The sequence below is a fragment of the Delphinus delphis genome, chromosome X (assembly GCF_949987515.2).
Source record: "Delphinus delphis chromosome X, mDelDel1.2, whole genome shotgun sequence".
Lineage (NCBI taxonomy): Eukaryota > Metazoa > Chordata > Mammalia > Artiodactyla > Delphinidae > Delphinus > Delphinus delphis.
Window position 1 is genome coordinate 31898405 of NC_082704.1, and position 72089 is coordinate 31970493.

Consider the following 72089-nt stretch of genomic DNA (forward strand, 5'->3'; position numbering starts at 1 on the left):
GAGGTTGCTCCATTGCAGGTGGTGCAGTAACTCAAAGCATTTGCGTGAATGCACTTCCCTGTCTGTACATGTGAACATGTAGCAATGTACATGCAGACTCCGCATGGCCCATTGCCTGGTTATCTGGCCACAGGTGAAGCTGGGCCGGGGCTTATTTTGTGAACAGAAAATATTGAGCAACTGGATTCCTGACCTCTCTTGTCTACATGAAGTCAAGCCTATGATTCAGAAAGGTTTACCTTCAAAATATAAAGATTTCATCTCTCCATTATTTAATTCCATGGTCACTTTTAGCTTTATATTGTTTAGGTCCTGGAGAGATAACATGAGAAAATTATCTGTGGCAGTGATTCTCAACATGCTGTCCATGGACAGTGCTGGCTCTCCACACTTCTAGTCCTAAAGAGAATGACTAACCCATCCAAGTTTGGGACTTTCCTAGTTTCATCCTTGACAGTCCCACATCCTTCAGTCCCAAGTGAACTAGCATGGTTGGACACCCTCATTCTAAATGAAATAAGGACAATGAGTTTTTCCTGAAGTTGAAAGTATTTAAATTCTGAAGGCCAATGAGTTTTTCTAAAGCTAAACCTATTTTATTTAAAAGGAATTTTGTAATCCTGACTTCCTACCTCTTGGCTTCGAAATGCCATTTTTTTTTAATGAAATTATAGTAACAGTGGTTGGCAGTCTTGTAGTTTTTTAAACATCCTGCTTTGTCGCAGATGGTGATAACCTTATGTCAGAAGCCCCCCTCCTATTTTAGTATAGTTGTAGGTACCACTCACTGATATGGTCCCTTTCTCTGCCTTAAGCTCTCTGCCCTTCTACTGGCTGTCATACTGGTACTTCTGATCTCAAGGTGATGACATTTGTGGGGGACATATGGGGTTAGTTCTGACTACAAACTTGAAACAGTGAATACCCGGGTCCTAACGGTTACATGCTGCTTAGAGAAAGTGGCCTTCCTCCTACCTTCCCTGTCCTTCCCCTCTAATTCTTTTGCCATCCTTAAACAGTTTTGGCATCATGGGTGGGAAACCACGGAGGCTTTTCACTGAAACAGTTTTGGGGTGATGAGGAAGAATATGGGGGAAAATTGCAGATGAAGGAGAAGTGGGAAATTATGACTCTGCCATTGAATCACTGTGTAACCTTGGGCAAGTCACTTAGCTTTCTGACCCTCAATTTGCTCATTTGTAAACTGGGGGTACTATTCATACCTTTCTTACCAACCTAAGAAGATTGTTGGGCAGAGCACATGAAATAATGGACTTGGAAGGGAATATGATGCTACAGCCAGCAGCTGTTCATCAGCTTGTTTCCTCTCATCCTCTGGCCTGGGCTTCTTCACGAAGAAGTAAGTTCATAAAAGAGGGCTGCTTGCATTTTCCATAATCTTACATGCTCTAATATAGCAAGCGGAGGCATTGCCTCATTGCGTCCAAGCGTACCTGCTTTCTAACAGCAATTACTCAAAACTAGTTCCACTTCTCCTCCTGTTGGCTTTCAATCCCTCATCACATCTTTCTCTCATTCCCTCCACTCCCAGGCATAAAGCCTCATTCCCTGAGGCCCAGCTCAGGGCACTCTCTTCCCAAAGCCCTAACATTCCAAAGTAAGCACCTGCAATTTATGATCTCTGCTCCCTTCCTGCACGAAACACGTAGCACACAATACGTATGTATCAGGAGAGGAATTGTGGTGGAGTGAAAAAAGAGCATTATACTAAGAATCAAATAACTGGGCTCTAGTCCGGCCAGTGTACTTCACTAGTTCTTTACCCTTGGGTAAATCATTTCCTCTCCGTATTTCCATCTGTAAAGTGATAGGGCAGGGGGGTGATTAGCTCTGTGTAGTACAAAAGTACTGACCTAGGAATCTGCACATTGGGTTTCTTATTCCAGTGTGGCTGCTTGCTAACTTACTCCGCGACTTGGGGAAAATTATTTCCCCCTTTGCAAGGGTGTATTCCCCCATACGTAAAACAAGAAGGTTGAATTAGGTGATTCATTAAGATCCCTGCCAGCCTGGAAATTGGATGCTTCTATAAAATGGGTTTCATTAAACAAATATGGATTGCAGTGCCCGCTCTGTGCCAGGTACTGTTTGATGATGGTTATGACAGAGCTCATGGCTGGACAAGGTCCTTGAGACCCTGAGTACAACTGCTGCTTCCTCCTGACAATGTCCCAAACTGGCAATATAGCCAGTTCCTGTAATTCCCATGCATTCAGTCCCCCACAGCTGAACCCCTCTCCCACCACCTGTAACTTTACGCAGTGGTGATGAATCATGGAGAAGTGTCTGAAACAAACTCCACCGTCTGCTTGCTGGAGATGTTCACAGTGCTGTCAGCAAGCTTCAGTGTGGTCTCTGGCTGCCCTCATTGAGAAACAGGCCAGAAAGCAATGGCAGATTAATGGAGTTGGGAGGGAAATGGTGGATTTTTGACAGAGGGGTCTGTGAAAACCATCTGTGAGCTGGGCTGAGGAGATTAGATCTAAAAAGACTCTCACTGTCTTGAATCTGAGATGACTTGTTCCAAAAGGCACCTTGAAAGGCCCTTACAGCTATAGATCTATGTTCCTGATGCCAGGCAGGGGGTACCTGATCCATTTCAGAGAGATGAGATGCTTTCTTAACTTCATTCAGCAAAGGACCAGGCAGGTTTTCTTAGTAGATAGCCTAGTGTTAGACAGCCCTCACTGGTTGGAAAGGTGCCTCCCATTTTGATTTTGGGAAAAAGTGACTGAACAGTGCTCGCTCAGTGATAAGCAAAGTGTATGAGACTAGGCACCCCTTATTTTATTTACCCATTTTAACCTAGCTGATGTAGTACTGTGAAAGCCCACATTAATGCTCTCCTGGACATCCTACCAAGGTCAAATGGGCACATCCTCTAACTCCATGGTGAGCTCTCCTTCCCTCTTCTCCCTTGGAGTAGAGGCAGGCCCTGTGAGTTATCTTCCTTCTTTCTTAACTCTCTGAAAACAACTTGGTTCCTGGCCTTCTTGAGATATTGCCTCCTTCCAGGCCTTCAGGTCAACAAGGCCATTACACCAGAAGTTGGGGGCTCTCCAGAGAGCCTTGGTTTGATTCAGACTTCCCTCCTGTCACTTGTTCCATGCTGGATGTCAAGAGCTAAAAGCTGTCTGCTCAGGCTGCATTGGAGTGGGCAGAACAGTCACTAATTCAGTTCTACGCTTCTTCCATGGCAGCCTAGAGACCATAGAACTCTGAATCAGGCGGAAGGAAGGGAAGATGGGAAAAGTGCTGGAGAGCAGAATCCCATAGGGACCCAAATGGTCCTTGAGACAATAATCTTATCCAGAAGTAAGGGCCAAGAAGCACATGACTGAGCCCCAGGACTGGCCAGGCAGATGAAAACTAGGCCAATGGAGCCTACATGATAACTTTCTACATTTGGTGCTGTGACCCAACTCATCTCCCCATCCCCGCAGAGAAACCTGGGACCATGCGGAGCAGCCTGACCCTGGCGGGGACCCTCTGGGCCTTCCTGTCCCTTGTTACCGCTGTGGCCAGTTCTACCAGTTACTTCCTGCCTTACTGGCTCTTTGGATCCCAGCTGGGGAAGCCAGTGTCATTCAGCACATTCCGGAAGTGCAACTACCCTGTGAGGGGAGAGGGGCAGAGTCTGATCATGGTGGAAGAGTGTGGGCGCTATGCCAGCTTCAATGCCATCCCAAGCCTGGCCTGGCAGATGTGCACAGTAGTGACAGGTGCCGGCTGTGCTCTGCTGCTCCTGGTGGCACTGGCTGCTGTCCTAGGCTGCTGCATGGAGGAACTCATCTCCAGAATGATGGGACGTTGCATGGGAGCCGCACAGTTCGTGGGAGGTAAGACGGTGTTGCTGGGATTGGGTAGGTTGGGGAGCTTTGCAGGGGTGTGGGTAGTGGGGATGTTGTCTCATGGGGAAATCCACTCTCAGCTTCTCCCCTTTGTCCATCTCTAGGGCTATGAATGGGGACTCGTTTGAAACACCTAGCCTGGGACTCCCCAAAGTGCAATCTACATCAGGGTTTTATTCTCAGCAAGATTGGCTAGTAGGCAGAGTTGATATCTGGTCTTTTTAGCCCTGATTTTCATCACCTTCTTCTCCCTGCAGAGTGCCCATTGAAGAATATTATCCAGGTCTGCTTTCCAGGGGCAGCGACTTATACTCTAGTATTACTGCTCCAAAATAAACTTGACCTCTAAGAGCCCTGATCTCTGGTAGTTATCTCAGAGGACAGTGATCTGATAGACACATACACCCAGGTGTTAATTACTAATAAGAATTTAATGTACAGTCCTCACCAAAAAATACATCTCTAATAGTGAAATGCTAGGTACCAGGCAGACTTCAGGTGACTGCTTATTTGACAGCATCTAAGGCTAGCCCTGTCTAGTAGCCATTAACAGACTATCCAGGTTTCCTATGGCCCTGACGCACCCTACTTAGCTTTTCCCTCATTCAGCCTCCCTCTAAATTTAATGCAGGAGACCTGGATGCTGGCAGTGTGTGGATGGGCTAGGAAGGAGCAAAATGCAACAATGGCAGACTGTAGGAAAGCAAGGGGAGCAGTTTAATCTGAACGGAGAAGAAAAAGCAAGTTTAAGACAGACAGGCAAATGTGTGTGTGAACATGTGAGCTATGTTTTACACCTAGTTGGGGCAGTGGAAAAAAGCGCTGGTAGAACCTATTGCTGAAGTTTGTTGCTGTTGTTCCTAAAGTCGTAGAATCACTATTCATTATCACTGTCATCTCCATTAGCAGCACAGTGTGGGTGCCTGGAGCCAGGAAACTTGGATCCCACTTCTGGCTCTTTCACTAAGTTGCCCTGTGGCTGTAAGCAAATGACAGTGACCTCTCTCTTGTTCACTTCCTTTCTTTCCTTAAATTTGTTCATTGGCAAGATAACCCAGATCCTAATTTTCTTTCTTCTCTCCAATGACTGCATTTATGTGGCCTTGGGATGAGACGTTAGTGATGAGCTAAGACAGTGCTTCTCAACAGGGGCTGATTTCTTACATACCTCATCCCCCACCAGGGGACATTTGGTAAGGTCTTTGACATGTTTTTGGTTATCAAAAATTGGGGAGGGTGCTACTGACAATCAGTGGATAAAGGTGAGGGTTGCTGTTAAATATCCCACAATGCACAAGAACAAGACAGCTGACCACTCCCCAAAACAAAGAAGTATCTGGTCCCAAATGTCAGTGGTGCCAAGGTTGAGAAACACTGAGCTAAGGTATCATGATTTCCTGGCCTTCTTAGGAAAAGCACCAGATTCTCTTTGCTGTGCCAGTTAAGGTGATGTTTTCTGCTTCCCTCTTTCCTTAGACTCATTATGCAAAGTTTGTTTTCTTTTGTTTTTTGTTTTTTACCTCTTTATTGGAGTAAAATTGCTTTACAATGGTGTGTTAGTTTCTGCTTTATAACAAAGTGACTCAATTATACATATACAGATGTCCCCATATCTCTTCCCTCTTGCATCTCCCTCCCTCCCACCCTCCCTATCCCAGCCCTCTAGGTGGTCACAAAGCACTGAGCTGATCTCCCTGTACTATGCGGCTGCTTCCCACTAGCTATCTATTTTACGTTTGGTAGTGTATATATGTCCATGCCACTCTCTCACTTCGTCCCAGCTTACCCTTCCCCCTCCCCATATCCTCAAGTCCAGTCTCTAGTAGGTCTGTGTCTTTATTCCCATCTTACCCCTAGGTTATTCATGACAATTTTTTTTCTTAGATTCCATATATGTGTGTTAGCATACGGTATTTGTCTTTCTCTTTCTGACTTACTTCACTCTGTATGACAGACTCTAGGTCCATCCACCTCACTACAAATAACTCAATTTTGTTTCTTTTTATGGCTGAGTAATACTCCATTGTATATATGTGCCACATCTTCTTTATCCATTCATCCAATGATGGACACTTAGGTTGCTTCCAGCTCCTGGCTATTGTAAATAGAGCTGCAATGAACATTTTGGTACATGACTTTTTTTTGAATTATGGTTTTCTCAGGGTATATGCCCAGTAGTGGGATTGCTGGCTCATATGGAAGTTCTATTTGTAGTTTTTTAAGGAACCTCCATACTGTTCTCCATAGTGGCTGTACCAATTCACATTCCCACCAGCAGTACAAGAGTGTTCCCTTTTCTCCACATCCTCTCCAGCATTTATTTTGTCTAGTTTTTTTGATGATGGCCATTCTACCGGTGTGAGATGATATCTCACTGTAGTTTTGATTTGCATTTCTCTAATGATTAATGATGTTGACCATTTTTTCATGTGTTTGTTGGCAATCTGCATATCTTCTTTGGAGAAGTGTCTATTTAGGTCTTCTGCCCATTTTTGGATTGGGTTGTTTGTTTTTTTGTTATTGAGCTGCATGAGCTGCTTGTAAATTTTGGAGATCAATCCTTTGTCAGTTGCTTCATTTGCAAATATTTTCTCCCATTCTGAGGGTTGTCTTTTCGTCTTGTTTATGGTTTCCTTTGCTGTGCAAAAGCTTCTAAGTTGCATTAGGTCCCATTTGTTTATTTTTGGTTTTATTTCCATTTCTCTAGGAGGTGGGTCAAAAAGGATCTTGCTGTGATTTATGTCATAGAGTGTTCTGCCTCTGTTTTCCTCTAAGAGTTTGATAGTTTCTGGCCTTACATTTAGGTCTTTAATCCATTTTGAGCTTATTTTTGTGTATGGTGTTAGGGAGTGTTCTAACCTCATACTTTTAAATGTACCTGTCCAGTTTTCCCAGCACCACTTACTGAAGAGGCTGTCCTTTCTCTACTGTACATTCCTGCCTCCTTTATCAAAGATAAGGTGACCATATGTGCATGGGTTTATCTCTGGGCTTTCGATCCTGTTCCATTGATCTATCTTTCTGTTTTTGTGCCAGTGCCATACTGTCTTGATTACTGTAGCTTTGTAGTATAGTCCAAAGTCAGGGAACCTGATTCCTCCAGCTCCATTTTTTGTTCTCAAGATTGCTTTGGCTATTCAGGGTCTTTTGTGTTTCTATACAAACTGTGAAATTTTTTGTTCTAGTTCTGTGAAAAATGCCAGTGGTAGTTTGATAGGGATTGCATTGAATCTGTAGATTGCTTTGGGTAGTAGAGTCATTTTCACAATGTTGATTCTTCCAATCCAAGAACATGGTATATCTCTCCATCTATTTGTATCATCTTTAATTTCTTTCATCAGTGTCTTATAGTTTTCTGCATACAGGTCTTTTGTCTCCCTAGGTAGGTTTATTCCTAGATATTTTATTCTTTTTGTTGCAGTGGTAAATGGGAGTGTTTCCTTAATTTCACTTTCAGATTTTTCATCATTAGTGTATAGGAATGCCAGAAATTTCTATGCATTAATTTTGTATCCTGCTATTTTACCAAATTCATTGATTAGCTCTAGTAGTTTTCTGGTAGCATCCTTAGGATTCTCTATGTATAGTATAGTATCATGTCATCTGCAAACAGTGACAGCTTTACTTCTTCTTTTCCGATTTGGATTCCTTTTATTTCCTTTTCTTCTCTGATTGCTGTGGCTAAAACTTCCAAAACTATGTTGAATAGGAGTGTTGAGAGTGGGCAACCTTGTCTTGTTCCTGATCTTAGTGGAAATGGTTTCAGTTTTTCACCATTGAGGATGATGCTGGCTGTGGGTTTGTCATATATGGCCTTTATTATGTTGAGGAAAGCTCCCTCTATGCCTACTTTCTGCAGGGTTTTTATCATAAATGGGTGTTGAATTTTGTTGAAAGCTTTCTCTACATCTATTGAGATGATCATATGGTTTTTCTCCTATTTGAATTCACATTCTAACCTCCCTTATCTCTGAATAATCCCACTCTTTAGCTACTAATGATTTTCTGGCCACATTGGAAAGTCATTGGATTAATTTCTCTCTTCCACTTCAAAACCATGGTACAGAACCAGTTATTAAGGCTGGTTTAAGCCTATGACTTTATCTCCCTTTGGAGGCTCCACAGATATTACAAATGAACCTTAAGTCGGCTCACCTTTCACCTGCATTCTTGGGCTTACTATGGCTAGCTTGGTATTTCTACGGGCACATTATTTCAGGAAGTGACACTTAGCTGGCAGGTGAAAGGGGTGCTCCTTACAACTCATATTTATAGCCCCAGAGCCCAGTTCAGTGCCTGGCACAGAGCAGGTATTCAGTAATGGTAGAAAGAATGAACATATGGTTAAGGCAATGTTAGTGTATTTTGGGATAAGTTGGTCATGTGAAAGCTGGGTTCATTCACATCCTTTGCTTTTTTTCCAGGCTTCCATTCAAAGGCATTAGCACCCTGAGTTCTCTTCTCTTCTGACTTGAGAGTGATAACTTAGCTTCACTTGCTTTTCTAAGAATTTCCAGCAGAGGGTGAACAGGGACTAACTGTTAGGAATCAGAACGTCAGTAGCAATAGCCTCCATCTGACTCCAAGCATTAACACTGGCTCCTACACCCACCTTGCCTCCTATCTTAGGCTTGAGTGGTGAGACTTTCACAAAATGTTTATGGTTCTCCATATAATACATTTTGGTTGATCTCACTTTCTAGGCCCAGAAACTCAAAGGAAATTGTTGAAGGGAGATGTGGGTAGGTAATGGAGATTTAGACACTCATGGACTGAGTGGGGGAGAGCTTTAATTGAGCAGCAGATATAATACAGTGGCAATAGAAACATCAGTATCATGTTAATCTCATATGATTCTGCTATTTTATATTCCCCATCAACCATTGCTCATAGGAACATAGTCACAGTGTTTACACTTAGATGGGGGTCATTAAAGTTCAAGAATAAAATGCCATTTGACAGTACTCATGGAAAGAATCAAGATCCAAGGTGTGCTACAAGGGTTATCCCTGGGGATATTGGACAGATTGCTAAATTTATACAGCTTCCCCGCCTGTAATACCAGCCAACTAAGTGTCATTCTCATTTCCTTTTTAGAAACTGGTGCCTGTCAAAGTTGCATCAGATGTGAAGGAATGGTGAAGGCTGCTTGAATGTATCATATTTTCTAGGCACCCCTTGGCATACAATCATTATCCAAGGTTCTTCAGAGATCTTGGTGTCTCACTCCTCAGAGATGGGCTTTGCTTGTGGCAGAAAGCCAAGCCTGAACAGCATTTTGAGCTCCGTGGATAAAAGACATAAGAGAAAGAGCTGTGAGGGTTAAGTTTAAGCTTGTTGTTCAGCAGAGGGAAATTGATTTTGTTGCTCCAGGCCTGGCTGCTTCTCGGCAGCTAGCGCATTAACCAAAATACATCAGGGGGAAGAGCCATTTTTTTTCAGGTCTGGTTTATCTCTGCCAGACCCCAAACCACTGAAGAGATGGAGGATCCATTAAGAACTACTTCCTCCCCCTGCCTGACTTTTGTTCCCCCGTCTGGCGGCTGCCCACAGAGATGAGTGGTGGGAAGTGGGAGAGACAGGAAGAAATAAAGAGCTGCTGGCCTGAGTCATACTCAGCAAGGTGACCTGATGGGACCCTTGGGTCCCATTTGCTCCACCTGCAGCTGATCCAGCTGGACAAGTGTAGGTCCAGAGAGCCTTCCACTGGGACCTTCATGCCCTCCTCTAACCGGTGAAGGAAACATCTGGCCAGGAGATTATTTCAACCCTGGGGATGCTGAGGTTTCTAACCAGCTGGCCCCCAGTCCCTGAGAACAAGGTCATTATTTACATTCCCCTGTGTATACATATGCAAGATGCTTGTGAATTATCCTCTACCTTCAGTGAGAGCTAACCAAAGAAGAAATAAGTGAGAAGTAAATATAAGGAACTCTTGGCAAGAAAAAGTGTAAGATCTTGGATCAGGTTCCTTGAGGGAGGCCAAGAATCTTTCTAGATCAGGGAATGTATCAGAATCAAATGGAGTGCTTAAAAAATGTGGACCCAACTCTCCAGTCCTCTTTCCCATACTGATACACACAGCAACAGGTGGAAGGCTGCATGTTTTGGAAGATCTCTCCAGTGACTCTGATGTGTTCCCTTTCCCCAACCCAAGTGAGAACTACCACTCTGGACTTTTTTTTTTTTTTTTTTTTTGGTTAAGCAGATGGAATTCAACACACCCAGACAGGCACTAATGATTTTCTCCATGGAAGGTCCTAATGCTACATGCTTCAAGCTGAATGAAAGTTGCCACTGGAGATGGATCACTGAGAACTTGATTCAAGGAAAGAGTACTGTTTTCTAAAAACCATTATCTTCTCTGGAAACCAAGCATTTCCTGGAAAGTCTTCCAAAGTTTCATCAGGCATAATTTAACTTAGCCTTACCATGCTGAACAAGGATTATAAAAGTGGCTTTCTGTTTCGGAAATGGTATTTAAAGAAGTTAACCTACTAACAAAAACTCATGTAGCAAATTTGAAGCAGAACAGAGACTGTGGTCCAGGGTTTCTGACTCTCAGCCCTAGGCTTTATGCACTGATGTCATTGATTTTTCTTTTTCCGTTTGGAGAAGAAATTCTATCACAATGTTTTTCAGAGTGGTCCATGAAGCCCTTGTATAAGAAATTTCCTGGGGTGCTTGTTAAATACAGATACCTTAGTGCCTTTCTAAGCCTACCCAATCAGAACTGATGCCTGGCACTCTGCATGTTACACGGCCTCTCATGCTGATTTATTTTTGAAAGCATAGTATGAAATATTTCAGATATGCGCACTATACAGCTTAAGAAATAGAATATTACCAATGTTGTTGAAATCTCCTTCATACCCGGATAGTATTCTCTTGTTCCCACAGCAAAGTTAACTACTGTCTTGGATTTGTTATTTATCATTTCCCAACATGATTCCAGTACACACTAACATTTGAAAACCTCTGCTCAGTTTTGTTCATAGTGTTGCTTTTTTCTGAAATTCTGTTTTCTTCCATCTCTGCCTGTAAATCTGTCTCTCTCAAAGGCCAGGTCAAATGCAGCCTCTCTGTGAAGCCTCTCCTGATGTACTTCAGAAATCTCTAGCAGAGGTGAACTGTTTTATAACTCTGAGAGAGAATATGCAGTGAAATGAATAGCAGAGTTGAGTGGGAGTGTTCCCTGGGAAGGGAAAGCTGAGCTATAGCTGGACGGCAGACATAAATTTTCCACTATGTTTGAGTTGAAGTTGCTATAAGAGCAATAAATTGAACAAATTAATAACAAATTAACCCATACTAGACTTCTGCTCAGGGTAGTAAATTCAAACTACCAAACAGCCATACTTGGACAGATATTTGGGAGTGGGATGTGAAGTGTAACAAGATGGCTGCCCACCCAACAGTTGCACTTGTGAATGGGAGGTTGTGGTGGACAAAGGAGGTTGATAACACCCAGCTGAGGAGACTTTCCCTGCCCAGAGACAAAAACTAGGCATCTACCTAATTGAGAATGTGGGAGATGGTTATACAGCTGTTGCGATATGGGGAAGTAGTCATTCTGGCAGCAGGGGAAGATTGAGGGCAGCTGGAATGTAGCAGCAGAGAGGGTTCTGTGGTCTGTCCGAGATTGTGCGCCCAAAGGTTTGTACTGGCGTTGAGGTTGCCACAAGGGCTGAACCCGAGCAAAGTGTCCAACTCTAGGCCTCTGTTTGGTCAGAGCAATGAATGAAAACTATAGCAACCGTGTTTCAGGAGGACGCTTGGTACGTTTTGTGATAGGGGATTCTTGTGGAAGGAGCAGTTGAGGAAGGGAAGGAAGATGGCAGCCCACTGGTCACCTGCACATGTTCAGTGGTGGAGTAAGGGTGGTAACACACTCTAAAGGGCTTTCCCTTTCTAGAGGCAGGTGCAGTTGGGACAGACTTCTCCATGGGGCGTATGTGTCTGGAGGGGCAGTAAAACCTGTAGTTAGGAATGGCATGTAGAAAAGTAGAAGCCAGGGCTACAGCTCATACATGGCAGGGCTGGGATTTCAACCAATTTTCTCTGCCACCAGAGCTCCTGCTTTTAATATTTTTAGTGGTGTTTTTCATAAGTGTTGGTACCAGAACCTGAAGCATCAGCATCACTAGGGTGCTTTTGAAAGGCATATTCCTGGGCTACAATTACTGAATCAAATATCTGTGGGTGAAGTTCAAGAGTCTACATTTTAAATAAGCCCCCAGTCTTCCAGAAGGTGGCAGAGCCTGTCAACGGAAAATGACTTCTATGTTGCTATTTGAAGCCCATCTTCATATCCCAAATTCATTAGAACTGTTGGGGACAAATATAATTGAGGATAAATTATCCTGTGACTTCATTTTAAAATAACACATCTTCTAGGACATCTTTCTCCATCTATGATCAAATGTAATGAATCTTCTGTCAGTTACAGGTCCAATGTCTCCATGAAGTATGTTTACAACCTACTATGCTCACCTGTCTAAAAGGCAGGAGGGAGGATAGGGGATGGGAGGTGTGGTAGGGCAGGTTGGGCAGAGCACGGAGCCACATGCGCTGGGGCAAAACACATACCTGGGCAGAGATTCCTGGTCTCTGGCCTGGTGCCTGTGAAAAATTGCAAGGTAACAACTCCAAGCAGGCAACTTTTAAGTCAAGCCCTGTCTTTAGGGGGGCTGAAAAAGGTGAAAGGTTCCTCCTGCCGTGTCAGGAAAGGCACTTAGCCAGCACAAACTCCTGCTTGAGAAGTCAGAGCTCATGCCAGTCCCAGGGATCTGAATGTGGAGGTTAGAATACAGAACTGCTGTTCTTTTACGAACTTGTGTTCTTTTCTTCCTAGTCTGTGTGGGAAAGCTCACCTTTTATTAACTCTTCTCTCAAAGGGTACACACTGAAAGCAGGAAAAGGCTGAGGTTTTGTTTCCAATTTTGTCCTTAACCCATTGTACATACTCTGGGCTTATATACTCTGGCTCATACCTCCTCATATCCTATGATTTCAGTTTATCTGTGGTGAGAAAAAATAGGAGTGTTGTTTCATTGCCACTGGATAAATTCCAGAGCCTAGAAAAGTCTTTTGAGTGACCAGTTTCATTTCCTTTAAGACTATCAGACAGATAAGAGTGTCTTCTAATTTTAAGCATTCCACTGAAGGGAATTTCTAACCTTAATTAGTCATTCTTTTGGTTTCTAAACCCTCTCTCACCATCAGAAAGTTCTCTCTGTTTTCCTATTTAAACTTTTCTTGATTTTTCTTTAGGTCCTTGTCTTTTTCTCTGGCCTCACTGAGTATTGAGAACAGCTGGTTGCCATGTTGCTGACAAGCTTAGCGAGTACTTTGAGATCTTCCAAAAGGCTGCAGCTGAAGGCAAAGTGGGCTTATTAGCTTCTGAGGGTGTATATGGAGTCTTCCTTGGTGAGGAAAGAGAAACGAAGGTGAGGCTGGCAGTCCCTGGGGCAGCTTGCTTTTCACGGTCTGAAACCTTTCTGTAACCTCTAACTATGCCACCCAGTCATCATTAATCAGATACCTGCTTTGTGGAGGCTCTGTGTCGTGTTAGGTTCTGCATCCACACTCAGGGCGGGTGACCTTCCTATGAACTTTGGTGTAGTACTCAAGTATAGCGTTCTTGTAGTTAGGCTCTCTTGGCTGTAAGCAGCAGAGACTTGCTTGAGTTCTCCAATGAAAAGGGGACTTATTATAACATAAGAAAAATGGAATTGGAAAGCCATTGGGAAGGACTAGATTCCCTAGCTCTTTCAGGAGCAGTATGGAGTTTTCCCCTCATGATGTATCTGCTTCCTGCCTCTCTATTCTCTTATTTTACCAATCGGTTTCCTCAGCTTACCCAGAATTGATGTCTATTCATAAGTTTGGACTGAACTTGGCTTTAGCTTGACACACACTTGATTTTACTTCCTGGTGTTTTTTCCTAACTTCTGCTCCATCTGCTAACTAGCTCAGCTTCTCTATGTTTCTTTTCTTTTTAGAAAATATTTATTATTTATTTGGTTGCACTGGGTCTTAGTTGCGGCAGGCTGACTCCTTAGTTGTGGCGTGCTGATTCTCAGTTGCGGCATGCATGTGGGATATAGTTCCCTGATCAGGGATCGAAACTGAGCCCCCCTGCATTGGGAGTGTGGAGTCTTAACCACTGCGCCACCAGGGAAGTCCAGCATCTGTGTTTCTTGATTAAAATTTCCAGAAACAAAAATCTGGCCCAGCTCTTCTCTTCAGAGCATGATATGATGTCATCCATTACTGGCCAGCCAATGAATTTGGTTGCTTTTGTGTCAGGTGCCAATGCTTAGTTCAATCCATGGTCGCCAAAGGCAACGGAGAGGTGATCATAGGTTATAAAATGTAAACCTAGGCAGTAAACAAGAGCTGTGGATGAGGCAGTTGTCCTTAAAAGACAGTGTCAGCAAGCAGGCCCAGATTTGTATCTCTGGTCAGAAGAGTAAGGTTATCACTAAGATCACATAGATTTTCCCTGTAGTAACCAAATGACCTAAACAAAATGGAGGTGAAGGCAAGGGGCACAGTGGAAGGTTTTGGAAGCCAAAGAAAGTAGGAATGCTTAGCATGAAGCTGGGATGGTTTCTCAGAAGAAGGAAGTGTTTCTGGAAGAGGGAGTCTGGTGCCCTGCTCACCGGGAGAAGCCTAGATAACGTGGATGCTTTCTGTAGATCCCAGTCTGGCAGCTGAATTCAAGCTACAGAAGTCATGACCTACCTTTGACTAGTAAGGACTGACTTGACTCTTAGAAAAGGATGAATTGTAGGAAAGAGTAGCAGCCCCTACCTTTTTATTCTTTGTAAATCAGACCAAGATAGAAGAGGAGTCTGGTTGGAGAGGCCAATTCAGCTTTGTAAGTCATTGGCAAAAACATTTTGGCTGTGAAAAGCATACTGGCCTGTCTCAATCCCCAATACTGTCCTTTCTTTGTGAGTTGTCCCCTCTACTATCTACTGCAACTCACCACCTATGGCACAGCAAAGAAATCCTGTTGAGTTGGTAGTGTCATAGACATTTAGGGTAAAAGGGGAAAGGTAAGCTCTGAGTGGAGGAGGGAGAATTTGAGCTGAGCTAATTCAGAGGGAATGTTGGGATGATAGAAGACCTGTTATATTTTTTCTACCTGTGTGTATGCTTTTATTTTTTTTTCCAGGACTGCTGATAAGCTCAGGCTGTGCATTATACCCCTTGGGATGGAATAGCCCAGAGATAATGCAAACATGTGGGAATGTCTCCAATCAATTTCAGTTAGGTAAGGTGCCCTGTGCAGGATGGTGGTGATGGCTCAGCGGGAATCTGTTTTTCAAAGCGCTCTTGGAGGTGCCTGTGCTTGCTCATGGTGCTTGCCTGAGTCTCTCACTATGTTAGCTTGTGGGAAGTGGTGGATTGGTCAGACTCATGTGGCCTTGCTAATTTACAAGGGTTGAACATAAATTCTGCTTCTTTAACCATATCTCTCCACACTCTTTATGTAATTTTACCCAGAGTCCTGCGACCGATTTGGGACAACCCTATCTACAGAGGGATTCCTAATGCTCGGAGACTGCTAATCCGTCATCCTCTGAATAAATACTAGTCCCTGTTGTATATCCTTCTAGGCACTATTTTCCAAATACAAATCAATAGTATCTCTTCTCGCTCCCCACTGAGGTTATAACAAGAGGTAATTTGCTTTACATCATGCATTAGGAACCTAGGTTAAACACTGGGAACTGTTACTGGCATTTTTACATTGTTACTGGCATGTTAATGACAAGAGGTGTTAAATATTAAAATGGGTGACAGAAGTAGCTCTGGGCTCTTCTGTGGTTACCAACTTCACTGAGAATGGCTTAAGTTCATTATTGTGAATTGGGAATAGACTGGACTCTCCCTGGAAGATTTCAAAATATTTGTCCAACCTACCATGATGGAAGAGAATAGGAGGAGAAATGTCCAGGTCTCCTTGAGTATCCTCAGTTGAAGGAGAGGATTTTGGAACAATGAGGCCACCCATTCCCTATAGCTTATGCTCCAATACTTCCCTTTTTTCTCTGTGGCCTTAGATTGTTTTTTGAGTCTCACCTGACTCATTTTTGGAGGAAGGAGCTGTTTACTCTACAAACATAACAGAACGGAAGGGCTATATAGAAGACATGACAAATGTAGACCCCGGCATGTTCAGTGTTCCTGGCTCAGGGCAGGGCTGACTGGTAAATATAATTCTGCCATAGGTGAAGGAATGAATAAATACTTGGCAGGTGCTGGGTTGTTAGTCCTATAATTCTACTTTTCTAAAATAACAGCTTTATTGATATATAATTCACATGCCATAAAATATGCCCTTTTAAAGTGTACAATTAGTGGAGTTTAGTATATTCACAAGGTTGTGCAATCATCACCACTATCCAATTGCAGAATATTTTCATCACCCCAAAATGAAACCCCTTACCCATTAGCAGCCACTCCTCATTCCTCCCTGTACCCAGACCCCAGAAACCACCATCAATTTAGATTTGCCTGTTCTGGACATTTCAGATAAATGCAATCATATTATAACATGTGGCTTTTTGTGTCTGCCTCCTTTTACTTAGCATGATGTTTTCAAAGTTCATCCATGTTGTAGCACGTATCAGTACTTCTGCCTTTCGTGGCTGAATAATTCTCCATTGTATAGATATAACATATTTTATCCACTCAGCAGTTGATGGATACTTGGGTTTTTCTACTTTGGGGATATTATGAATAATACTGCTATAAAAATTTGTGTATACATTTTTGTATGAAAATATATTTTTATTTCTCTTGGGTATGTATCTAGGTAGGTGTGGAATTGCTGGGACAAATGGGGACACTATATTTAAGACTTCTGAGGACCCTTCAGGCTGTTTTCCAAAGTGAAAACATCACTTTGGAAACTGCATCATTTTACATTTCCATCAGCAATGTATAAGGGTTCCCATTTTCCAAAATCTTCACCAATACTTATTTTACATTTATTAAATTATAGCCATCCCTATGTGTGTGAAATGATATCTCATTGTGATTTTAATTTGTGTTTCCCTGATGATTGATTTTGTTGAGCATCTTTTCATTTACTTATTGGCCATTTCTATATATTCTTTGAAGAAATATCTATTCAAATCTTTTGCTGATTTTTAACTGGGCTATTTGCCCTTTTTTGTTGAGTTGTAAGAGTTCTTAATGTATTCTGGACACTAGACCCCTTTCAGTTATATGATTTGCAAGTACTTTTTCTCATTCTGTGGGTTGTATTTTCACTTTCTTGATGACATCTTTTGAAATACAAAATTATTTAATTTTGATGAAATCCACTTTTATCTATTTTTTCTCTTGTTGCTTGTGCTGTTGGTATCAGATCTAGGAATACAGTATTGTCAAATCTAAAGTCATGAAGACTGTTTTGGCTACTCTGGGTCCCTTGCATTTACATGTGGATTTTAGGTTCAGCTTGTCAATTTCTGCAAAAAATCAGTTGGGATTTTGATAGAGGTTGGATCAGTTTGGAGTGTATTGCCTCTTTAGCAATATTAAGTTTTCCAGCTCATTGAACACAAGATGATGTTCCAGTGAGTTAAGTTATCTTTAACCTCGTTTGATGATATTTTGTAGTTTTCATTATATAAGCCTTGCAATTTGTTGGGTGACATATATCCCTAAGTATTGTTTTGATTATACTGTAAATGGAATTGCTTTCTTAATTTTATTTTTGGATCACTCATTGTTAGTGTATAGAAATACAAATAATTTTTCTGCATTGACCTTATATCCTGCAAACTTGCTGAACTCCTTTACTAATTCTAATGAACTTTTAGTAGATTACTTAGGATTTATTATATACAAGATCACATGATCTGAGAAGAGAAATAGTTTTACGTCTTCCTTTCCAATCTTTTCCTTGTGTAATAGCCCTGGCTAGAACCTCTAGGACAATGTTGAATAGAACTCGTCAGAGTTTTCTATTCAACATCCTTGTCTTATCCCTGATCTTAGGGGTAAAGCATTCAGTTTTTCACCACTAAGTAAGAAGTTGGCTAGGCTATTTTCATAGATGGCTTTTATTAGGTTTGAGAAAGTTCCTTTCTATCTATTCCTAGTGTAAGTGTATTCATCATGAAAAGGTGCTGGATTTTGTCAAATGCTTTTTCTACACCTACTGAGATGATCATATGTATTTTATTGATTTTCATATGTTAAACCAACCTTGAATTTTTGGGATAAATCACAGCTGGTCATGGTGTATAATCCATTTTATATGTTGCTGGATTCGGTTTGCCATATTTTGTTGAAGATTTTTGCATCTATATTTATTAGGAATATTAGTCTGTAGATTTCTTTCTTGTGATGTGTTGATTGGATTTTGGTATGAGGATAATATTTTTCTAATAAAATGAGTGGCTACTTTTATTAATGTAAAATGCCAGAGTGAAAAACTGGAGATGTCATTTGCATGTAGTCGTATGGCAGTTTTCTGCACCAATCACCACCTCCAAGGACCTAGTTCCCAAATGGGCAATTTTGTGTTTGGCTGCCTCTGTCCCAGGTTGATGGGCTTCAATTGTGTTTACCACAGGATCATTACTTTTCTCTTCCTTCATTTACTCAGGTTTTTTTTTTTTTCCTTTGGTTACTGTTTCCCTCTCCACTGCATTCTTCTCCTTTATTTACCCTTCTCTCCTACACCGTATATTTGCCTAAGGGCTCTAGCTCCCCTCTCCTTAGTGCACTGGACACTGTGTTGTTCTGTGAATCTGTAGAGGTGAAGGAATTGAAGAATCCTGCTTGAGTGAAGCCCTCCTAGTTCCTTTTTTGAATCACTGTCACATCCTTCCAACTCCCCGTGTCTCTTATTCCTCTGAAGCCCACATTTGCTGCCCATATTCTCCAATTGCATGCCTGTATATTAGCACCTTTCTGGTTAGTACTGAAAAAATGAGATAACCTGTGCCATTCCTGACCCATTTCTAGTCAGCTGCCCAAACATACAGGGCAATGACAACTCTATTAACAGTTGTTCCCTTGCAGTGTAGAGGTGCTAGGAGCAGCAGTAAAACTTGTAGTAGAATTAAAAAGAAATCTTTCATGATGTGATGGGAATGCCAAGCTTGTGAATACCAAGATTTGGGAATGCCAATGCTAGAAGTATAGCCTTTCTCCTTAGACCTTTCTTTAATACCCTGGAGATTCTGGCAGTGTGGAAGCATCCTCACACACCTTAGATATTAAGAGGATATATGAATGAAATAGGAGAAAAGTACTGAGTGTCCGGTGTATAGGTCTTTGTTCCCTTTTCCTTGAGAGGCAGCATGGTATACTGAAAGATCATAGAGTTTGGAGTCAAAGATCTCGGTTGGTATCCAGGCTCTGCCATCTTTGTAGTTGTATGGGGTAAAGATATCTATGTCTCAGTTTCCTTCTCTGTAACATGGGGGATGCTAATAATACCCATATCAGTTCTGTTGTTACGGTGAAATAAGAAAAAGTATATTGAAGTATCTAACACAGGGTTTGACTTAAAATAGATGATGGGCTTCCTTAATAGACAGCAGAGTAGAACGTGCTGGGGGGTAGACTGTCAAATGATGGCATTACTTTGATTCTGCTGTAGGCTCTGTACCCTCCTATGTGCTCTGTATTTTGGGAAGGGAGAGACACAGAGCCAAGAAAGACATGGACCCTACCTGAGCTTCGTACCCTGAGTGGCTTGAGAGAGGTGAAGGGGATAGGGAGGACAATAGAAGCAGGCATTGCCAGTCAGGGAAGTTGATTCTTAGAGTAAGTAGATTTCTCACTCTGATACTTTGAATGGCATCCTGCAGCCTCCAGTATGAAAGGGTAACCCTCATGTCTTCAACTCCTCTTTCCCTAAGTTTCCCAGTCCAGTTATCCTAAACCATCCACAGTTATGATTTTTAGTCCTAGCCTGAATTATCAAAGATATGACTTGTATTAAGACAGCAATCTTGATATCTGTGTTGCATTAGAGATAGCCACAAATGCTTTGATACTCTTCTCATATAGAGGCCAAGTCAATCTCTACCCTCTATCCTCCGAATCTGGGCTGGCCTACCTACAACTGCTTTAATCAATACAGTATGGCAGAAGTATCATCAAGTTTATTCTAGGCCTAACATCTAAAGAACCTGTAGTTTCCATGTTGGTTTCTTGGAGCTCTGAGCCATCATACAAAAAAAAATCTGACTACTCTGCTGGAGACCACATGGAAAGTCCTGGAGATAATTGGAGACAGAGAGGCCCAGTTGAGTCCAAACTTCCAGCCAAGGCACCAGACATATGAGTGAAGCAGTCCTGGACCCTCCACACTAGCCATATGAATACCACTGAATGACCCTTTTTGATGCCAATTGCACTAGAAGTATTGCTTAGCTGAGCCCTGACCAAATTGTGACTGACAGATTTATGAAATATAATAAAATGATTGTTGTTTTAAGCTGCTATGTTCTGGGAGTGGTTTGTTATACAATAATAGACAACCAGAAAAATGCCAATTCATATACATACAAATTTAAGATTATTATTTTTAATCAAAAGTAATTTATGTATGTGACAAAATAAAACAGTACACAAAGGTTGAACATGCAAAGTAAGTCTTTTTCCTGACACCAATACCATTCCCCAAAGAGACTATTACATTCCTTTTGTATCTCTCCAGAATTTTTCATAAATGTAAAAATATGTGTTTCTATGCATATCTTTATTTTGTCCAACCAAAATCATATTATGTATCTATCTAACTATCTAGCTATCCATACTGTTCTGCACTTTGCATTTTCCACTAACCAATATCTCTTGAAGAGCTGTTAACATTTATAGATCTCCAGCCTATGTTTTAGACACACCCTAATTTTTCCATTGTAGGAATAGCATAAATTCCACGAGGGCAGGGATATTTGTCTGTGAGATTAAGTAACTTGCCTAAGGTCACTCAGCTGGTAGAGTGGCAGAGCTGGGATTCAAATTCTAGAAACCTGGTCTAGGTAACACCATCCAATAGAAGTTTCTGCAGTGATGGAAATATTCTGTGTCTTGCTGTCCAATGTGTTAGCCACAAGCCACGTGTTGTTGGTGAGTGGTTGAAATGTTAGGTTTGTGGGACTGAATTTTTAATTTTATTTTATTAATCTAAATTTTAATAAATATTAATGTATTTAATTTTATGAATGTAATTTATTTTATTTTATTAATTTAAATGTCATAGTCACAATGTGACCAGTGGCTACCATTTTGGACAGCAGGGCTTGAGAGTCTGTGCTCTTAGCCACTATGCTCCTCTGTAGAGAAGAAAGAACCTATTGAGGAGACTCAGAAGGAGTAGCCAGAGGGATGTAAAGAAAATGAAGAGTGTGGTGTCACAAAAGCCAAGAGAAAGAGAGTATGTCAAAAAAAGAAAGGGGCATGGTCAATTGTGTTTAATGCTGCTGCAAGTTGCTGGTTGGGGATAGAGAAGTGGCCATTGGAGTCAGCCAGACGAAGGGACCCAGAGGAGCAGTTTTGGATTTATAGATATTAGAGGTATTGTGAGATGAGGAAATGAATGCAGTACGTGCCGACAATTCTTTCAAAAAGTTTTGCTATGAAGGAGAGCAGAGAAACTGTGTAGTAACTGAAGGAGAATGTGGGATGAAGAGAGGCTTTTACTAAGATGACCAAATAGTTGAATGATGATGGTAATGATCCTGTAGTGGAGAGAGATTGATGCAGAATAGCAAGGTCCTTGACAAAGTGAAGGTGTAATGAGCAGGACCCGTGAACAGAGATTTCAGTTGATTTCAACTGATTTCCTATACACATATTTCAGCTTCACTGTGATTTTCAAAATTCTCTTAGATCTATAAAACTATTAGAGCATTCCTTCATATCCAAAGACCTATAAGCATCGGACACACAAATGAGCCCCATTGAGAATTTAGAGAAGCTAAATACTTCTAATGGCACATAGCTGTTTTCAAGCAAGCTTATAAAACCATTGTGTTTTCAGGAGCACATAATTCTAAGGTAAGGTCTCTACCTTATCAATGGATCACATTAGCAACATGTTCTCATGAATATGATCTAATCTGATCCTTGAAAGTACATGCATAGCAGATGGTAGTATGCCCATTTTATAATGAGGAAACCCTGAAATATGGAGAGGTACAGCGATTTGTGTAAGGTCACACAGCAAGTTAAAGGCAGAACTGTGAGTAGAGCCTTATCTCCTAATTCACTGTCTTATGTGTGCTACAGTGACTTTTTTCCTCTCTATTGGTGAGGGTGTATCTTGAGTCATTTGAGAATTTTTTTCCTTAAGATATGCTTTAGCTCTATTGTTTTCAGAAACAAATGTCTGAAACATCATGGAAAGTACCCAGTATTGCATCCTGTCTTCCCCCACCCTCACCACCTGCGCTCAGCCTGAGTTCCCTGTCAGTCTTTTAGTATAATCAGAGTACAAATAAATAAGGCAGTGGCTGGACGTGATGGGATTCTCAAAGAGTTCCTCAGTGGAATGAATATGTGTGGGAAATTTTAAAGTGCCTCTAGATTTGACTTGCACTAATAAAGGAACCTAAATTGCCCAGCAAAACTTGATCATAGAAGAAAGATATAAAGATGTCTAGAAAAGTTTTTGTGTTCCACGTTCTAAGATCATATGCAGTCTACCTAGGGCCTCTCTCTGGTCTTGTGGGATATCTACTCCTTATGTGTGTCTTATCTCAGTCTTTCTTCCTGAGATAAGGAGACTGTGTGTGTTTTTTGGGGGGAGTGTCAGATAAATGATCTGAAGGGGGTGGGGAAGGTACAGATCTCAAAACAAAAACTTACAGTTACAAAAGGAATCTCAGACCCCTTGCCCTCCAAAAGTTTGAACTCTTTCTTTCCAATGCCTCTCCTGTTTCTAGGATCTCGTCTCCTGTCTCTCAGTCCATCTTCCAGGTTCCCTGCCATCCCAGTCCTCCCCCAGTGCCTGCTCTACATCCTGCCCCCCCCCCAGAAATTCACTTACCTGGCTCTTACCCACAAGATTCATCAGTTAAGTTTAGGTAATTGACTCTCTTTCTTCTTTTTCTTCATTTAAAGAAGAAATTAACTTGTATGGAACCACAAAAGGCCCCAAATAACCAAAGTAATCTTGAGAATGAAGAACAAAGCCAGAGGCATCACACTTCCTGATTTCAAACCATATTACAAAGTTATAGTAGTCAAAACAGTATAGTATTGGGCTTAAAAACAGACACATAGATCAGTGGAAGAGAATACAGAGCTCAGAAATAAACCCACACAAATATGGTCAATTAATCTATGACAAAGGAAACAAGAATATACAATGGGAAAATGATAGTCTCTTCAATAAATGGTATTGGGGAAAATTGACGGCCCCATGCAAAAGAATGAAACTGGACCACTATCTTACACCATACACAAAAATTAAAATGGGTTAAAGACTTTAACATAAAACCTGAAACCATAAAACTCCTAGCAGAAAACATAGGCAGTAAGCTCCCTGACATGAATCTTGGCAATGATTTTTTTGGATTTTACACCAAAAACAAAGGCAACATAAGCAAAAATAAACAAGTGGAACTACATCAAACTAAACAGCTTTTGCATAACAAAGGAAACCATCAACAAAATGAAAAGGCAACCTACCAAATGGAAGAAAATATATGCAAATCATATATCTGATAAGGTGCTAATATCCAAAATATATACAGAAGTCATATAAATCCATAGCAAAAAATCAAACAATCTGATTTAAAAATGGTGACAGGATCCAAATAGACATTTTTTCCAAAAAAAGGCATACAGATGACAGATGTCCGACATTTTTTCCAAAAAAAGGCATACAGATGACAGATGTCCAACAGGTACATGAAAAGGTGCTCAACATCACTAAGTATCAAAGAAATGCAAATGAAAACCATAGTGACATATCACCTCACACCTGTCAGAATGGCTATCATCAAAAAGACTACAAACGATAAATGTTGGAGAGGGTGTGGAGAAAAGGGAACCTTCTTGCACTGTTGGTGGGAATGTAAATTGATACAGCCACTATGGAGAACAATATGGATGTTCCTTAAAAAACTACAAATAGAACTACCATACGACCCAGCAATCCCACTACTGGGCATATACCCTGAGAAAACCATAATTCAAAAAGAGTCATGTACCAAAATGTTCACTGCAGGTCTATTTACAATAGCCAGGACATGGAAGCAACCTAAGTGTCCATCAACAGATGAATGGATAAAGAAGATGTGGCACATATATACAATGGAATATTACTCAGCCATAAAAAGAAATGAAATTGAGTTATCTGTAGTGAGGTGGATGGACCTAGAGTCTGTCATACAGAGTGAAGTAAGTCAGAAAGAGAAAAACAAATACTGTATGCTAACACATATATATAGAATATAAAAAAAAAGGTCATGAAGAACCTAGGGGCAATACGGGAATAAAGACACAGACCTACTAGAGAATGGACTTGAGGATACAGGGAGGGGGAAGGGTAAGCTGGGACAAAGTGAGAGAGTGGCATGGACATATACACACTACCAAACGTAAAATAGATAGCTAGTGGGAAGCAGCCACATAGCACAGGGAGCTCAGCTCTGTGCTTTGTGACCACCTAGAGGGGTGGGATAGGGAGGGTGGGAGGGAGAGAGATGCAAGAGGGAAGAGATATGGGGACATATGTTTATGTATAACTGATTCGTTTTGTTATAAAGCAGAAACTAAAACACCATTGTAAAGCAATTATACTCCAATAAAGATGTTTAAATATATATATATATATATATATATATATATATTTAAGGAATAAGAAGTGTTGGCAAGGATGTGAAGAAAAGAGGACACCTGTACGTTGCTGGTGGGAATGTAAATTGGTGCAGCCACTATGGAAAACAGTATGGAGGTTCCTCAAAAAATTAAAAATAGAACTACCAGATGATCTAGCAATTCCACTTCTGTGTATTTATCCAAAGAAAACAAAAGCACTAACTCGAAAAGATATATGCACCCCTATATTCACTGCAGAATTATTTTCAGTAGCCAAGACATGGAAACAACCTATATGTCCATTGATGAATGAATGGATAAAGAAACTGTGGATATATAGACAATGGAACATTATTCATCCACAGAAAACAAGGAAATATTGCCATTTACAACAACATGGATGGACCTTGAGGGCATTATGCTAAGTGAAATAAGTCAGACAGACAAAGACAAATACTGTATGGTCTGAAAAAGACAACCAACAACAAAAGAAAAAAACAAACTCACAGATACAGAGAATAGGTTGGTGGTTGCCAGAGGCAGAGAGTGGGGATTAAGTGAAATGGGTAAAAGGAGTCAAAAGTCACGAACTTCTGGTTATAAAATATATAAGTACTGGGGATGTAATGTACAGCATGGTGACTATAGTTAATAATACTCTATTGTATATTTGAAAGTTACTAAAAGAGTAGATCTTAAAAGTTCTCATCGTAAGAAAAAAATGTATAACTATGTGTGGTGATGGATATTAACTAGACTTATTGTCATGATCATTTCACAATATATGCATATAGTGAATCATACATATTGTACACCTGAAATTAATATAATGTCATATGTCAATTATATCTCAATAAAAATAAGAAATTAACAAATATTTTAAAGAGAAAAAATAAACAATAATCATGAACTTGAACTGAAATCTACAATGGGAGGGACCTTGTAGATCAATCAGTGGTCTCATTTATAGCTACTGAGACCCAATAAGCACAGTGACTATCTCAATTCCCCACTAGGGACGTGGGGCTAGCTCACTGACTCTCACGCACACTGAGATGTTGCTCAATGGCAATCCAATATCTGTTTGTTGAATGAATCACCTATTCAGTAACAAGGGGAAAGTCAGACAAAGGCTCCCGGCAATAGCCAAGTGCCAACTTTCCCACACTTTAATTTGATTAAGTAAATGAAAGATTTAAGCTGAGAAAGTTGTTTTGTTGATGGTTGTTAATTGAACTCTAGACATCAAATGAAGATTTCATGGACTTGATCCCACACAAATGAATCTATCTCGGTTCAACATTAAATGGATGCATTTAACTCCACATTCTAGTTACTTCACCAAGCCTTTAATTGGCCTCACCAAGAATGGGAGCCAGGGAAGAACCCATGGGAGGATTGCCTAGTGGTAAGAGTGGGCTTTATCATAGCTACACCCTTAGTTCTGTGACCTTGGGCAAGTTTTTCAGCATTTGGAGCTTATTGCTACTTCCTGGGTCGTTGTGTGGATCAAATGACATCACACATGCAAAACCCCCAGTCCAGGGTTTGGTATATAGTAACCAGTCAACATGTGTTGTCTGGTATTATCATCATTATAATGATACCGATTGTTGAAATGAAAAGGTCCCCAGTACTTTAGCTTTCAGAAAAAAGCAAGGAACCACTTGTACATAGCATGATGAATAACAACACAGGCTAATAGTAGAAAAACCTGGGTTCAGATGTGAGCCCAGCCACTTACTATTTGTGCCTCTTCGGGCACACTACTCAGCCTCTCTGCATTTCCGTTAATGGGGTGGATAAAAATATTTTTCTCCCTAAGGTTATTGAGAAGATTAAGTGAAGTAAGACACACCTAAAAATATTTAGCACACTAGGTTGCACTAAATGTAACCTGTTGTTAGTAGGTACTCAGCCCAGTTCTCAAGAGCCTCTTTGGAGAGGATGCCCCAGGCTTGACTTCTGGGAGGGAGGGAGGCAGAGACCCACTCAACTTGACAAAGGCCCACAACAGAGGCTACCTAAAGGCCTTGTGTATGTGCCCTGTGTTTCCTCTCTCAGAGGCCCATTTCCTTTTTTCTCCCATCATTTCCTTTCATTCTTGCCAGTTCAAAGCCTTTTATGGTGACTCGGGGTTTGGCCTTTATGGGTTCAGTTTACAGGCGTTTCCTGTTACCTTTCCTCTCTGTCAGTTTCCTTCTTCATGGACGTTTTCTTGTGCTCACCAGAGCATAATAAAACAGCTTAATACATTCTCATGTCCACAGAGGGGCAGCAGAGTGTGGTAGAAACAGCCCTCGCCTGGGTATCAGAACAGCTGGGTTTTAATTTTCCTAAGCTTGCTTGGGCATGTCACTTTCCCACCCTGAGCCTTGGTTCCCCCGTTTTTACATAGAGAGCATTGGACTAGACTGATGAACAACTAGAGGCCACAGATACCTACCTAACTCCCTGTCGTGACCTACCTACCTTTGTGGTGAGGCCCTTGATCTAATTTCATATGTATTTTGTTCTTAAAAACCAGAAGGATAGTGAAGAAATAAACCAGTCTTCTTAAGGCAACCCTCCTAGAGGATAGGAGCCTTTTAGTATCACTCACCCATGCGGTGGGGCTAGGGATTAGCCAAAGGGCTTGCCAGAAGCAAGTCATTCGTTGGGCAACATCAGCTAGAATGCCCTGGGCAGCCAGTCCTTCTGGAAAACTTACGGCTCAGGTGTTGCTTAAGGTTTTTCAGTTGCCCTCCTAGCCTAAACAGAGAGAAGTCTCCACCCAGAGGAGAAGCTGGGCTAAGCTGGAGGAGGGAATCAGTGGGTGAGGGAGCAACTTAATTCAACTGCAGATCCCTGGTGCCTGGCACACTTTTGGCACTCTCTAAATGTTGCATTGAGTGGAATGAACAAATTGTGGGGTGGCTCTGTTGCCATCTTACTGTGTGACCATAGCCAAGTCATTTCAGTTCTTTATTTTTTGTGTGTTTTAATTGAAATACATTTGGTATATAGCATTGTATAAATATAAGCTGTACAACATGTTAGTTTGATACATTTATATATTGTAATATGATCATTAGCACCTATATTACATTATGTAATTATAATTTCTTTGTAGTGGTTGGAATAATTATGTTCTAGTCTCTTAGCAAGTTTGGTGATTATCATACAATATTGTTTTCTATATTTACTGTAATGTGCATTAGATCTCTAGGGCTTATCTAGTACTTGTTGCAATGTTTGTATCCTTAAACATCTATTCTCTCACCCCGCAGCCCCTGATAACCACCATTTTATTCTCTGTTTTTTACGAGTTTGGCTTTTTTAGATTCTACATACAGATTTCAGCTCTTTCGACCTATTTCCCCATGACTAAAGTGAGGATGATTTTATCTACCTTCAGAGATTGTTTTGGCCATGAAATGACAAAGTTTACATGAACGTGCTTGATGAAAAAAATGCCCAACAGGTGTAAGGGGTAAAAAATGAGAAAGCTGATCTACCATTAACTTCCTCCTCCCTATCATTTCAGTAGCTAAAAATTCAGTGCTAGTTTTCTCACTGACCATCTCCTGTTAAAAAGAGAGAAGGACTCAGGGCTTCCCTGGTGGCGCAGTGGTTGAAGAGTCCGTCTACCGATACAGGGTGACACGGGTTCGTGCCCCGGTCCGGGAAGGTCCCACATGCCGCGAAGCAGCTGGGCCAGTGAGCCATGGCCGCTGAGCCTGCGCGTCCGGAGCCTGTGCTCCGCAACGGGAGAGGCCACAGCAGTGAGAGGCCCGCGTACCGAAAAAAAAAAAAAAATAGAGAAGAACTTAAAGTAATGAGACTCTATACATCACATGGAATGCTAAACTATTTTTATTTTGAATAGAAAAAATAATGGTGTTTATAAACATTTCAGTCTTTCCTGAAATTCCCCATATGAGAGGAGGGTGCATACCCCTGGAGTAGTGGATCCCTAAGGTGACTTCCAGCTTGGTGACTCCAGAGGGAGGCAAGGCTCTAAAAAGGCCTCAAGGGCAGGTCCTCAGCTTTACTTGGCCTTATTTCCCCACCCAGTGTCCCGCAGAGGGTCTAGTGGGCTCACTGACTGAAACAGTGAAGGCAGAATTGTGAACCAGTTGTCTATACATCAGACTACCACGCGATGGCAGTAAAGTCAGGCAGATTCATTCTGTTCTGTTTCTTTCTCGGTCCTGCCTGGTCCTCAGGTCAAAGAACGTGATTCACGCTTAATTTCCTTGCTTCCATTTCCTCCACACAATTTCCTTCTATAAACTTCAGCATCAGCTTTCTTTGTTCCCCTCACCTTTAGTGAGTGAGTGTCTTTCCCTGTCTATTCTGGGATGATACTATCTCCTAAGCCTCTGTTTTAAAATCAGAAATCATTTTTTAATTGGAGGTGTTAATACTGCAGCAACCATTTCACAGGGCTCTTGTGAGGATAAAATGAAATGATATATACCTAAAACATTTAGTACAGGGTCTGTCCTCAATAAATGTTAACAATAACTGCTATTATAATTACTGTTATTATTTTTATAGTTTAGACTGACCCAGAAGTTTCTTTTTTTAAGTAAAACGAAATGGGTTTCAAAGTCAGGAGCCAGAAAGAAAACCAGGGACAACTCCTTCACATCCTAGGAGCAATTCTCTGGCTAAATTAATGTTACAGGGGTGAAAATATAGGTCTCTGTGTTGTTTCATATGACTTTTTCAAACCATCTTCACCAAGCCCCATCCAGGTGAATTGAGAAGAATTGCATCAGACGTACCTTTCAAGCACTGCATCGAGCTAGGTAGGTCCCAATAAATGTTGATTCCCTTCTACTTTTCATCTAAAAGCTAGACCAGTTTGGGCTCATGATACGGTCTGATTCAGGTGGCTTCCCACTGTGCTCTGCATCAAAATCGTTTGGGCCCTCTCCTCAGAGACAGTGATTCTGTAGGCATGGAGTAGGGCCTAGGAATCCGAATTGTAAAGTTCTCCCCAGACATTTTTGGGAACTGGTGGACTAGTTGAAAAGTGTTTAGCTGAGAGAAAAAGGAGCTGAGAAGTACTGATCATTCTAGGTGCCATGCTAAGTGCTTTATATGTGTCATCTCATTTGATCTTCACAGCTACCCTGAGAGGTAGGTGGTGTCACTTCTATTTTACCCATGGGGGACCTGAAACTCAGAAAGGTTAAATGACTTGCCTGGAGGTTTAGTCTATAAATGACAGGGCATGGTTTCAAATGCAGTTCCTTGTAACCCTCATCTCAGACCCTTCTCCCTGCACCACATGACTTACCGAGCACACATGTGCCTGGTCCTGTCTCTACCCTCTGACTAAGTGGGAACCTTGGTCAAATACTTCATCTGGCTGCTCATTTGCTTCCTTATAACAATATTTCTGTCTCTGGCTGGGAGTTGATAAATGAATAACATAAATGAAAAAGGACTAAATGAAATAATGGATGGAAAAATTACCTTGTAAAATAGTGAAGTGCTATACACATATTGTATTATTTGTAGCATTGGTTATTGCTCAGGGAACTTGGGTCCCAGGAAAGTCTCTATAGTGTAGATACATCTGTTGACCAATGGAGCATGGATAGAAACAGCTGATGTTCAATGCTGGTGTTGCTGATACGGGGTAAAGTCAATGGCTGGAATGAGGGTGCATTCATTCCTGAGTTCTGAGGTAGGTTAGCTTGCCAGGTCTGGCCTTTTAACACCCGTAAGTTTTTGAATAGTATGTCAAAAATAGATAACAGTCACTCAATAAGCATATTCTGGACACTTACTATATACAAGCTGCTAAATGGACAACTGTACATAATTCATAGAATTCAAGAATACAGTCTTCAAGGAGCTTGTAGTTTATTTGAGGAGGCATGATATATATATACATATACATACATACATATATGTGTATATATATATATAAAACAACGGACATCTAACAAATACAACCATAATAATGTCAATCCCAAACCATAATGATGTCAGTCATCAGAAGGAATAAATACTGCTAGCAAAGGCATACAATGAGAACTCTATAATCTGTCTTCTTTCCTTTAGTATCAGTTATCTGGATAACAGACAACAGTTCCTGACTCTCTCTCTCTGTTCCTCAAGTTACTGCGCACTGCTGCCTTGCTCTGTGGCCTAAGTGGCTTTTCAAAAGGGCAAATCTGATGTCATTCTCATTTTTTAGCAATGGCTCCCCATTGCCTTCAGGATAAAGTCCAGACTCCTTAGCATGGTCTATGGGGACCCTGGCCATCATTTCCATCACCACTCAAGCTGCTTTTGCCCAGTCACCCTGAAAATACCATGTTCCTTCAAACTTTTGCAACCTTTCATGTATTCTTCCCTTGTTAGAAATACCTTTTTCCCCTTCCTCACCTACCTAACTTTTTACTTTTTCTTGAAAACTCCCTGCTCCCTTGAAACTGGATTTGATGCCCCTCATCTGTATCCTTATATCACTCTATGCTATAACACTTGTCACACCAATACTCTGTTTAGTTGTTTCACGTCTGTCTCTGGTGCCCTTTCACTCATCTGGTTTGTTGATCTTACATATCTGAGAACAACATGTTTAAAGTACTTAACACAGTGCCTGGCACATAGATGCATTTGACCAATATTGGCTATTTCTATTCTAGTTACAGACTTAATTAGCTGAGAAAATTCAAATGGATGCAAGAAGAGGTCTATTGAGCAGATGTTAGAGAAGAGGGGCCAGTTTTTCAGAGGTCAAGTATCCTAGAGAACTCATGCTGAGTCAGAGAGGTCCAATACTTGATTAGATATTTTTTTTAAACCTGTCTCTTTGGGGAGAGTATGTGTTAGTCTGTTTGGGTTCCTATAGAGACACCAAAGACTGGGTAGCTTATAAACAACAGAATGTTTATCTCACAGTTCTGGATGCTGGGCAGTCCGAGATCAATGTGTCTGGTAAGGAAATGCTTCCTGATTTCATACAGGGCCATCTTCTCTCTGTGTCTTCACATGGCAGAAGGGGGCAAGGGAGCTGTCTGAGGTCTCTTTTATAAGGGAACTAATCCCATTCATTAAGGCTCTGCCCTCATGACCTAATCACCTCCCAAAGCCTCCACCTCCAAATACTATCACACTGGGCGTTAGCATTTAACATATGAATGGGGGGAACGCGGACTTTTAGTCTATGGCAGTTCCCAAAGATCTTCTGAGGAGCTGCTCCAAGGGTAGTTGATGGGCAGTATGAAGGACAACACAGAGTGACATGGAGGTTTTCTTCAGGGGCAAGTAGGAGTCAATCTTGGAAAAGATCCAGTAGCATAATTTAAATTGGCCTGAGACATAATTCCTCCCCCTCACCCCCAGTGGAATAAAAAGATGAGCAGAGTAGCTAAACCTCAGGCTAGTTATGCAAGAAATGATATAAGTAGGAAAGGCAGGCTGGCAAAGTATGAAGTTAAGTCAGAAACAAATGCTCAGTAGTGGTGAGGAAGATTTCAGTAAAAGGATTCAATTTGTTTAGCAGAAGTTTGTGTAAGAGAGAGAACAAAATCAATCAAATCAGGGCATCTCTGTCACCATGAGGATTTGACACTTTACTGAGTGAGTGCTACCCTGACTTTCTAGCAAGTGCCCTGGTCTGCCCTTACCCTTTAGAGCATTGGGTTTGACCAAGACAGAGTTGGCAACTCACAATGTCCTGCCTCCCTAGCAGACCTGACTGAGCCAGCCAAATAGTGGCTACTAGCAATAATATGGTTACCTGAACTACTGAAGTTTTCAGAGGAGTTTGTTTGTTTGTTTGTTTGGTCTGTGGTTTGTTTTTTTCCTTCTTCTCTGGCAAGGGAGCCTGATAGGCTCCTGGAATCTTCAGTAGGTTCTGCGCCTCCAGTCTGGGCTCTTCCTGACACTCATATCCAGCCTAGAGAGTGAGAAGAGAGCCCATTCTCATGGCTTTGGCTATCTTTTTACTGGGGTCTGTGGTGGGTGTGGAGGGAAGGGTATTCGGCAATTACCTTTGAATTCATTGGCTTTGCTTTATCATTAACGATTATTCATCTGTACTGAATCCAGCAGAGAAAGTTCTCTGCTCATTTAACTTGGCCTTGGCTTGGCTACATTGAAAATGTTTTTGTGCTGCTACCTATGTAGACCTTAAAGTCAGCAGGATTTCTCGGAACAGATGGGACCACCAGCCTCTTCCAAAACCCTGCTGTCTGCTTAGCACTAAATTCAGGTCCCTGTGGCAAAAAATATGTTGAATAAGCAAATAGCAACCTGCCCTCTTCCTCACCACGCGCCCCCCCCCTCCCCGCACCAACCATGCACACCAAACAGCAAGCGGTGGTGGGTTGGAGCTCTGGTTTCATAAGCTTAGATGGTGCCACAGTAATGGGAGCAGCACCTGGTTTTTCTGAGCTGGGTCTGCTTCGGAAAAAATAGGACTCTCATTAGGAAGAGGTCTGTTGAAGAGCTCAATCTCTTTAATCTCTTCACTCCTCAGTGTGTCTCGTGTTCTCGAGTGTTCTAATCTTCTAATATTATCCCCACAAACTCCCCCTGCCTTTATTCTCATCCTCTTCCACCTACTGCATTGACCCTCCTTCTCTCCTTTGATCTCTCTCTAGTCCTCCCCCTCTCGATCTACTCTGTAGAATTCCAAAGGAACCTTGGGTGTCTCTCTGTAGCTGAGTATCTTGCCCTCAGGGCCAGTGCAATCAGCCTGATTTGATATGATGAAGGCTGTGAAGGCCCCCCAGGTGGCTCCCAGACAGACATCTGGCATATCTCGTATCTATCCTGTCCCTCTGCTCTGGGTGCTGAGGTCGAGGGCAATATGCTGGTTCCCACTGCAGGTCCTCCTCTGTCCATGTAGTCACTCCTTCCCTTATCTTGCTTCTCTAAGGCTAGAGTAGTGTCTCTCAAATTCCCTGATTATTGGAGTATCTTAGATGAAAAGAACAGATGTTAATATGGTACTCTCTGCATTCTACCTCAACCACCTCCCGACATCCTGACTCCATGAGTTCCTAGAATTTGTATCTCATCTTTGTATAGGAATTCAGTCTTCTCTCTACACCCTTGAGCTGTTTACCTCCTTAAAACAGCTTTATTCCTTCTTGCCCTACCCTAAGGCTTGCTTCTATCAGCCTCTCCCCTACCACACTAATATCTTTGGCTTTTACCACTGATCCCAAGTCACAAGTAAGCCTTTTTCTGGAGTATTAGCTCTCAGAACTTGACTTTTGGCCACTCTTGCATCAAATCAAAACTTCATGTATCTGAAAATTCCATTACATTTCATCTAGCCATAGTCAGTTTTCAAGGTGTTAGTGGTTGTTATTATTCTTTCTATATCCCTGCTTCTCTGTCTCCTCCTCTAACCTTTCAGGAGCCTAGAATTCCATCAGATGATTCTCTAAAATGTAAGACCTGAGAAACCCCAAAGACAGACTTACCTCACTCTTGTTTTTAATTAAGACTTGAATAAAACAGTTTAAGGTTCACAGCAAAATTGAGGGGAAAGTACAGAGATTTCCCATATGCCCCCTGCTCCCACATATGCACAATCTCTCACATTATCGACATCCCCCACCAGAATGGTACAACTGATGAAGCTACACTGACACATCATAATCATTCAAAGTCAATAGTTTACATTATGGCTCATTCTTGGTGTTGTACATTCTATAGGTTTGGGCAAATGTATAATGACATGCGTCCATCATTACAGTATTTATCGTACAGAGTATTTTCACCGCTCTAACAATCCTCTGTGCTCTGCCTATTCATTCCTCCCTACATACCTCCAACCACTGATCCTTTCACTCTCTCCATAGTTTTTCCTTTTCCAGAATGTCATATAGTTGGAGTTGTACAGTATGTAGTCTTTTGGGAATGGCTTCTTTCACTTAGTAATATGCATTTAAGGTTCCCCCATGTCTTTTCATGGCTTGAGAGCTCATTTCAGCACTGAATAATATTCCATTGTCTGGATGTACCACTGTTTATGTATCCATTTACCTAATGAAGGACATCTTGGTTGCTTCCAAGTTTTGGCAATGATGGATAAAGTTGCTGTAAACATCTGTGTGCAGGTTTTTGTATGGGCATAAGTTTTCAACTCATTTGGGTAAATACCAAGTAGCATGATTGCTGGATCATATGGTATGAATATGTTTAGTTTTGTAAGAAACAGTCAAACTGTCTTCCAAAATGGGCGCACTCTCATTTTATGCCTTTCCCCTCTTCCTTCAAGGAGGACTCTTTTCTTTGGATTACTTCTCTGGCATTTATGGCTTCTGAGCTAGAACTATGACCATGCCTCCTGCAGAGAAATATTCTCTGTCAGACTCATTCTTACTCTAATTCCCAACTCTGACACCCACACCAGTGTTGGACCCCACAAAAAGCATTGGCTTGTGGCTAACCCTTCCCACTAATGAACCATTGACAGCTGGCCAGACACCAAGTCCCTGAAGAGCATAGGACTGGGGCTCTAGGGGGAGGGTCAGTTTAAGTAGCAGACAGTGATAATTTGTTCTCTAAACAGCAGAGATATAATAAGATAACTTAATGCTAAATCAAAGGAAATAGAGTCAAACTCCAAGCCAATTTGATTTGCAACTTGGAATAAAAGCAACATGTCTTGATTTAAATGTCAGGCCCACTGCTGAGTGATGATTTAATAACTTTTATGAGGGATCTTGTCACAGCAAATTCAACACTGGAATAGAATGACTCACAGATAGGGTGTTAGAAATGATACAGAAGAGCACAAAAAGGAACAGGCTTATCTCAGGGCTTATCCAAAAGCTTTGCGTAAAGCTAATCTGCAGTTAGGACCTTTTCTCTCCCCCTATCCTACCACCCAATCTTTCTCTTCACAGGCACATATGCATGTGTGTAGACACAATCCCCAGGTGTGATGTCAGCTCACTGAAGTATTTTCTGGGGACACAGGTCCTTGAACAATTCTAGCATGGAATTGCATTCAGTGCATTCTATCTAAAAGGCAAGGCAGCAGTGAGCCTGGCTATTTCTGAAGAGGATCTCAAAACCTCATCTGGTCCTATTGCTCTATCTTTACACAGGTACTTAATTATTTTCTCTCATTTTAAGGGCAAGAGAGCTGAGATCCAGTAGGGTTAAGAGATTTCTTCAAAGAAAGAAATGTCATATATCTCTTGACTCCCAGGGAATTTGTAGGTCCTTCTCAATACCTTGTGAGATCTCTCTCCTTGACCTTCTCCAGCCTCCCTGGGCTAGCACACTAGAACGCTCAAGCTTGACCAGGCCCCACTTTCAGCCAGCTTCCCAGGTCAGTAAGGAAACATGCACAGCTGTTCTTAAGGGAGAAGGATCCATTCTGCTCTGGTAATCTTTCAGTCACTAAGATTCGTTTTGGAGGTAATTCAAAGTATAAACATGTGGTGTTTGCCTAAATGATGGTTGATAAACCTTGAAAATATTAACATTTTTGGCCAGATCATTTTTTGTTGTGGGAGGCTGCTTTGTGTATTGTTGGATGTGTCAACAGCATCCCTGGCCTCTGGTTAACCGGTCCCTGCCTGTAGCATAAAACTACCTCCAATCCCTTTTACACAGAGCTTTTAGGTTAATCTTCCCAAACTGTACGTCCAACTCAGCGGTTCTTAATGGAAAGCAATCCACCCCCTACCCTGACCCCACACCTCCACCCCCAGGGACATCTGTTTGGCAATGTCTGTCAATATTTTTGGTTTCCACAGTTCAGTGGTGGAGGGGTAATTTGCAGACATCTAGTAGGTGGAGGTCAGGGTGTTACAATGCACAAAACAACACTCCCCCCCCATTACAACAAAGAATTTTTTGGCCTAAAATGTCAATAGTGCCAAGGTTGAGAAGCCTTGCTGTATCATATCATTCTCTGATCAGAAACTTTCCATTGTTCTCCACTCCTTGTGGGAAAGATGACAGATTTCATGGTCCTTCCTGGTCTAGATTCAACTTATTATTTGCCATCTACAGCTTCTTTTCTGAAACATGTGATCTGCTTTCTCGCTTATATAACTTTGCTCACACCAACCTCTCCCCCTGCACAGAATGCCCACGTCCCACTATTAAAGTCTGGTTGAAATGCTATCTCCTCTATAAAGTCCTATCTGAGCCTGAATCCTCTTAGCTACAAATAATTCTTTCCCTGGATGTTACTGGACTATTTTACTCAGATGTCTCTTAAAGCATTTATCACATTCATAGTAGAATGGAAAATTTGAATTAAAAGTTGCTTTTAGAAATCTCTCCAGTAAAATTCCCTTCACTTTAAGAAAAGGAAATTGAGACCAAGAAAGGTGGAGTGATTAGTTGAAGGTATCATACTGTCTCATAAAACTTGGACCATAGTAATTTGTATCCTTGACTCCACTCTCCTGGCATGGTTGAAACGGATGACCATGGACTTAGTCTTGGCATTCAAATCTCAACTCTGACATTCGTAAGTTGGTAAAGTAATTTACCTTTCTGAGAGTCGGTTTCCTCAGCTCTGAATGGAAATAATTATGGCTGTTGTGAGAATCAAATGAGATGGTGTATTCAGAATGTATGGCACATAGTAGGTACTTGATAAATATTTATCAGATGGATAGAAGGATCAACTATACTTCAAGGAATAGAAGTTAGGGATTGGTGATGGACCATGGGACTTCACTAAAAGGTGATTGGAGGTAAAGTGTGGTAGTTCATTGCCACTACTCCCTACATTTGCATCCTTCCATAGAAAACACGAGTTCCTCTGTAAGCCATCAGACCAGTGTCCAAGCTTTCTGTGGAGTAGGTGAGTAATGACAGCAGCTCTCAACTTGGAAATGTAGTCCTTAAAAGGTTTGCTTTTTTTTCCCCTTTTGCAATGCTAGTCATGTAACATCTCTGTTCCCTCAAGCAGATAACAGGTAGGGTTGTAGGGAGAGCACTGGATAGAAGATATATTTCCTCTGTTTCTCTTTGGTTTCCTGTGTGGCAGCAGCCTTGGCCTTAGATGCTTTTCAGTGGCCTAATAGGCATCTCTGTGAGAGGAAACTCTGCACTTGGGGTGGCAAAGGGGGCACTTTGGTGTTGGTTCCTAGCCCAGTGATACCTGGTTCTGACTTGACTTCAGTAAGGTTTATTAAGGCCTTTCTAGCTAGCTCTTCACTCTTGAGCTGCCCACTGTGTCAGCTTTCTTCCTGCTCAGGGCTTTGGAGTAATGGCATGCTATGCATTTATTCCTTTCATTTACAGAAACAAGTCTTTCCCTGGTCCCAGGGTGCATGTACTTAATAGAAAAAGCCCTGCTACTCCAGTTGGGGGATGAACTGACAGGCAACTGAAGAAACAGAATGAGACTTCTGATGCCTCTCTAGACTAGACTGGGAGCATGCGAGAGAGGAGGAAGCTTCCCAACAGTGGGCCCACCCCAAGAGCTAGCGCCTGTCTACTCTGCTATGTGAGCACAGGAGAATTTTGTTGGAGGAGGCTAGGAGAGAAGCTCAGGTGAGCCTATTGCAAATTGATTTAGGAGCTCCCTCTTTAGAGCTTACAGGTTAAGTGTCCTGTAAGAGGAAAATGGCTTTTGGGAGTATGAGGAAAACAGTAGAGGGCAGAGAACCAGATTGAAAGTAAAGATACTTGGTCTGGATCCCTGCCTCTAACCTCTGCTTCTGAGAGGGTTCCTAGGGCTTTTGATTGAGCCTCACATTCTTGTCTGTGAAGTGGGTGCAATACAGCCTGTAGCCTTCCTTCCAAGGATGGTAAAAGTTGAAGGTTTGCCCATCTCTAGAATTTTCACTCTGTGATACACAAAGCATTATATAAAACCTCCTACTTTTACTGAGTGAGTGAGTCAGTGTCTAAAAGGAGGTATGACAAGGTTGGAGGGGGGGAATCCAGATCTATTGGCTGCTTGCTTCAACATCTTATTTTTCAGTTCACTCTTCCCAGAGTTCCACTATTATTATTCACGTTGAGGTTACTTTGTAGATAGTTGGATTCCTTTCTTTAAGAAGGCTTCTCTTTCGGATTTACCCCCTCTCTCTGAAGGTTGCATTGTTTCAATAGCTACTGTTGTTGCTCTCACCATGAGTTTGGGTGGGGCTATGGGACTTCAGGAAATCATATGACTGCCTAAGTCTATTGGTAAAGTACCATCTCCTCTGAAGAACTAAGATTTGACACTTGCCATGGGAGAGTATAAGGAATTCATTAATTCATTCAGGTACAGAAGGAAAGGTACACTGTACTAATGAGGGCTTTTGATGGAATTTGACTTAGGGATGTCAAGCAAGGCTTCACTAAGGAATTAATGATTGAGTTGAGCTCTGAAGAATGGTTGAACATTCATTAGGCAAAGAGAGTGGTGGGAAGTGTATGTGTACATGTGTACATGCACTAAGCATTTTAGGCAAAGGGAACAGAATGTGCATAGGCCTTATAGCACATTTCAGAAACAAATAGAATAGCTGATTTTATAATTTTAATTCAAAATTTAAGTCATAAGTTTGGGTGTTAAGGGTTAAAAATGCAAGTGTATCCATATTTTTTTTTTTAAACATCTTTATTGGAGTATAATTGCTGTACAATGGTGTGTTAGTTTCTGCTTCACAACAAAATGAATCAGTTATATATATACATATGTTCCCATATCTCTTCCCGCTTGCATCTCCCTCCCTCCCACCCTCCCTATCCCACCCCTCCAGGCGGTCACAAAGCACCAAGCTGATCTCCCTGTGCTATGCGGCTGCTTCCCACTAGCTATCCACCTTACATTTGGTAGTGTATATATGTCCGTGCCTCTCTCTCGCTTTGTCACAGCTTACCCTTCCCCCTCCCCATATCCTCAAGTCCATTCTCTAGTAGGTCTGTGTCTTTATTCCCGTTTTACCCCTAGGTTCTATCTTTGAAGTATTGTTAGGCTAAATCGTACTGAGCACCCAGTGTTGACAGAGCATGGGAGCGTTATCAAGAAAGAAACAAATACATTCACTCTGTTGAGCCAACAATCTGGAAGGGGGTAAAGAGTAGGTGAAAACTGCATGATATAAAAATCTTCCTTCCAACATTTTGCCTAACAAGTACACCTACATAAGGGGTATATAGATGAATTCCTGGAGGGCTACTTGGTTGAGGTGACTCGAGCCCACTGGGGTTAGTCAGGGAAGACTTCCTGGAGGTGCTGAGTCCTGAAGAGTATTCTGAGGAAGATATGAATTGGTGAATAAGAGGAAAGAAGATGTTTATGTCAGGAGAGACAGCATGAGTGATGACTTGGTGGTAGAAAGATTATTTCTGAGGTAGGAAATTTGGGATAAATTAGCCTGGCCCTAAGGAAAAAGCAAAGCAGCCTGACTTCGGGGCATCTTAGACTCTTTATATAACATGGCAACCAGACAATTAAAAGAAGGAAAATTAGGTTCCCTGGGAACCATGTGAAGAGAAATAATTGGTTATTGAAAAATAAATTGTCATGAGGGGAGATCAATCAAGATGGTGGAGGTGAGAGGTGAGAGGACATGAGGCTCACCTCCCCCCATACAAACATCAAAAATGCATCCATATGGGGAAAAATTCTCGCTGAAAATCATCTGGAAACTGGCAGAAGGACTCCTGCACAACCAAGTCTGTACAAAAGATACACATGTAATTGGGTAGGAAGGGAAGAAAAGTGATCGGGTCAGGACCTACATCCCTGGGAAGGGACTCAGAGGAAAAGGGAGAATGCAAAGATGGAGATCCACCTTGAGGATTGACCAGTGAGAGACACAGATTGTGTGCCCCAGTCCCGGGGTCTTATGCATAGGAGACAAGCCACCTTGGCTGGTTGGAAAACCAAAGGGAGGAGGAGCAGGAGGGCTAGTGGGAAGCCTGGACTCTGTTCTTGAGGAGCATGTGCTTGTGTATGCATGCTTGCTTGCCCCCTAAGCGGGGCAGAGAGAGGTCTGCTCTGGTGGCTGCCGAGTTTCCCACAACTGCCCCACTGCTTCCCAGCCCAAGCTAAACAAACACTCCAGCCCCACCCACTCCACATCATAGTGCAGCACTGGATCTGGGGCAGCCACAGGCGAGGAGAAGAATTGACCACGGGATACAGAGGTGATCAGGTCTCAGAGCAGAACCTCGGTGGAACAGCAGTGGCTGGAACAGCAGTGGCTACCATTGGCGCTTACTCAAGCAGTGCATCAGAAGCAGCCTAGACATCTGATGGTGGCCATTCCACTATAGCTCACCCCCAAGTATACACTGACAGTTCACATGGGCCCTGCCTGTCTTGTGGTGTGGCTCCACAACAAGGTATGGGTGGCAGCTATGAGAGACAAAGGGGACTTGCACCTGAGGCTGTGTCTGAGGAGAGAGAGGAAACAATTGCAGGCGCCTGTACAGGCAGCACATCGGAGACAGTTTGGATCTCTATCTGTGGCTGACTTGAGCAGAGAGCCTGCACAGGGCCCCTTTGCTTCAGCACTCCCCATCTCTGGGGCAAGGATCCTAGTTTGGGGAGAGGGGAAAAGACACACATAAAGGCAACAGAGCCAGCTTGGGCTCAAACTTCAGGGCTTCTGCTCCAGCAACATGGGATCAGATCCCACCCTTGATAGGGTGGTGACAGCCACTGAGCAGAGGGGAAGTCCCACCTCACACTGGCTCCAGCTCTAGCCCCTCCATCTCCAGCCCAAACACATGGAGATGAAGCAACATGCTACTAAAAAACAATGGGTTGGGACTTCCCTGGTGGTCCAGTGGTTAAGACTCTGAACTCCCAATGGAGGGGGCACAGGTTCGATCCGTGGTCAGGGAACTAAGATCCCGCATGCCACACAGCTCAGCAAAAAAAAAAAAAAAAAAAAAAAAGTGTCAATGAAGAAATCAAAGAGTAAATCAGAAAACACCTTGAGACAAATGAAAGTGGAAACACAACACTCCAAAATCTATGAGATGCAGCAAAAGCAGTTCTAAGAGGGAAGTTTATAGCAACAAAGGCCTTCCTCAAGAAAAAAGAGAAATCTCAATTAAACAACCTAACCTACCACTAAAGGAATTAGAAAAAGAACAAACAAACAAAAAAAAGCCCAAATTCAGCAGAGGAAGGAAATAATAAAGATCAGAGAGGAAATAATTAAATAAAGATTAAAAAATAGAAAAGATCAATGAAACCCAGACCTATTTTTTGAAAAGATAAACAAAACTGATAAAATTTGTTCACCAAGAATAAAAGAGAGAAGGCCCAGGTAAACAAAATAAAAAATGAAAGAGGAGAAATAACAACTGATACCACAGAGATACAAAAAATAATGAGAATATTATGAATAGTTATATGCCAACAAATTAGACAGCCTAGAAGAAAGAAAATTTCTAGAAACATACAACCTGCCAAGATTGAATCAAGAAAAAACAGATAATTTGAACAGACTGATCACCAGTAGTCAAATTGAATTTGTAATTTAAAAACTCCCTGCAAACAAAAGTCCAGGACTTGATGGCTTCACATAGGAATTCTATTGTATCAAACATATAAAGTAAAATGATACCTATCCTTCTCAAACTATTCATAAAATTGAAGAGGAGGGAACACTCCCTGATTCGTTCTATGAAGTCACAATTACCCTGATACCAAAAGCAAACAAAGATACTAAAAAAAAAAGAAAATTATAGACCAATATCTTTATGAACATAGATGCAAAAATCCTCAACAAAATATCAGCAAACCAAATTCAACAATATATAAAAAGTATCATACACTGTGATCAAGTGGGATTTATTCCAGGGATGCAAGAATGCTACAATATTCACAAATCATTCAATGTGATACATGAATTAATAAAAGAAAGGATAAATATCACATGATCACCTCAAAAGATGCAGAAAAAAGTTTGACAAAATTCAATATCCATTCATGATAAAAATTCTCATCAAAGTGGGTATAGAGTGAACGTATCTCAGTATAATAAAGATCATTTACAGCAAACCCACAACTAACATCATACTCAACAGTGAAAAGCTGAAATCCTTTCCTTTAAATTCAGGAACAAGCCAAGGATGCCCACTCTTGTCACTTCTATTTAACATAGTATTGGAAGTCCTAGCCACAGCAATCAGACAAGAAAAAGAAATTAAAAGCATCCAAATTGGAACGAAGAAGTAAAACTGTCACTACTTACAGATGACATGATACAACGTAGAGATAACCCTAAAGTCTCCACCAGAAAACAATTAGAACTAATAAGTGAATTCTATAAAGTTGCAGGATATGAGATTAATATACAGAAATCTGTTGCTTTTCTATACGTTGTTAAAGAACTATCAGAAAAAGAAAGTAAAAAAAATCAGTTTTAAAATTGCATCAAAAAGAATAAAATACTTAGGAATAGACTTAACCAAAGAGGTTAAAGACCTATACTCTGAAAGCTATAAAACATTGATGAAGGAAATAGAAGATGAAACAAAGAAATGGAAACCTATTTCATGCTCTTGAATTAGAAGAATTAATATTGCTAAAATGGCAATACCACAGAAAGAAAGAAATCTACAGATTTAATGCAATCCCTATTAAAATACCCATGATATTTTTCACCGAGCTAGAACACATAAACCTAAAATTCATATGGAACTACAAAAGACTCCAAATTGCCAAAGCAATCTTCAGAAAAAAGAACAAACCTGGAGGTATAACCCTCCCAGATTTCAGGCTGTACTATAAAGCTACAATAATCAAAACAGCATGGTACTGGCACAAAAACAGACACATAGATTAATGGAAGAGAATAGAGTGCCCAGAAATAAACCCACACACTTATGGTCAATTAATTTATGACAAAGGAGGCAAGAGTATACAACAGTCTCTTTAATAAATGGTGCTGGCCTCTATTTACAATAGCCAGGACATGGAAGCAACCTAAGTGTCCATCAACAGATGAGTGGATAAAGAAGATGTGGCACATATATACAATGTAATATTAGCCATAAAAAGAAACGAAATTGAGTCATTTGTAGTGAGGTGGATGGACCTAGAGTCTGTCATACAGAGTGAAGTAAGTCAGAAAGAGAAAAACAAATACCGTATGCTAACACATATATATGGAATCTAAGAAAAAAAAAAAGGTCATGAAGAACCTAGGGGCAATACGGGAATAAAGACACAGACCTACTAGAGAATGGAGTTGAGGATACAGGAAGGGGGAAGGGTAAGCTGGGACAAAGTGAGAGAGTGGCATGGACATACATACACTACCAAATGTAAAATAGATAGCTAGTGGGAAGCAGCCACATAGCACAGGGAGATCAGCTCGGTGCTCTGTGACCACCTAGCAGGATGGGATAGGGAGGGTAGGAGGGAGGGAGATGAAAGAGGGAAGAGATATGGGGATATATGTACATGTATAACTGAGTTACTTTGTTATAAAGCAGAAACTAACACACCATTGTAAAGCAATTATACTCCAATAAAGATGTTAAAAAAAAAAACTAATCTAGCCAGTAACTTATAACAAATGTCTTGTGATCTTGTTTTGAGAATAAAGAGATGTAAACTGTTAAAAAAAAAAAACTGGTGCTGGGAAAACTGGACTGCTACATGTAAAACAGTAAGATTTCCTCATACCATATACAAAAATAAACTCAAAATGGGATAAAAATCTAAATGTAAGACCTGAAACCATAAAATTCCTAGGAGAGAACATAGGTAAAACACTCTTTGACATAAATTGTAGCAATGTCTTTTTTGTATCTGTCTCCCAAGGCAAGAGAAATAAAAAGCAAAACTAAGCAAATGGTAGCTAATTAAATTTAAAAGCTTTTGCCCAGCAAAGGAAACTATCAACAAAATAAAAAGACAACCTATGAAATGGAGGAAAGTATTTGCAAATGATATGACCTGCAAGTGGTTAATATCCAAAATATACAAATAGCTCATATAACTTAATATCATAAAAAGGAACAACCCAGTCAAAATTGTACAGAAGATCTGAATAGACATTTTCCCAAAGAAGACATACAGATGGCCAACAGGCACATGAAAATATGCTCAATATTGCTAATTATCAGAGAAATTCAAGTCAAACAAAAAATGAGACATCACCTCACACCTGTCAGAATGGCTATCATCAAAAAGTCTACAAATAACAAATGTGAGTGAGGATATAGAGAAAAAGGAACACTTGTACTCTGTTGGTGGGAATATAAATTGCTGTAGACACTATGGAAAACAGTTTGGAGAGTCCTCAAAAAACTACTATATGACCCAGCAATTCCACTCCTGGGTATATATCAGGAAAAAACAAAAACACTAGTTCAAAAAGATACGTGCACCCCAATGTTCATAGCAGCACTATTTATACTCCATCATAAAAAAGAATGAAATTCTGCCATTTGAAGATACATGGATGGACCTAGAGAATATTATGCTTAGTGGTTTGTCAGACAGAGAAAGACAAATACTGTATGGTGTCACTTATATGTGGAATCTAAAATAATAATACAAATGAACGTACATGCAAAACAGAAACAGACTCACAGATATGGAATACCAACTTCGTTACCAGTGGGGAGAGGAAAGGGGGGAGAGACAAGACAGGGGTATGGGATTAAGAGATACACACTACTGTGTATAAAATAGAGAAGCAACAGGATATATTCTATAGCACAGGGGATTATAGCCATTATCTTATAATAACTTTTAATGGAGTATAATCTGTAAAAATACTGAGTCACTATGTTGTACACCTGAAACTAATATAATCTTGGAAATCAACTATACTTCAATTAAAAAAGTACATTGTCATGAAGATCAGTCTTGACATCCCCACCTGACTGACTATAGTCAGGACTCACTTTCTGCAAGACTGTGAGGTAGGTGAAAGTCACTGCCCACCTTTTTTTCTCAGAATTCCTTTGCAATTTTGTATCACTGGACATCTACTCCAATTTCTGGAGTCCTATTTGCTTAAGCACTTGATTTTAGCAGTTATTTAGTACTCTGATCCCTTGTAATATAATAGCTTTCTTTCTTTGGGCATTGACCTTTTCTGACGGATCTCTGAAAAAACTCAAACACTTCAAAGGAAAGAATCTACCTCTGGTAGAATGAATGATAAGTTGTGAGGTGGATATTTTTGAGCAGGTGACCTTTCCCATTATCCTTCAAACTGAAACTACCCCTTAGAAGCTTGGCCTTGATTCCCATGCATATTTCCTCCCTGGATGTTGAAAAATTAGGTTAGGATAGAGACACGTGGTACGGAGCAAGGGATTTGATCTTGCCTGCAAATTTCCTGATGATACAGGATATAGTTCTCTGAAAACAGTCCATGAACTGTAATATATCAGTGTAGTTAAAACTGTGGAGCTTCAGAGTCAAGATGAGCCAGGGTTTATATCCCGGCCCTACCACTTTCTGTGTGATTTTTCACAATTAACTTAACCTGTACCTTGGTTGCCTCATCTTGTCTAAAACAGGGATAATAAGAGTAGCTAGCTCATATAGTTACTATAATGATCAATGAAATATATGTCTAAAGAGCTTAGCATAGTTCTTGACACTTGATCAAGTTGTTCTTGTCATCACTGTCATTAGCATCACCACCACTGCCACCACCAACATCACCCCCAGGTTCCTACTGTAACAATAAAATTTTATAACCTCTGGCTGAAGCTAATACCAGCCATCAGCAAGGGAGGAAAGAGTAAGCCCACCCGCATTCACTGTTTCCTACTCTCACTTTAACCCTAACGTCTCAAAGAGAATGTATGAGAAGACACTCTAACCCTCATGTCTCTGTCCCTGTTTCCACAGGTACCTGTCGGCTTGGCTGGGCATACTACTGTGCTGGAGGTGGCGCAGCTGCAGCCATGTTGATCTGCACCTGGCTCTCTTGCTTTGCTGGAAGACACCCCAAGCCTGTCATGTTGGTGGAGAGCATCATGAGGAACACCAATTCTTATGCCATGGAGCTTGACCACTGCCTCAAACCTTGAGCTTTAGCAGAAGATTGGAGAGGGTGGGAAAGAGGAGGGAAGGGAGCCTTGAAAAGAGGTACTAAGACGAGGCCAGTTCCTACCCACTTGCCAGTAGTGTAACCCAGTGTTTGCATGCTTTTTAACTCCCCAGTCATTCATTTTCGGTTTCCCTTAAACCAGTGGGTCAGTGGCTATTTACAAAATTCATCAAGAACAATAATTCTCAGACTTCCCTGGCGGTCCAGTGGTTAAGACTTCGTGCTTCCAATACAGGGGGCGCGGGTTCGATGCCTGGTCGGGGAACTAAGATCCTACGGTGTGGCCAAAAAAAAGAAAAATAATTCTCTCTAATGTTTACCTAGCTGGTGAGTGCCCACTAGCCCCCAACTCCCAAAGTGCTCCTTCATACAAAATGATAAGAAAGATCCTCAGTTGAGAGGTAACTGCACAGTCAAGCAGCTCTTCAGAGCTCTACAGCTCCTATCACTTACCCCAAAGCTTAAAGTTTGGGTAAAAACACTTGTGCATGAAGGGGCCATGAGATGGACAGGGATGGTTCCTACCACTCCATTCCTTTGGTCATCCCCTGATACTTATTGCCATCTCCAAACATCTACGGAGTGCCACTGCCCCAATTTTTGTGACTTTCTCAGGACTATACCTTGACTCGTCCTCTTTTTTCCTGTTTCTCTTCCTTGCCGGTTGTGAGCAAGCTTATGGGGAGGGTGACTCCCAATGGGGAAAACACTAATCAAGGATGCTTGCATATAGTCTAAGACCCCTTCCTCATAATGCTTTAGAATATTCATAAAAGTTCATTTTGTGTTCTGGCTGGGTGACTGGCATCAAAATAGTGGCAAGTATTCCCTAGTCCCTTATAGATACAGAAATGGTGTTCATCAAATGTTCTGAGCAGAGACTAGCATTTGTTGTGTGCTCAATAAACACAAATTCAGAATGATGATGACAAGGATGTTTCTGCTGGTTCCTTACTGAAATTCCTATTAGAGTTCATTTTTATTGACAAGGAAATCCACGGTGGCCTTTTGTCCCTATAGTCATTCCTAGCATGATACACATTTCTCTACTTGTTTCAAAGACTATTCATCAAGTGCTTTCCCTTCCATCTGGGGTGAATTAGACATAAAAGAACAGAGTCCTGATGTCACCTAAGGCTGATGTATTTTTAGGCTTGGCCTCCATCCCATCTGTGCTCAAGGCTGATGGATGGTGTAGAAGAACTTGGTGTCTCTCAGGGACAGAATTTGTCTCCCCCACTCCTCCCTAATTAATTCAGGCTAGCTCTATTGCTCCATAACTATAGCTTTAGGGAGTAGGGAAGGCCTGTGACACAAAAGGCCAGCTCATCTCTTTCTATTCTTAATCACTCCAGAGTGGTTTCGGTACAGCCCGATACAGCCCTACCTGGAAGGAGAGAAATGGCAAAAAATGTTCTCATTAGTTATATGCCATCCCAAGAAGGGTCAGGGTCCATATATCGGCCTTATGCAGGTAAGTGAATTCAAGCATACACTCCATTCATGAGCTCATTCATTCATTTAATCACTCATTCAGGACACACTTTTTGAATATCCTACTGTATGCCACATTCTGTGCTAAGCACTGGGGGGAAAAAAGATACAGTTTCTCACCCTAAAAGTGACAGGGTATTGACAGACATGTAGATAAATATTGCCAAACAGTGTGTTACATGCTACCAAGTGAAGGGCTGGGGGCTAAAGGATCACATAGTTGGCTATTAAACCAACTTGGGGTGAAGGGGTTCATGGGAAAGATTTCTAGAAAAGATGATGCCTAAGATGAGTCTGAGAGATGAATAGGGGGAGTTAGTCAGCAAAGGCTAAGTGTGTACCATACAAGGGAATGTGGAAAGCAGGGCATGGAGACATGAGAAAACACGACCCCATCACAAGAATGATGAACAGAGGTGTGAAAAGGGAGGAGGCAGAAGCTGAAGCTGAAAAGGGAAATACCAATGGGATCTTCTACACTAGGGTAAGGAGTTTGGATTTTATCCTAAAGGAGGGCCATTGAAAGGGAAGTGATGTGAACATATTTGTGTTTTTCAAAGATCAGTTGACTAATGTGAGGAGAATGGAAGAAAATAGGGAGAGACTATAGATATTTCAATAATCTAGGTATAAGAAAATCAAGTCCTGAATTAAGATAGTGACTGTGGAGCTGGAGCAAATGGATGAATTTGAAAGAAGATATTTAGAATATTTTGTTACCTACCAGAATTAAAATATCTTATTAATAATTTTATACTGAGTAAATGTTGAAATGATAATATTTTGGGTATATTGGGTTAAATAGAGCATATTAAAATTTCAAAAAGATATCTAGGAAGTAGATCCCATGGTACTTGATGTCTAATGGATATGGTAGGTGAGGACAAGTGAAAATTTTGGCATGATCGCTCTGAGATGTGGGCTATCACCGAGATGGGGAATACCGCAGGAATAACAGATAGTAAGGAACTGATGATTGGATTCATGTCAAGTATCATCTTCCCCATGGAACTGGATTAAGTGTTTAAGGTAAAGCAAGTTGAACATATCTCACTGGGAGGAAAGCAATGTAATTAGGTTTGCAGCATCCCCTCTCCCCAAGACAGATGACTAAGAACAGGTAAAACAAAAATGCAACTGGCTCAAACTTCATTTTTATTGTGTAGGCACAATAATGCAACCTTAAATTAGGAGAGCTCAATGTATGGAGAACATGTCAGGTGTTTGAGGAAATGCAGATCAGTCTCTTTCGAAAAGGCAATCGGATCAGGTGTTCTTTCTTCTCAGGGTAGGGAACCTTCTGGAATTCTGCGGGATAGGATTTGTGAAAGTGATGTAAGCGTTTAAGTCAGGGTATTGGCAGGAAAGAGATGGTATACTCAAGGGGTTTTCCTAGCTGAGCTTAATGAAGGGGCTATTTATGGTGGTGTGGGTAAAATTCAGGGCATCTACAGTGATGGTGAGGCATACAGAGGCGATGCATGGCGGGGAGCTGTTATCACCCCAAAGACTGAAGGGACAAGGGGAAGTAACTGTGTTATTGGAACCCAGCAAGAACTGTAGCCATGCAAGAAGGGCTGCCTGATAGGAGCTGTGTCTTTAGGTAGCACAGTGTGAACTCTGCCCAAATGTAACACAGCTAGGAGGCAGACAGGAGCACAAAATCTTTATCTCCCTCTCTTCCCGCTCTCTGATCTCCTCCCAATGCTCACCATTAGCCAGACCCAGCCAGATGCCAGCTGGCAAAAAAGGCTGTTGCTACAGTCCCTTGAGGTCAGCCTCCTTTGTCACAGAGCATGGAGCAGAAGGGCAGAGAATGGACCTTGCGGGTGTGAGCGGCAAATGGAAAATAACAGCTCAGTGAGTTTTCTCAGCTCCCGTTGCTACCATTCCCTTACACATTGCTTCCCGGGAAGTCAATGCTTTGCTGCCCTCCATGGCCCAGATACCTGAACACACTGTAAAGTAGTTATACCCTAGAGAGGAGACTGAGCAGGAAGGGGTTAATTCAAAAGAACCATTTTAAATGACTGTCACCTTGTATAAGGTATTAGTTGGCATGTTTCCTCTCCTCTTCCAGGGAAAGGGGAGAGGATTTAAAAGGGATTTTTTTTTTCCTGTGAAGAAACCAGGCCTGCAGGGGTTTATATTCAAAGAGGGATCCAGCCCCTTGTTCAATTTGAATTTAAATTCCTCCCTGCCTGTGTCTGGTTTCTTTCCTGCCAAGCATGTTTTTGCATAGATGTCTGACTAGCCTATTTTTTTTCCCCTGTGGCCTAGAGCAGACTCTTGGAAGCTAAGTCTGCCTCCTCTGGCTGCTGTTAAGCAGAGAGGAAGGAGAGCCCATGGGTCGGGGGAGGACTGAAGGAGCAAAGTGAGGATCTCAGAGACGGTGGTCTGTCCCATGCCAGGCTGGCTGGTCTGCTCCCCGCCTGTGCACACAGATCGAGTGCTTAACCATGGGTCCTTTCTGACTCTTGGAACCACTTAGATCTTGTGTGTAGAGGGGTGAGAGGTGGGAGGCTTTTCACCCAGGCTAGCTCAAAGCCAACGGATTATTTCTTAAGAGTCTATTTAGCAGGATATTCCTTCAGGAAAGAATGTCAGATGGACAGCACTCACCCATTTGGCATGTCTCTCTGTCTGTAGGGTTACAATTTCTCCACCTTGGGTGGCCCTTGGTATACTGCAAGTGTCAAGTCATCCAGGTCTGTCTTGAGTGATGCCTTCTCCCTAATGTCACCTCTCATTATCCCTGTTCCCAGAGCAGTAGCTGCCGCCATTGATTTTCACATGCTGATGACTTCCAGGCAGTGGGTTCCCGCCTTGCAAGGACGTGTGCCCTGAACCAATATGGACAGGCTCTGGCCTCTGAGCTTCTGCAAGAGTCGGTGGTAATATGCGGTTTAGATTGGATGAGGCGAAACCCTAGGAGGATGAGGGGATGAAGAAGCTGCTGGCAAGCAGAGGCTTTATAAATTGTCCAACAAGTTGGACTAAGAGGGAGGTCTGGCCCCTTCATAATGTGCTAAGGACACTGTCTTCAATCTGGCATTCACTCTTGGTAGAAATACTAATGTGGAGAAGCTTCAGGATTGTATTTAGTCCCAAGGCAGTCTGTCGGTGAGAAAAAAAATGGAAGTTTCAAGAAAACTAATAGTGAATGCATTTTGTAAAAGATGGCAAGCAACACACTTTGTGGCTTGAGGGGAAAGTTCTGCTATTTCTAGAACTCACCATCAATCTCTACCCAGACCTAGTAAAGCTTTCTTAGCAGACAGAAGGCAGCACCCTTACAAGGAGTCATCTCCGCTCTGTGTCCCTGGTTTAAAAGCATTTTCTGATCTGGAGGGGGGCTGCAGTTGAAGGATATTTATTACTGGCCTCTCTTTCAGACATAGAGAGATGTATTTTCAGCTTCAATTTTCATTTCGTCTACTTATGAGATTAGACTCTCCCAGTGCTGATGTCTTCTCTAAAGGCATCGAACCCCCACTGAGTCTTCAAAGCTAACAGCAAATAAACAGTTGCTATGTGTACACACAAATGATTTAGATTTTCATTATACAGGGCTGCCGATATGTCAGGAGGCAGTAGTAGGGGGAGACAAAACGCTTGGTTTTGACTGCAGCACTGTATCCTGGTTCTTCCTCCCTCTCCAGAAAGGAGGCTCCAGAGAACAGTACTTGGGAGAGGAGGGCATCAAGGCCACCTGGCATCCATGAGGGCAGCCCATGATGTTGCCTCCTTTTCATGTAGTGCCTCTACTTCCTGAAGAGGTGGTGGCAACTACAGAAAGGAAACAAAGCTGGTAGAAAGATCAAGGGGAATAAAGAGGGGTAGATGAAGAGGTAAACATGGTAATCATTCCAGAGACACATTGCCTCCCTCCACTGTGGCCTATTAGAATCCCACTTGGGGAAACTTGGCAATTTTTTCCCAAGATATCTCTTCGTATATCGAGCTAAAATACTGCCCCCCCTTCCCCACCCCAGACAACATGGTAAAGTGAAAACAGTTCAGGTTTGGTTTTGGAGTCAGTCAGATCAAAGTTTGAATCCCAGCCCAGACATTTCCAAGCTATGTGTCCTTGGGCAAGTTACTTCTCTGAGTTTACAAAACTTTCTAAGACAGCATCTCCTATCTGCTGTTGACCTTTGCACACCCCAGGATCTATAGAAGGCATGTACCATCCAGTGGCCCAATACCTTTCATTTCGCACTGATTATTCTTACACAGTAATTTTGAATCCTGGTTCACATTAGATTGCTCCGAGAAGATTTTTTTTTAAAGTTTGATGCTTATGTCCCACCCCAGTCCAACTGAGTCAGACTCTGGGGGCTGCTAGACCATAGTATCCCATCTTCATTGTTGACATCATCTGCTGACCCCCTTGTCATCTCTCATTCACTGAAGACTTCAGCACCTGGCTCATTTTCTTTTTGTTTTTCATTCCTATTTCTGTCATCCTTTTGGAAACTTTAACATCCACATGAACCACTCTGCCAACTTCTTGGACTCTCAGTTCTTTGACTTCCTTACCTCCGATGATATTTTTCTTCCATTCAAGCTCTGCTGCTCCCACTTTTGACATTGGCAATAAGTGCACCATCACCAAAATCCAGATTTCCAGCCTCCCATTCCTGACCACACTTCTTATTCTTTCAGCTCATGTTTTTTAATATCCCCACTCTATCAACTCTTCGATCCCATCCTACTTACCCAATCCAAAGTCCATAGTTTATCAATGTAACCACCTCTTGAATAAATGTACCACTCTTTTGCCCCCTGCTCACCCTGTAATATATTTGTCTGACAAAACCTTTTTTTTTTTTTTTTTTTTGTGGTACGCGGGCCTCTCACTGTTGTGGCCTCTCCCTTTGTGGAGCAGAGCCTCCGGACGCGCAGGCACAGCGACCATGGCTCACGGGCACAGCTGCTCCGCGGCATGTGGGATCTTCCTGGACCGGGGCACAAACCCGCGTCCCCTGCATCGGCAGGCGGACTCTCAACCACTGGGACACCAGGGAAGCCCTGTCTGACAAAATCTTAATTAATCCTTGTTAAATTTAATAATCTGCCTGGTCCCAACTGTTGACAAAGAAAAACAATAACTGTTCTTGCATTTTCTCTGTCTATACCCACTCCCTTGATGAGTTCATGCAATTCCATGGCTTTAAATATTATCTATACCCTTGCTACTCAAAGTGTGAGCTATAGTCCAAAAACATGGGAGTGCATTAGAGATTTAGAATATTGGGCCCTACCCCAGGTGTACTGAATCATAATCTGCCTTCTAGCAAAATCCCCAGGTGATTCATATTCATTAAAGTTTGAGAAGCACTGATCTATGCCAGTGGTTCTGAACGGTGATTGCAAATTGGAATTAGCTGGAGAGTTAAAACTGCTAATGCCTAGGCCCACTTTCAGAGGTTCTAATTTAATTGGTTTAGGGTAAGGCCTGGACATATATAAATTTTATAGGTCACTATGTGATTTTTATGTGCAGCTGTGATTGAGAACCACTGACTTAAATATTGATGACTCCCAAAGTAATAACTCTAGGCTAGTGCTGGCTTACTAGTGGGCAGAGTCAGTGTTCAGAAGACTCTGGGGCTGTTGCCCACCCGCTGGTGGGTGAAGCCAGGTCCTGGGGTTAGTGCTGGACTACTGGCAGGCAGAATTGGGTCCTAAAGTCTGGTTGCAGGGCCTGGGGTAACCAGAGTAGGTGTCAGATCACTGGTGGTGGGGAGGGGGAACTTCTTGACACAGTTGGGTATGGGGTCTGGAGTATCCCGAAGCTTGTATTGGCCTGCTAGTTGGCCTGCTAGTTGTCCAAAATGAAAGGTATCCGGGCCCAGCTGGTCTAAGGGCAGGGTCTGGCTTACTGATAAGCAGGATGGGTCCACAGGCTGTAGGACTGTAGTTTTCTTGCGTCTGGTGTCTGCCCCCTAGTGGGTGAGGCTGGTCCAGAGGCTAGAACAAGCTTCCTGGAGGGCGGGGCCGGGGCCCAGGGGATTCTGGCCTGGTGGGTGGAGCTGGGTCCTGGGCCCTCTGGTGGGCAGGGCCACGTCCAGAGTTGGCGGCTGTGGGCTCAGGAGGTCTAGGTAGCTTGTCTGCTGCTGGTTGGGGATGTGTCCCTGCCCAGCTAGTTAGTTGGCCTGAGGCATCACAGAACTGGTGCCTGCAGGCTGTTGGGCCAGGGTAGGGCTTGGTCCTGGGGCTAATAAGCTAGAGGGAGGAGCACCAGTATCCCCGTGGTAGAAGGAGCTCCCGAAAATGTTTGCCGCCAGTGTCTACGTTCCCAGGGTGAGCTGCAGTTGCCTTCTACCTCTCCGGGAGACCCTCCAAGACCAGCAGGTAGGTCTGACCCAGGTTCCTATCCAATTACTGCTTTTGCCCTGGGTCCTGGAACATGTGAGTTTTTGTGTGCGCCATTTAAGAGTAAAGTCTCTATTTCCCCCAGTCTAATGCCACATTTCTGTCTCAGCTTCCTTGCTCCCTGCGCCCAAATGCAAAGCTATTTTTGGCTGAACTTTATACACTTCATCTCTCTTTTCTAGGTCAGACACGCTCTCATTATTTATACAAAATTCTGACTCAGTAGCATTCTAGGATTCTGAACCAAACTCTAAACTCTTTGGAATACAACCTAGGAAAAAGGACCTATCTCATTGTTATGCAAGCTTTCCTTTCTCTGACAGTATACTTCCCCACAGATCTCTAAGCTCTTTCACAGTTTTGCTCTCTCAGCCAGGACGAGCACATCTCCACACCATACTTTTAGGTCTGAGTCAGCAGTAGTGTAGAACATTAACTCATTAACAACAAAATTGCCTTTCCTAACTCTAAACTCTTGCCAGACTAAGGTTGTTTTCAATTAGCACATTTAGAAAGAGGTTTTTTTCCCCCGTTTTTTGCATAGCCATTCCTTTTACAGGGTAGTTGGGAAGCTCAAAAGAATCCATGTAAATATCCATGGTATATATGCATAAGTATAAAGAATAACTCAGATATAGGTTGAAGGTATATATGAGGGCCATCCTCAGTAATTGATCTTTCCCTGGTTGCTTTTAGGCTAGAATCTTCTTACACCTTAAGTTTCAAGGACTATTATCATTTGCAGGGCTGGCATACTACCATTCAAACATAATCATATTTCTATTGGGTTGGGTTCTGAAGAATAATGCACGTCCCTTTTCTTCTGGAAATCACAGCAATGCATGGGCAGTAGCCCTCTGTTCAACCTGATTCCCAGCTGCACCATAACTTTAACATATCCTGCTTTCACGTCTTCACTTGTGCACAGTTTTCTCTTTGAATTTGTATTTTAGACCATCAAATGTGACAATAGCCAGAAACCTATTTTATTTCTAAATAATAGAAAAATCATGAGCATTTAGATAAATGGAAGTACTTTCAAAATCAGCAGCTCAAAGAGATTTGGGGTTTCAGGGAACTTGTGAAATGTAAATGGTCACCACCCACTGCTACACACCATTGAGCACTTCTGTAAAACCAACAACAACAAAACAGTTTCCATTCTTCTGACCAACCATGAGGGAGAATTTGCTCTCAAGGCAGTGCTCTACCATAACTGTAAACTCACCCTTTTGTGGTCTAAAGTCAAGGACTGCACTAGTATCTGAAGTGATGGGAACAGTAGGATCTATTTCCAAAATCATACCAAAAAGAAAGGAGAGGTTGGGGAAAATTCTGACTATTGCTAGATCCTGGAAATGTATTGACTTATGGACTCACAGGTCTGCAAAACTGTGAATGGTGAAGAGGGAAGGGAAAAGAGTGTATGTGGGTGCACACACATATACAAGTGTCCTTTTATTACTTGTGGTAGGAAGAATTCTAAAAATACATCCAGTTTGAGCTTCTAGTATAATGAGATATCACTCCTGTGATTATATTATTATATGGCACAGCTGACCTTCAATTAGGGCAATTAGCCCGGTGAGCCTCATCTACTCACATGAGCCCATAAAGGCAGAAAACTTTTCTCAGCTGGTGGCAGAAAGGAAAGGCAGAAGGGGAAGTTAGAGATATTCACATCCATGAGAAGGATGTGAAATGCTGTTGCCAGTTTGAATATGGAAGGGGCCTCTGGGAGCAGAGAGTGGCCCCCTGGCTGACAGTCGGCACAGAGACAGGGACCTCAGTCCTGCAACTGCAAGGAACTCAACTCTGCAAGAGAGCCTGGGGCTTCCAGCTGAGAATGCAGCTCAGCTGACAGCGTGTAAGACCCTGAGCAGAGGTTCCCGTCACACCATGCTGCACTTCTGACCTGCAGAATTGTGAACTAATAAATGGGTATTATTTTAAGCCACAAAGTAATGGTAATTTGTTAGGCAGCAATAAAAACTAATATATTAATGAATTCATTTTGTCCCAGGATCATGGAGCTGCTGAAGGCATAGATCATGTCATCTCCGTGGAAAAGGCCCACTGTCCCTAATGCAAAGTCTCGTGTCCAGTAAGTACTCCAGACCTGTTAACTGGTGACAGATCAGCTCACTGGGCCAGGTGCAATTGCTCAATGTGCTCACCAGACTCGGAGTGTCACTGAGCCTCTTCTCTGGTTCAGTGCTACTATTAAACTACTGGCTGGAAGACAAGGGCCAGACAGCCAAGGTTCAGCTTTGGTTCTCTCTTCCCCTACAGCAGATAGGAAGGGTCCCTCAGGCACACACGAGTTTAATAGCAACATTGTGTGGTCTTAAATAAGCCAGGCTGGGCTCCCTCTGGGATCTGGGCTGTGATATCAGAGATAAAAATAAACCACTAGGCACTTGCTGCCCTCATTCTTGGGTTGATGAGAAGTCAGATGATGAAGTTACACTTTTAACATGATCATGAGAATGGAAAAGGGCTCACTCCTCTTTCAGGTCTCATTAGGATCTTCGTCCAGACAAAGGCTCTATTTACAGGTGCTTTGTAAAATGTAGCTCCCTTCCTGTTCTCAGCAGGCAGGGCAGCATGGCGCTGTAATGTTGGCTTGGCTTTCCCTTCTACCTCCATTCCTTCCCTTTCTTACTCCTTCCTTCCCTTCCTTCTTCCTTCCCTTCCCCTGCTTCCTATTCCTAATTTCATTTTTTGTTATTTAGCTGTTTGGTTTGGGAGGGTAAGAGCCCCAGAGCTGCAGCAGCAAAAAAAAAAAAAAAAAAAAAAAAACCCTCAGCCTCTCAGAGTGAGATAAATGCCCTTTATTCTTATTTGAGTTTCTCACTGCCTAGAGTGTAAGGGCAGAAAATAGAACTGTCTAACAGAAGCAGAGAGCAAGACCTTTTCCATGGTGTTTGGAAAAGACTAAAAAAGGGAGCAGAAAGGAGGATGAGGTGACCCTATTCCTGTCCCTCGGCAGTCACTTAGTCAACATTTCTGGAGTGCTGTGACATTTACTGTCATTTCATGTAATGTCATTAAACAGGGCATAACGTGGTTCTAGTACATGTGCCCTCTGTGTGCCCAGATATTTGCTACCTGGGCTCCAAAAGAAACAGGACATTTGGGCTATGCCCTTAAGGAGCTAATAGGGTTTCTGGGGAGCACAGAACCCATATATGAAAAATACATGCAGAAGACATAGCTCCAGGACCAGACAGAAGAACTGGGGACAGTGTGTTTTGGGGCTGGAGAAGAGTGGAAGGAATGTGACTTGTGGAAGCAGCAGTGATGGTTATAGAGGTGTGGAGGAAGGTTCTTTGTGGCATGCGGTTAGGAAGGAAGATTGAAATGCAGTTGCATAGATGCAGGGTGAGTGGGGATAAATATTCTTTGTACCCAGTTGTCACAGAGTTTTCATGTTGTTTTGGACTGACCTTGTGTCCCCCCAAAATTCATATGTTTAAGCCCTAACTCCCAATGTGACTCTATCTGGAGATAGGGCCTTAAGAGAGGTAATTAAGGATAAATGAGATCATGGGGTAGGGCCCTAATCCAATAGGACTAGTGTCCTTACAAAAAAAAGGAAGAGACACCAGGAGGCATGTGCATAAAAGAATAGACCACGTAAGCAGAGCAAGAAGGTAGTCATCTGCAAGCTAAGGAAAGGGGCCTCAGGAGAAATCAATCCTGCTGACACCTTAATCCTGGACTTCTAACCTCCATAACTGTGAGAAAATAAATTTCTATTGTTTAAGCCACCCAGTCTGTGGTATTTTGTTATGGTAGCCTGAGCTGATTAATACTCATGTCAAGGAAGATTGCTTGCAAGCCCTGGTTCTCAGTGCTGGATGATGGTTGCTCTAAGTCACTTATTCTCATGGTCAAAGGTTTAAGTGGGTCAACAGTGATAGGTACGTAAGAACTTGAGAATACAGGCAGGTTCTGGCACGGCTCTTAGCTAGGTGACCTTTTGTAGGTCATGTTACTTATCTGGGCCGTTTTTGTCTCTTTAGTGAATTAGGAAATTAATAAGAGTAACTTGCTAATGCATGGATATAAAGTTAAAGGTGAGCATCATAATAACCTTGGCATATTTTTCATAATATTCATGCTCTACTGCTTTGCTCCCTGTTCCTATTGAGAATCCCTGGTTTTGATATCACAGGTCATTTAAGGTCAGTAAGGTCTGCTGTCTTACCCATACATCCCTACCCATACATCCCTACTTCTTGTTATTGATAAGTCTTCTAATCCTAGAAGAACCAGTAACAGCTTCCTTTTAGCTGGGTAGAGTCAAGTACTTAATCCATCCTATGGTACCACCATTAGCTGCTACGAGAGAGGAAAATACCTCTTCTGAGGTGAAAGTTGAGGGGAACCATGAGAGTGGTGAGTCAGGGCCCTGGGAGCTCTCAGCTGTCAGATTGTTCAATATGTGGGACTCAGGAAACACCAAAGCCTTCACCTCCTGCTTTATGTTCACTCTTAGAAAAGGTACCCCCAGATCTGAAGGAGGTGGTATAGAGTAGTGTGACTTCTCATGGGCAGAGAGGTGCCCCCCATCCTTAGCAACCTTTGCTTCCCACTAACCAGGCATGTCTTAGCTGTAGTTGTCATTCAGACAGCCTGAATATAGGTCTATTCACAGAGACCAGGGACCTGGGTACAAGAATGCAGCTCTGAGCTCATGGGCACAGACTTCCTGGTTCTCCCCTGCCACTAAGCCTATTACCTCTCCCACCCTGTTCGAACCTCCACTACTCACATCCACACACCACCCATCTGAACTGGGGAGGTCCAAAATCTGAAGCCCATACTAGAAATCCTGAGTGCAGCTGAGAAAGTGCCAGAATGATTGAACATCTTTTCCTTCAGCTTTGATGAGCCTCTAACCCAGGCAGGAGATTTATCTCTGTTGTCAATGTTATTTCAGGGCTCAGGAACTAGTTGTCTACCTGACTCTTCAGCCAATCGTAGGCAGTGATAAAGAGGAGGCTGGCAGGCAACAAGGTCCGCTGGGGATAGTGAAGGTTATTTTGAGCTTATCTTATTCTTAGCCAGCAGCCTGGGGCGTTGGTGTCTGCACATGATTCAGTTTTGCCTGGTGGTGGTGGCAGCAGGACACTTTGCTTCAGGTGCCTGGCGTGCAGTATTACAGAAATGAATTATGGGTAAAGCAGTTTGCTGATGCCAACTCAGTTTCCCAGTAGACCTGGAGGGTCAAGAGGCAGCCTGCTATGTGAGCAGACGCAAAAATGCCAGTGCCCGCAGGGGAGCCGGGTGCTTAAAACATAAAACAACCAACTCGGCACCACAATATGTCTGGCTTGATTCCGAGATTAAACAATAGAAATAGGATTTGTTTTTAAAGTAGCTGAAGAAAATTATACAGTGCAATTGCATTACAAGGATCCTGGGAATGTTTACTGGAGTTACAAGTTCTAGATAATAAACTTAAGCAGGGATGTCCAGGGATGGACAGCCAACACCTGCACCTTCTCAGTACATCAAACACTAGGTAATGAGTTACTCTAGTTCCCAGAAAGTCCTTCCCCATTGCCTCTACATTTCCAAATCCTTGGTGTGTAGAATTCATTAATAACTCCAACCCTTTCCTAACTGCACATAGGAATGCTTAGCACAGTGCTGGCCACATTTGCATTCATTCGACACATTCAGTGAATGGTCTATATTGGTGGTTTTCATACTTAAAAAATTGACAGAACCCTTTTTTTTCAAATATTGTCTTACTCTGAAACTCAATATACAGAATGGATAAAAGGAGAACCATGCTAATTATACTGGCGCTGGGGGAGGGGGGCAGAGCTATGCCTCTGTCTTCCCTTCACTATTTCCTATGGGAAAGAGTCAAGAATGCTAAGATTCCGGCAGTGAGGATTCATTAAGTATCTGTGGCTTGCCCAGTCTCATATGCATTCTGGAAGATTTAAAAGGAGTAGAAAGCTTTATTATGGGTAGATCAGAGTTTAAGATGGGCAATAAAATGTATACATGAAAGATATATGAGAGAACCAGGGAACCATGAGGAAGGAAAATGGGCTGGATTCCGCAGAAAAGGTTGGCTTTAACATAGGTCTTAAAAGAAATGCAAGATTTCAGCTGACACAAAGAGGAGAAAGTGCTCCAGATTGAGGCTACAGGGTAAGCAAAGTCACAGAAGTGGGAATGAGCATAGCATTGGCACCAGGATGGAGGAAAGGGACTGGTAGTGGAGCAGCCTGACTATGTAAACAGAAGAGGGGTGTGTGTGTGTGTGTGTGTGTGTGTGTGTGTGTGTGTGTGTGTGTGTGTGTGTGTGTGTGTGTGTGTGTGTGCGCGCGTGCGCGCGTGTGTGTGTGTGAGTGATGGTGGTGTTGAGAGGGATAGGATTTTACTAGGCAGCAAGGTGGAGTCAGATGATGCTGGTCTTGAAAGGCTGTCAGAGGAATTCAGGAGCTGGTAGGCTGTGGGGAAGCCACTAGAGGTTTTTACTCATGTGAATAGCCCAGTAAGAAATTTATCTGACAGTGACCTAGAGAACACACACATGGAAGAGATGAGAGTCCACAAGTCCATATAAGAAGTTATTGCATTAACCCAGGTCAGAGGCATGTCTCTCTTCCTTTTTCTATTTAATGTGACTTAGTCCCTGTTGAGTTGGGTCGGACCAACCAATCTAGAAAATGACTATTTGCACTCCACTGCAGGCTGTATGGCCTCTTAAACTGCTATCCATTTTTCTTTCTTTTTTTTTTTTTTTTTTTTTGCGGTACGCGGGCCTCTCACTGTTGTGGCCTCTCCCGTTGCGGAGCACAGGCTCCAGACGCACAGGCTCAGCGGCCATGGCTCACGGGCCCAGCCGCTCCGCGGCATGTGGGATCTTCCCAGACCGGGGCACGAACCCGTGTCCCCTGCATCGGCAGGCAGACTCTCAACCATTGCGCCACCAGGGAAGCCCCTGCTATCCATTTTTAAAGCAAATAACTTTCTTAGTCCACAGTAAAACCAGCCATCTGACTGTTTTAGGTTCTTCAGTGAGTTTCTTATGAAGAGAAATAGCCCAGGGAAGGCAGCTTCTAACAGCACTGTCACTGAGTACTGTCTTGAACCAACATAGGTCTGCTTTGAAGCATTCTTAATGTCGCATCATGCTTGGTGGCACTCAGATTGGACATGCAATGAGGATTTGTTTTTAAAGTATCTGAAGAAAATTATACAGTGCAATTGCATTACAAGGATCCTGGGAATGTTTACTGGAGTTACAAGTTCTAGATAATAAACTTAAGCAGCCCAGTCTATGCACAAGCAGTGAGCTGGATTTGCCTAGAGGAGTGTGATAAAATCAAGCATTAGTGCATTTATCCTATTTTGCCTCTCCAGGCAAACTTTGCCAATTCTCAACCTGACCTCGATTCAGATAGCCCCGTGAGGAGTTCAATTTTCAAGTTCCCTCTACGTTTGGGTAATAGGGCAAAGAATTGGGAGTGGTGGCAAGTAAAAAAGTCACAAGGCCTAGGCAAAGGAAACTCACAGAGAAGAACACATCACGAGAGGCAGATGTGACCAGACAATAACTTTCCCTGAAACTTGGAGATGTGATGGCTGTTATTACCATGACTGAATATGACTCCTTATGAGAGAAACAAGAAAGAATAAAGAAACATACTGAGTGGGAGAAGATATTTGCAAATCATATATTTGATAAGGAGTTAATGTCCAAAATATATAAAGAACTCATACAACTCAACAACAAAGAAATCAAACTACCTGATTAAAAAATGGGCAGAGGACCTGAATAGACATTTTCCCAAAGAAGACATGCAGATGGCCAACAGGTACATGAAAAGATGCTCAACATTGTTAATTATCAGGGAAATGCAAATCAAAACCACAAAGAGATATCACCTCACCCCTGTCAGAATGGCTATTATCAAAAAGACAAGAAATAACATGTTGGAAATGATGTGGAGAAAAAGGAACCCTGTGCACTTTTTGTGGGAACGTAAATTGCTGCAGCCACTATGGAAAACAGTATGGAGATTCCTCAAAAAAGTAAGACTAGAACTGTCATACGACCCAGCTATTCTACTTCTGAGTATTTACCCAAAGAACACAAAAACACTAATTCGAAAAGATATGTACCCCTATGTTCATTGCAGCATTATTCACAATAGCCAAGATATGGAAACAATCTAAGTGTCCATCAATGGATGAATGGATAAAGAAGATGCAGTATAAATACACAGTGAAGTACTACTCAGTCATAAAAAAGAATCAATTCCTGCCATTTCTGACAACATGGATGGACCTTGAAGGTATTATGCTAAGTGAAATAAGTCAAATGAAGAAACACAAATACTGTATGATTTCACACATATGTGGAATCTAAAACAAAACAAAACAAATAAACAAAAACAAACTCAAAACAGATTAGTGTATACAGATGTCAAATTATAGTGTTGTTACCTGAAATTTATATAGTTAAAAAAAATAAGAAACAAATGATAGGAGGCTAGGGTGGGCCCAAGTGCCATCTATTGAGAGGTATTTAATGAGAAACTTAAAATCATTCATTCTACACATTCAATGAACTTTTAATAAGTGAACAAATATAGGCACTAAAGAATTGCCAGTAAATAGAAATACCTGCCCTCATGGAGCTTACATTCCAGTGTGGGGCTGGAGCAGGCAAAAGACACAATTAACAGACTCTTTCCCTAAATGATCTCATCCAGCTCCATGGTTTTATTTACCATCTATATTCTGACTCCTAAATGTACATATCCAGCCCTGATGTCTCCCTGGGACTCCAGATTCATTTACCTGATTGCCAATTCAATGTCTCCACTTAGGTCTTATGGGACCCTCAAGTAGAACACGACCAAAACAGAACTCTTGATATTTTCCCCCCAAATCTGTTCCTCCCACAGCATACCCCATCTTGATAAATGGTGTCACAATTCCTCCAGTTGTTCAGATCAAGACCTGAGAGTCATTCTTGATTTGCTCTCTTTTCTTCAGCTTCCATTCTGTCAGCAAATCTTGTAAATTCCACCATCAAGATACATGTTGGATCTGTCCATTTCTCACCACCTCCATGATTATCACCCCAATCAAAGCTGTCGTCAACTCTCACCTGAAAACCTGCAAGCAACTACTAATTGGTCACCCTGCCTCCACTTTTTCCTTCATATAATTCATTTTCCACACAAAAGTCAAAATGATCTTACATACTAAGAATTACATCATATCACTCTGGCACTTAAAAACTAATGACTTCCCATGAATATAAGAAGTAAACAAAAATACTTTTTCAAGGCCTCCAACAGAGTCTGGTCAAGATCTGGCCCCCGTGTCTTTCTATAGCCTGATCTAACAGTCTCTCTTGCTCTCTTGATTAATAAGCTCAAAGTAGACTGGTAGCCTTTCTTTTTTTTAATTGAGGTATAGTTGATTTACAATATTGTGTTAGTTTCAGGTATACAGCAAAATGATTCCATTCATAATACACAAATACATATATACATATATATATGTATATTTCAGATTATTTTCCATTATAGGTTATTACAAGATATTGGGTATAATTCGCTGTGCTGTACAGTAATTCCTTGATGCTTATCTATTTTATGTGTAGTAGTTTGTTACTCTCATATCCCTAATTTATCCCTTCCCCCTGGTTCCTTTACCCTTCTATGTCCAGAGTCTGTTTCTGCTTTGTATGTAGATTCATTTGTATTATTTTTTATATTCCACACGTAACTGATATCATATAATATTTGTCTTTTTCTGTCTGACTTACTTCACTGAGTATGATCATCTCTAGGTTCATCCATGTTGCTGAAAATGGCAATATTTCATTATTTTTATGGCTGAGTAATATTCCATTGTGTGTGTATATATATATATATATATACACCATATCTTCATAAGCCAATCATCTGTTGTTGGGCACTGGGGTTGTTTCCATGTCTTGGCTATTGTAAATAGTGCTGCTATGAGAATTGGTGTGTGTGTATCTTACCAAATTAGATTTTTCATCTTTTCTGGATATATGCTCAGGAGTGAGATTGCTGAATCTTATGATAACTCAATTTTTAGTTTTTTTTAAGGAACCTCTAGATTTTTTTTCCCTAGTGACTATACCAATTTACATTCCTACCAACAGTGTAGGATGTTTCACTTTTTCCACAACCTCTCCAGCATTTATTATCTGTAGACATTTTGATGATGGCCATTCTGACCAGTGTGAAGTGATACTTCACTGTGATTTTGATTTGCATTTCTCTGATAATTAGCAAAGTTGAACATCTTTTCATGTGCCTTTTGGCCACCTGTATGTCTTCTTCGGAGAAATGTCTATTTCAGTCTTCTGCACATATTTTGATTGGGTCGTTTGTTTTTTTGATATTGAGTTGTATGAGCTGTTTGTATATTTTGGATATTAAACCCTTGTCAGTTACATTGTTTGCAAATATTTTCTCCCATTCTGTAGGTTGTCTTTTTGTTTTGTTGATGGTTTCCTTTGCTGTACAAAAGCTTATAAGTTTGATTAGATCCCATTTTTTAATTTTTGCTTTAATTTCTTTTGCTTTGGGAGACTGATGTAAGAAAATACTGCTATGATTTACATACAAGAATGTTTTGCCTATGTTCTCTTCTAGGGGTTTTATTTTTTATTTTATTTATTTATTTATTTATTTCTTATAGGGGTTTTATAGTGTTATGTCTTATATTTAGGTCTTTTTTTTCTTTTTATTTATTTATTTGGCTGTGTTGTGTCTTCATTGCTGCTCAAGGACTTTTCTCTAGTTGTGGCGAGTGGGGGGTACGCTTCGTTGCGGTGCACGGGCTTCTCATTGCAGTGGCTTCTCTTGTTGCAGAGCACAGGCTCTAGGGCCATGGGCTTCAGTAGTTGTGGTTCGCGGGCTCAGTAGTTGTGGCTCACGGGCTCTAGAACGCAGCCTCAGTAGTTGTGGTACACAGGCTTAGTTGCTCTGTGGCATGCAGGATCCTCCCGGACCAGAGCTTGAACCCACGTCCCCTGCATTGGCAGGAGGACTCTTAACCACTGTGCCACCAGGGAAGCCCATATTTAGGTCTTAAAACCATTTTGAGTTTATTTTTGTATTTGGTGTGAGGGAGTGTTCTAATTTCATTGATTTACATGTAGCTGTGCAGCTTTCCCTACACTACTTGTTGAAGAGACTGTCTTTTCTCCATTGTATATCCTTGCCTCCTTTGCCATAGATTATTTGACCTTAGGTGTGTGAGTTTATTTCTGGGCTCTCTATTCTGTTCCATTGATCTATATGTCTATTTTTGTTCCAATACCGTGCTGTTCTGATTACTGTAGCTTTGTAGTATAGCCTGCAGTCTGGAAGAGTTATGCCTCCAACTTTGTTCTTCTTCCTCAGGATTGTCTTGAAAATTCTGGGGGTTTTTTTTGTTTCCGTATACATTTTAGGATTATTTGTTCTAGTTCTGATTAAAATATCATGGGTATTTTGATAGGGATGGCATTAACTCTGTAGATTCCTTTGGGTAGCATGGCCATTTTAACAGTATTAATTCTTCCAGTCCAAGAGCGTGAGATGTCTTTCCATTTCTTTGAATCATCTTCAGTTTTCTTTATCAACGTTTTATAGGTTTCAGCATATAGGTCTTTCACTTCCTTGGTTAAGTTTATTCCTAGGGTGTTTTGTTTTATTTTGTTTTTGACTCAATTTAAAATGGCACTTTTTTTTAACTTTCTGATATTGCATTGTTAGTGTAAAGAAATGCAACAGATTTCTATATATTAATTTTGTATCCTGCTACATCGCTAAATTAATTTATTAGTTCTAATAATTTTGTGTGGAGACTTTAGTGTTCTCTAGAGTCATCTGCAAATAGTGACAGTTTAACGTCTCCCTTTCCAGTTTGGATACCTTTCTGTTTCTTCTCTGATTGCTGTGGCTAGGACTTCCAATACTATGTTGAAAAGAAATGGTGAGAGCGGGCATCCTTGTCTTGTTCCTGAATTCAGCGAGAAGGCTTTCAGCTTTTCACTGTCAAATATTATGTGGGCTATGGGTTTGTTGTAAATGTCTTTTATTATGTTGAGATATGTTCCTTCTATACCCACTTCGGTGAAAGTCTTTATCATGAATGAATATTTAATTTTGTCAAATGCTTCTTCTGCATCTTTTGAGATGACCATGTTTCTTTTTTTTTTTTTGTCTTTCCTTTTGTTCATGTGATGTATCACATTAATTGATTTCTGTATGTTGAACTATCCTTGTGACCCTGGAATTGATCCGACTTGACCATGGTGTATGATCCTTCTTATATATTGTTGGATTTGGTTTGCTAATATTTGGTTGAGGGTTTTTGCATCTATATTCATCAAAGATAATTGTCCTGTAATTTGCTTTTTTTGAGTGTATTTGGTTTAGGTATCAAGGTGATGGTGGCTTTATAGAATGAACTTGGCAGTGTTTCCTCATCTTCAATCTTTTGGAATATTTTGAGAAGGATAGGTATAAGTTCTTCTTTGTATGTTGGATAGATTTCTCCAGTACATCTCTCTAGTCCTGGACTTTTGTTTGCAGGGAGGTTTTTTTTTTTTTTAACAGATTCTATTTCACTTTTGGTGATCTGTCTGTTCAAATTATCTGTTTCTTTTCAGCTCAATTTTGGCAGGCTGTATGTTTCTAGAAACTTGTCCATTTCTTCTGAGTTGTCCAATTGGCATATAACTGTACACAGTATTCTTTTATGAATTTTTGTATTTCTGTGGTAACAGTTGTTATTTCTCCTCTTTCATTTCTTATTTTGTTTATTTTGGTCCTCTCTCTTTTCTTCTTCATGAACCTGGCTAGAGGTTTTTCAATTTTGTTTATTTTTTCAGAAAAACAGATCTTGGTTTCATTGATCTTTTCTATTGTTTTTTTTAAATTACCATTTTATTTATGTCCTCTATGATCTTTATTATTTCCTTCCTTCTGCTGAGTTTGGGTTTTGTTTTTTCAAACTCCTTTAGGTGGTAGGTTAGATTGTTTATTTCAGGTTTCTTTTGTTTGTTTTTTTTGTTTTTTGGGTTTTTTTGTGGAAGGTCTGTATTGCTGTGAACTTCCCTCTTAGAACTACTTTTGATGCATCCAATAGATTTTGTAAGGTTGTGTTTTCATTGTCATTTGGCTTGAGGTATTTTCTGATTTCTTCTTCAATTTCATCATTTTCCTATTGGTTTTTTAAATAGGATGTTTTTCAGTCTCCATTTGTTCTTTTCCCATTTTTATTTCTGTGTTTGATTTCTAGTTTCATACCATTGTGGTCAGAATAGGTACTTGAAATAACTTCTATCCTCTTAAATTTGTTGAGGCTTGTTTTGTGACCCAGTGTGTACTTTTTAAAATTTTTTTGGATGCAGTGTCCTGTAGATGTCAGTTAAATCCCACTGATCTATTGTGTCATTTAGGACCTCCATTGCCTTCTTGATTTTCTGTTTGGAAGATTTGTCCATTGATGTCAGTGGGGTGTTAAAGCCTCCTACTATTTTTGTATTTCTGTAAGTTTCTCCCTTTATGTCCATTAGTATTTGTTTTATATGTTTAGGTGCTCCTATGTTGGGTGCATATGTTAACAAGTGTAGTATCCTCTTCTTGTATTGATCCCTTTATCATTATATAATACCCTTATTTGCCTGTCTTTACAGACTTTGTTTTAAAGTCTATTTTGTCTGATATGACTATTTCTACCCCTGCTTACTTGCCATTTCATTTGCGTAAAATATCTTCTTCCAAACCCTAACTTTCAGTCTGTGTGGGTCTTTGATCCTGAAGTGAATCTCTTGTAGGCAGCATACTGCAGGTTCGTGGTTTTTTAAAAATCCAGTCTGCCTATGTATTTTGACCAGAGCATTTAGTCTTTTGTAGTAAATTGAGTTCCTTTATTTTTGGTTTTTGTGAATCTATTGTGTGTTTTTGATTTTTGGTTACCATGGGGTTCAAGTATGTTGACCCATGACTATATCTACTTCCTTTAAATTGGTATTCATTTCAATTCAAACACATTAAAAAGATTTTTATACTCCCATATTTCATGATTTTGATGTCCTATTTTACATCTTCATGCTTTTACTGTTTATTGTAGTTATAATAGCTTTTACAATTTTTTTTACTCTATGTACTCTATGCACTTATTTAAGTGATTTTCAGTCCTTTTATACATTTGCCTTTCCTATTGTGATTTTCTCTTTTCTATAGGTTGTCGCTTCTTTTCTATTCATAGAAGACCCTTTAATATTTCTTTTAGGGTAGGTTTAGTATTGCTGAATTCTTTTAGTTTTTTCTTGTCTGAGAAATTCTTTATTTCTCCTTGTATTCTAAATGATGATCTTGCTGGGTAGAATATCCTAGGTTGCACGTTTTTCCCTTTCAGGACTTTGAATGTATTTTGCCACTCCCTTTTGGCCTGCAAAGTTTCTGCAGAGGAATCAGCTGATAGCCTTAGGGGATTTCCCTTGTAACTGACTCTGCTTTTCTCTTGCTGTCTTTAGAATCCTCTGTTTAACTTTTGCCATTTTAATTATGATATGTCTTGGTGTGGGTCTGTTTGGGTTCATCTTGTTTGGGACCCTCTGTGCTTCCTGTATCTGGATATTTGTTTCCTTCCTTAGTTTTGTGAAATATTCAGCCATAATTTCTTCAAATACATTTTTAATACCCTTTTCTCTCTTTTCTTTCTGGAACCCCTATTATGTGTAGGTTGGCACACCTTATATTATCCCATAAATTTTGTATGTTGCTTTCTTTTTTTTTCCATTTGTTTTTCTGTCTGCTGTTTTGATTGGGTGATTTCCATTATTTTATCTTCCAGGTCACTTATTCGTTCTTTTGTGTTATCTAGTCTGCTATTCATTGCTTCTAGATTGGTTTTTATTTCAGCTATTGAGTTGTCTAGTTTTGACTTGTTGTCCTTTATAGTTTCTAGTTCCTTGTTACAGGGATCTGCATTTCTATTGAGAATCCTTCTTAATTCCTTTCACATTTTTATTACCCCCGTTTTGAACTTGGGGTCTAGTAGACTGGTGAGGTCTGTTTCATTATTTGTTCTTTCATGGAATTTCTCATGTTTTTTTAAATTAGGAGTAGTTCCTCTGCTTTTTCTTATTACTTAACTCTCTCTATCTCTATGACTTTAGGAGAAACAGTTATATACTGTGGTCCTGAAGGGGTATTTTTATGTGGGAATGTCCCTGTGTAGAGTGTGTGAGTCCAATATTTTTGGTGCAAGGGCTGGTTTTTGTATGGATGCCAGCCATGTCTTTCCTCAGAGTGTGCTGGCTGTTATCCCCTTGATAGGGAGTGTGATTGGTGTTGTGGTGTCCAGAGCCTACACTGGATGTTGGCCGGGGCCTCCTCTTTGTTCCATGGCTGTCATAGCCCTGTCAGGGAGAGGGTCTCCTCCCCAGTTATTGGATGAGAAGCCCTGAAGGTTGCTTTTGATCAGTCTCAATTGCCCTTTTGTGCATGCCCTGCTCCAGTGGAGGTGACTGCTGAAGCAAGTGAGTCCCGTGTGGGCACAGCCAACCTATTCACCGCCTGTACAGGCGTCCGCGGTTCTGCCCAGAAGCAGCCCAAAGTTGTATCCCTTTCTCCATTATGTTCATCCCAGACTTAGTGCTAGGCTATGGTGTGGAATGGGCTGGTGTTGGGTGCCAGGGTGCTGGCTGCAGGAGCTTATGCTGCTTCCTGGGATCTGGGCTGTCTCTGGGGCAGACCTCTCATAGAATCTGTCCACGCCAGATCCAGCTCCAAGCTGCCATGTGGTGTGAGCAGAGCCAGAGTGCTGCTGCCAGGAAATGAACCACTGCGTATTCTTTCCCAAGGGCTGTCTGCCTAAAACGTGTGTTTCTGTGATCCCACTTGTGTGCACACCAAAGTCCACTGCCGCTGGACCTGTCTCTGCTGTGAGCTGGTTGATAGTGGACTCCACAGCCGGACCCACCCCCACCGCGCACACACTGACAAAAGTGCTCCGTGGTTCTGGCTGGCCCAAACCCCAGGTCCTCCATGCTGTCTCCATGTAGCTAGATGAGTCCTCTCCCAGGGCCTGTCTGTCCAATATTCAGTGCTTAGCAGCTCTGCATATTTGTAGCCCCACCCAGTGTGCACTTCGGACTGGGAAGTGTGGGGAGGTGGTAGCCAGTGCTGGTCTCTCTCTGCCCTGATTGTTAGCAAGCCAGCATGTGCACACTCCTCTCAAGTAGAGTCTAGGCTTCTCCAGCCCCTCTGTCTGTCCCAGTGGATTTCCTAGGAGGCAAGGGAGCTCCCCAGGGTGAGGGTATGCCTGTGTGGACTTTCTGCTCTTTACAGATACTTTCCAGGGTCGCTGGTCCCGTCCTGATGAGTTTTTTTCCTGTCCTACCTGGTTATGTGGAGATCTTTCTCGTAGATTGGTTGTATAGGAGATCTTCTCCCAGTTGGTTTTCTGTGAGAATTGTTCCACATGTAGATGTATTTTTGATGTGTTTGTGGGAGGAGATGAGCTCCATATCCTTCTACTCCTCCATCTCAATCCCCCTTCCACTTCACTCCACACTGGTCTCCTTTCTATTAGTTGAACTAGCCAAACCCTTTCCTCTTGCCCTTTGCCATTTCTCTTCTCTGTGTCTGCTGTGCTCTTTCGCTGTCTCTTAACATGGCTTGCCCCTTTCTATCTTTCCAGCTGACCACCTCAGAGTGACCTTCCCTGACAATCTAAAATAGACCCACCTCCATTTTTCTCTGGCATAGCCCCCTATTTGTTTCCTTCAGCATACTTATCACATGTGTGAGTGTATGTGCATGTGCGTGTTGTTTGTGTGTGTTTCTGTCTCTCCCATTAGGCTGCAAGCTTCATTAATGTAGTGGTAATGGCCATGTAGTGCCTAGCTCAGTAAAAAATGTTTTGAATAAATGAATGGGTAGAGAAGGGTTTTGGGATATAAGCATCATGAAGGTCTGAAGAGACTAAAACTTTGAATGTTCTGGGCTCTAGATCTTCCTGCCAAGGACTATTGGGGTTAGGCACAATCTTTCAGGATAGGGTCAGAGCCAGAAATTATCATGGCCAGGGTGAATGATGTGGAGGTCAGAACAGTAATTGTATCTATACTAGGTCAATAATAAAATACTGAAATAACAAATTCAAGTATAGTGTAAAGCTGCCCTGATAACTTGTGTCCAGAGGACACAGAACTTTCTTTCAACACAGACAGAATGTTACTTAGAAGAAATAAATGCTTTGACATCAGACAGATCTTGGTTTAAATACCCTCTCAGCCACTAACAAGCTGGGTGACTTTGGGCAATTTATTTAACCTATCTAAGCATAAGTTTTCTCATCTGTAAAATGGATATGATAACACAACTATTGCATAGGTTATTGTAAGGACTAATGAGTTAAAAATGTAGAACAGAACCTAGCACATAATACAAACCAGCAATGAACAAGAAGAAGAGAAAGAAGAAGGAGAAGAAGAAAAAGAAGAAGAAAT

At 41.6% G+C, this 72089-nt stretch overlaps 1 protein-coding gene across 1 annotated transcript; it reads left to right on the plus strand.

Annotated features, from left to right (window-relative positions):
* Positions 1-3409: 3409 nt before the first annotated feature.
* On the plus strand, positions 3410-46655 carry LHFPL1 (LHFPL tetraspan subfamily member 1). The gene is made up of 3 exons (XM_060002234.1): positions 3410-3860; positions 15058-15156; positions 46474-46655. Exons 1-3 carry the CDS (start codon positions 3410-3412, stop codon positions 46653-46655), a joined length of 732 nt encoding a protein of 243 aa, XP_059858217.1.
* The last annotated feature ends 25434 nt before the right edge of the window (positions 46656-72089 follow it).

Coding starts and splice junctions, on each gene's coding strand:
- LHFPL1 (XM_060002234.1), top strand. CDS start 3,410: ATGATAACTTTCTACATTTGGTGCTGTGACCCAACTCATCTCCCCATC. Junction 3,861..15,057: donor AGCCGCACAGTTCGTGGGAG/GTAAGACGGTGT, acceptor TTTTTTTTCCAG/GACTGCTGATAAGCTCAGGC. Junction 15,157..46,473: donor CTCCAATCAATTTCAGTTAG/GTAAGGTGCCCT, acceptor CTGTTTCCACAG/GTACCTGTCGGCTTGGCTGG.